This window comes from Indicator indicator, chromosome 3 (assembly GCF_027791375.1).
Source record: "Indicator indicator isolate 239-I01 chromosome 3, UM_Iind_1.1, whole genome shotgun sequence".
Classification (NCBI taxonomy): Eukaryota; Metazoa; Chordata; class Aves; order Piciformes; family Indicatoridae; genus Indicator; species Indicator indicator.
In genome coordinates, this window is record NC_072012.1 from 27,887,540 (window position 1) to 27,959,628 (window position 72,089).

At 39.7% G+C, this 72,089-nt stretch overlaps 2 protein-coding genes across 2 annotated transcripts; one reads left to right on the forward strand and one right to left on the reverse strand.

The window, feature by feature from the left end:
- Positions 1–7,595: 7,595 nt before the first annotated feature.
- ALG12 (ALG12 alpha-1,6-mannosyltransferase) lies at positions 7,596–18,507 on the reverse strand. The gene is made up of 9 exons (XM_054399820.1): positions 18,328–18,507; positions 18,070–18,202; positions 17,405–17,578; positions 15,215–15,409; positions 13,725–13,828; positions 13,012–13,235; positions 12,136–12,305; positions 11,972–12,047; positions 7,596–7,827 (listed from the first exon to the last, which is right to left on the reverse strand). Exons 1-9 carry the CDS (start codon positions 18,487–18,489, stop codon positions 7,596–7,598), a joined length of 1,470 nt encoding a protein of 489 aa, XP_054255795.1. The 5' UTR covers positions 18,490–18,507.
- Positions 18,508–22,907: 4,400 nt separating this feature from the next.
- On the forward strand, positions 22,908–40,058 carry CRELD2 (cysteine rich with EGF like domains 2). Its single transcript, XM_054399670.1, has 10 exons — positions 22,908–23,060; positions 24,238–24,320; positions 25,222–25,332; positions 30,785–30,876; positions 32,371–32,547; positions 34,587–34,685; positions 35,647–35,724; positions 36,503–36,598; positions 37,989–38,129; positions 39,544–40,058. Exons 1-10 carry the CDS (start codon positions 22,908–22,910, stop codon positions 39,600–39,602), a joined length of 1,089 nt encoding a protein of 362 aa, XP_054255645.1. The 3' UTR covers positions 39,603–40,058.
- Positions 40,059–72,089: the final 32,031 nt, after the last annotated feature.

Here is a 72,089-nt window from a genome sequence, read left to right on the forward strand (position 1 = left end):
ACTGTATATATGTTTTTTAAAAGTTCATACTAGAGCTAGCCTGTCTTGACAAATTAGGTTTTAATCCAGAATTGTAAATGAACTTTAAAAAAGCTCAGTCATTTGTTTTCATAGAATGAAAAAAAAAAAGAAAAAAAGATGTAAACAGTTCTATTCTGTAGTTTTTTATTCAATTATTATGTAAAAAACATAAACCAGGTACTGTATTTTAGTTGAACATTGCTTTAATTGCAACAGCTTTTGTAGTTATCAAAAGCAAGCTGTATGTGAAAGATGGGGGTCAAGCCATCTTTTTACCATGTGATGTTTTTAACTGCAAGCCCTAAAAGTACTTAAAGGATTCAGAGGAGTTATTGAGGAAGATGTGTTTACAGGAGGCTATTGATTTAGTTTCTAAAAATAAATCTTAAATTTGAGATTATATGGAATGTCAGTTTTACAGCAATCATTAGTAAAACTTCCCATTCTGGGTTCTCCTGATCGGATTTTACTTTTAACTGAAGTACAGAAATATTCTGGGTATTTATAAAAGCTCTTCAGAAGTCTTATCAAAGTATGTGAATTAATGCTTGTTATTTAATGTTGGGTACAAAAAAAGGCAAGAAACTTAACATGAAGTCTAGAGCCTTTTCTAATCATCAGTGCATTGAAACTGTAAGGTTCTCTATTGTAAAAATTGAGCCCTTGCTCCTAATGTGATTTCAGTTGTATAGAACAGCCTGTCTTAAAGCTCCTAGTACAATAATAACTGATCTTCTGATTTTCAGTAATAGCCTTGTGGATATGGAGCACTACTTAGAATTTTATGTAGTAGGGTTGATTCTTAACTGTTGGTGTCCATCAGGCAAATGGGATATAGAGCCTTTAAAACTTCAGTAAAAAAAAATGGCATTTTAATTTGTTTTAATTCGAAAGGAATATTTTCCATGTTTGCTTTTTTTTTTTTTTTTTTTTTTGGGTGTGCTTTTTTTTTTTTTTCTTTCAACTCTAGAAAGATTAATCTTGGCATTTCAGTTTTCATTGAATACGTTTTGGGAAACAAGTCATCATTTGCCTATGACCTTTTAGAAAAGTTGTAGCTTTGTTAAAATACTGTACCTATGCCTAATCTAATTTTGCATTTACTATGTTTTAGTGTATTTATAAATGGTGAATTCAGTTTCTGAAATTAAACATTTTATTTGCAATTTTCTAGTGGTAGTCAACACTGCCTTTTATTTTCAGATGGATGTTAAGACAGCTATTGAATAAAGATTAATTGATACAGTTGTAATCGTAAATATACCACAGAACATGCTATGTGCACAGACTGGTTTTCCATTTAGCTCTTTGGACTTAAGCCTGGATTCTGGTTCATTTGCTCAAGCTATTTGACCTCAGGAAAACTTGTTCTTTCCCAGCTGGCTTTGGTTTCCATGTGATGTTCCTCTAAAGATTTTATTGTTTCAAGTATTTAAATTGTTTTATTTCATCAGTTATGTTTACATCTGAATTAAAGTAAATTATTATATAGTGTAATGGGAAAAACTAATACTGCATTTTGTCTCCAGTATTTTAAAGGTAACTTTTACTTCTATCAAGTCAGCATTTCTTTGTTATTCTAGGGTTAAATGAGAACAGCAGATGTGTTTTCTGTAGTAATAAAACAATTTGTTCTACTTTTATGTATAGTTAGAACTAGGTGAGTTGGAAGCAGCTTATTGAGAAATGCATTTAAATGGTTATTGGTTAATTATTATCTCATTTTTTTCCCTTACATTTTAACTGTGAGTATAACCTTGACCTTTGTAAAGGAGATGTTTAATATGTCCAAACCAGTAGAGAGGGAGGTAGAGGATGAAGAAACAAGTGATAGAATTGTCACTTAAGGCTTGAATGTAAACACAGCCTTTGGCTTCAATCAGCGTAGAGCCACTGATACCAGTAGGACTGCTGGCAGCAGACAAGCTTACCTAGAAATCCCAGTTCTCTGGAAACAAACATCATGGCTCCTCTGAAGGCAGTCTTTACTGTAACTCCTATGTAACTCTCATGAGGAAAGCTGAAGTGATGGCATTTTATAGCCCCCAGTGTGCCCCTTATTCATATAGACACTAAATTTTGTAGCCATGTGTTTTGCCAAAACTTCTGAGAGCATGAGAATGAGTTACTTTTTAAAAGTAAAACTCTTACCAGTTAAAGCTAGGAGAGACTGAAAGCACAAAGTTGCTATTTTTGGTTGTAAACTGTAATCCTTCCAGAGGAGTTAAAGGAGCATTTCTGTCTTCAGTTCAGGCACCGCCACCTTTAAGAAAAGAATGACTTCAAAAGAAGGGTTGAAAGCTTTCCTTGAAGTATTGAGGTAAGTTTTTGAGTGGGTGTGGTTTGTGTTGGCTTTATTATTTCAAATATAAATTATTAGTCATTGCTAAAACTTCTGGTTTCCCAATGCTTCTCTAATTTGTAATATATAAGAAACTCCTATTTTTACATTGCTCTCCCTCAGACTGAGTAAAACACAAGCTGGTAATAGTAGGAGTTTTCATCAAGCTGAGTTTGTGCTGCACCAATCCCTGCTGCAGCAGACAGCTCCCTAACACATAATGACATGGTAAACCTACAGCAGTGATACTTAAACAGTTAATTTCACTACATTAGCAACTTCAGAAATAAATGTAGAGACTGTTTTATCCCCTCTTAAAATACCTAGATTATACCAAAGTACCTTGTGTCTTTGTAGGACTGTTGTATCTTTTGCTTTTAAGAGTAGGGAGGTGTAACTACACACCAAAGCAAGAAATAATTTGTAGTAGTACAGGTAGCAAAGGGAAGAACTTGATTCTTCTGAAGGATATATAATGGAAAGTATCTATTGAGATCTGTATTATGCTCTGGAAACCTGTGATAATGCTACCCCCACATTACCCTTCTCCATTTGGCCTCTTTCCCTACCCACAGAGGAAAAATTAAGGAAACCTGTTTGCAGAATTTGGCCAGTATTTACTAAGAATATTCATAGTTTCCCCTTGGTCCCCAAGACTGGCTTTTGGGCTCATAATGAAGAGAAATCTCAATATAGAGCAGTTTAAATTAAATTAAGGATTTGATTGATTAAATGCCAATGTAGAGGGAAAAGCTCAGTGTACATCATGTTTACAGTTGAGAAATATGTCCCTTAAAAATAGCATTTGTTTTTCTGCCATTATATAGTGCTGACCCTAACAAACTTGGATTTAGGTGTCGCTAGAGACAGGAAAAATATATTTGTAAATAGCAGGTAACACTTTAGAATTACAGATAATTTAGATTTTAGAAATGAAGCATTTTAATCTTCCACAAATATATTCGTCCTTTGCTTTATTCTTAGTGATAAGAGTGATTCTTCAACTTCTTAGTTATTGCTAAACTAACCCAGAAATGCTTAATTTCAGAAAATGTGTATGCCAACCAGAAATAGACACAGTGATGTCCCCAACTCGGGTATCAGCTTGGGTTCCAAGACCTAGATAAATGACAAGCAGTCCTGGACTTCTCCCCCACTTTCTCTTCTCTTGCAGTTTCTTGCTTTAAATTGATTGCTTTAAAGGAAAAGATGGAGACTGCTTCAGAGAGGCAAATCAGCTCTTGGTACAGAATCACAGACAGCTGCAGCTGAAATAAAGCAGAATTGGTGAAAGACTACTTAGGACAGTAAGATGTAGAATTTTAGAAAAAGAACACTGTCTGTGACATCATAAACAAAGGTCTGAACTGAACAACCAAAAGTAGTTGTAGTTGCTCATGGTTATCAAAAGAAGTTCTAACTTTAGTAGTTCCACACAAAGTGTATCAGAGACTTTTATAAATGACACATTTAAATACACTTTCATGGAGGTATTTGTCATTTAACTTAAGGGATCTTTGCAAACGATCTTCTGTGTCCTCTGTTAAGCAGATAGCAATACATTTCATTTAAGACATAGCTGAGGTTAATTATGTAACCAGCTATCAGAGAAGTCTGGCTAAACAGTCTTGCTTACACTGGTGATCAACTCAGCTTGTGGTTTTCTTGCAAAAAGAAAGCAAAGTAGTTTGTACAAGAAACTCTTTGATTAGGAAGGTATAAGGAAAGCTCTCAAGAGGGTGAGAGTATTTAATGAGCATGGGTAGTAAAGTGAGGAAGGCAACACTTCTGTGTGATTTCTGTTATGTATGAAAAAGTGCTCTTGACTGCAAGGGAAATGCACGCTTACATTGAAATGGAGATAAACACATCTAAATATTTTATCACCTTTCAAGTGTTACAGAAATATCTAGAAGTATTCAGGAAGATAGGAACAATGCTAGAACAGTTTTAACTGCACTAGGATAGGCATCACAGTCTCAGTCTTGTTTGCCTGAATGTGTAACTTTTCTGGCCAAGGAGTGAGAAAAAGGGAGTGTCATCAATGCATTATAACATGTTGTGAAGTCACATTGTGTTGAGGCTGTGTTCTGAGGGCTGAAGTCAAAGTGATGGCGAAGGGAGGAACCTGAGCCATGTTCTGGCTTTTCCCCATGTTAACAGAAAAAATATATGTTGTCATATTGGATACAATCATTATGTAGGTCCCCTTACCCCCAGTTTGTTCTTGATAGAAAAGACCCATAACAAGTACATAGGGTAGGTACAAGGTAAATATATGGCTTGGTATATTTTCCCAGCCTTGAAGGCTCTGTTAGTTAGGGATGGCAAACGAAGTTTTTCCTCAATCTTTTGTCCTTTTAGTTCTCCATGGGAGAGTCATCTGTTTAACCCTGTTCTGAAGCAGCTCTATGTCCTCTATCAGCACATTCCACAACTGTTTTTCATGCAATTATTAGTTTTACAACACAGAATGTCCTGTATCAGGATGTCCTATTTCTCAGGCTAAGACAATGCTGGACCTTTGGGGAGTTCAAAAAACATGCTAAAATAAATCCCATTCTACAGCAGCATTATACAAGTTAAATGTATTTTATTTACAACTCCATTCTGTGTTTACATGTTGTAGATGCAACATAATTTGTAGATGGACTTGCACTCTTTTGCTTTTTTCAGATTAATTAATCCCTCAGTTATTTGAGCAGAATTAAGCTGAAATTAATCCTCACCCTATTTTTCTGGTTTTATTAAGAAAAGTTCCACTGTAAGGTGGTCTGTAATTGTAAAGAAAAACATTTTTTTCCCCCAAGAACCTGACGAGTCCTGAGAAATTTAAGTCCCTTCAAAAATTCCAGCAAGTCTGTTTTCGGTGTCTCTTACCTGTACCGTTCCTTCAGTAACTTGAGAGTTCCTGCTATGACCTCCAAATGCATATTTTGTAATACCCCACTGCAAGTTTGTAGAAGGGGTGAGAGACTTCCTTTTAATGCCCTCTTATAACTAAAGGAAGGAAAACCCATGCTTTCTTCCATGCAAGTACACTAAATATTATGTTGTGTTAAAGGAGAAAATAAGCTCTGTGTTTTGTAAAGAAAAATCATACAGGACCAAGATGAGAAGATACCTTTAAGAGAGAAATGGCTATAATTTCTATTTTGAGGAGTGGGGTTTGGGTTTTTTTGTTTTGCACAGCCTTTGGGAGAAAAAACGCAGTAATCTTCATTCCAGTATGAGCTGTCCCTCCTTGTGCCAAGTATGGGCTACCATAATATTCATGGCCTGTGCTGAAGGGGAACTACCCCTGTGGTCACAGAAGTAATAAAGCCAGTAGTGCTATGGTGCTGCAGGGCCAGGATCTAGCATTTTGTCTACAAATCCAAACAGGTTGTAGATCTTAAAGCACTTCTCAAGAACATATGCAGAGCAAGATACAACAGGACCTAACTGCAGTGTTCAAAACTGCAATCCATTATCTTTCCTCTCTCCTTGTATATATTTTACCTTTCTCTACCCCCACCAAATACATTAACAGGACAGTGGGAGCTGACATCTATTTTCATTAGTGGCAAGGTTGAACCAGCTGGACACTGTGACTGGTATCAATCCCACAGGGATTCTGATAGTCAGGGACTCTCATCAGTGCAGACATTTGTCTCTCCAGGACAAATTCTAGTTTAACTTTTTGAGTTGTGGATTACAGTGTAAGAAAGTGACACAAGGTCAACAATTGGTCTTAACATAAGGGCCTGCATCCTTACTCAAAACTTTTCCTTTATATTGTTCCAAATTCTCAGCTATTTGCACATGTACTTCCTTCTGTCTAGTGAGCTGTTTGATGTTCAAATTCGATCTGAAGGAAGCTGAGTTTTCTTCCACAGACCAGTCAAACAGACAATACTTGAGTGATTTCAGTATCAAGAGCAGCCAGAGACCAGACCAACAAGTTCTGCAAGGTGCCTTTGCCAGATCTGCTCAGTGTAAGGAAGCCTGTGCAACAGCCACCCACAAGGGAGCAGGCACCACCCCAGCAGATCAGTTCCTGTGATACATGATCTAGAGGAGAAAAAGAAAACACAGTCCTAAAAACTAAAACACACCAGCAAGTACGCTTTAAGAGTGGAAAACTGAAACACTTTATTCAATTTTTTACTTGAGTTTTCAGTCCGCAAGGAAGCTTTCTGCCTGTGCTTATTTCAGCAACACTGATTCTTACACTTATGGAGCTCCTGTCATACTACAATTTGCCCTAACCAAAATTATTAATTTTTTTCGCCCTTTGAATTTATCCCTTAACTTGTTCCGTTCAGCAACCTAGGCAGACCTCCTTAACAAAAACATCTAATAAAGACTATAGAGCATGCTCTCTTATTCTAGTTCACATAGTGCAACACATGGCAGATCAGATTATTCCTCTCCAAAGGGACTACTACTTAATAGAAAAGGAAAACACTTATTTTCTTAAAATGTATTCAAGGGAGTATTTTCATAAGTATATTTTTGCACTGAAAATTAGGACAGTATCATTACAGCAGAAGAGGGAAACATTTTAATTTTTTTTTGCTGTGAAATCTAAGTTGCTGCTTATTCATGAACTGTTGGAATGAAGATAACCTTTTTAATACTCAAATCTGTTATGAGACAGTGCTTGTCAAGAGGTTCAACTGCATTTTAAGTGAATCTTTCACTTTAATTAGTTTGGTAGCCTACAGGGCACAATTAGGTATTTTGATGAAGCTATAATGAACATGGCTTTCCTATGTTGATAACATTGTTTCACACAGGCAATCTGACAACTGAGGGGGTTACAATCCTGCAGGTACATCAAGTAGTACATCTTTGCACATATAGGTAAAATATCAAATGATTGCCATAACACAAACCTGTTCCCTTATGCATCTTAGATAGGACAATTGGGATGTACCTGCACTACATTATTAAACTGGCAGCTACCCAAACTAAGTAGACAGGTTTTACTAAATACCACTAAAGCTTGTAGGTAGTCTCGCTCAAACATAGCTAACAATATAACTCAGTATTTGAGTACATACTGACTAGGAATGTGTTGTAATACTCATGTGAGAAACAGGACAGAGCTAAGTACCAATTGGTACAAAGGTTTTCCGTGCCTTTCCACAGAAGCTGAATTGCAGTGCCGGAATGTCAATTTGCTGCTGTCTAATTATTACTCAGTCACCAGCAAAATTACATCAAAAGACTTACTTAAAATTCACAGTCAAGATGATACAGGAAGTTTTTCCAACAGTACTAATTTTGGTTTCAGGTTTAAAGTAAAAGGAGGTAGTGCTGTAAGGTTCAACCCAATTTTACTGATGGCAGGTATATTTGCCAGTGGTCTGTGGGTTGTCTTGTAATGTGATATTTGAAGAGGGTTTGTTTCCATCAGTATGTGTGTGTAAGAAAACATCAACTGGTCTCCTGGTTTAACATCTTCTCTTTTGTCATACCTGTAAAGAATAAAAGAAGGCTTTATATATTAAACATCTCCATTATTGCAAGGGCATGTACCATCCAAGATGAAACACAAAAGGAGCAGTATCTCTTGATGAAATAAACTAATCCTGGAGAAAGAAAAAGTATTTTCTGAAGACTTTAGGAAGCCAGTCATTCCATGCAAGTTTTTCCCTACTGTGATATAAATCAGGACTGCTAGAAAATTTCTCACTAGTTCTCTATTTAAAATCTGAGGAGAAATGACACTGAAGCCTAAGACTGTAGAAGAGACTAATTTTTAAGTTTTATTCTACAAAGAATTGTGGTTTGGGTATGTGTGGAGTTGTGGGTTGGATTGGGTTTTGGGTTGTTTGGGGTTTTTGCTTGTTTGTTTTTGTGGGTTGGTTGGTTTGTCTTTTGGGGTGGTTAAGTCTTTTGGGGTTTAATAAAAAAAAAAAGAGGCACTTTACCAGAAGAAACCTTTCTTTTCTGGTTGTCATAGATTAAAGCAGAAGACTCAAAAAAATAGCAGGGAGAAGAATTCATTGAATGTAAGAAAGAACAGCCTGATAATTATATTAACTTGGCACATTGTATTTCTGGGTTCAATTCTCTGATCTACGTATTTGGGCAGGGCACTTCAAGTCAGCTTTTATGAACTTGCTCATGTACCTGTGTGTATATATATATATATATATATATATATGAAAAATAGCTGGTGAATTCTGAAGCGATTTAACATGTACGCTTAGTTATTTCTTAAAAGGAGTTCTATTCAATCTAGCCATAGGGAGGATTTACAGAAAGAGAAAACAAATGGGTTAATCATTTGGAAAGTATATGTAAGATCTAGATTCAGACACTATCTGATTTAAGCCCAGAAGTGAAGTTCATTATCTCATAGATAATCTAGACACTGAGAAAAGATCTCCCTCACTGTCTCATGGAGACACTGTTCTACTTCACAATAGCTATTGATTCACTGAGAGCCTTGGGTGGAAATTTATAGCCCAAAGGTTAGGATGCTCACAGCCTGATTGAGCCATCAGTCTACCACCTTCAAAGGGGAAGAATAAGTCCACTTTAGAACACTTCATAGCAATTCACACAGGAATTCAAATCTTTGCTCTGTCTTCTAGAAAAAAAAAAAGGTTCTATGCTAATGCTGGGTAACAGAAGTTAAAACAGGATACTTACCTTTAGTTTATGACAACATAGTCTTGGTCATCTAGCTATAAAGGAGTGTCCATGTTCTGTAACCCAAGTGAAGAAGAGTGCCCAGTTTGTCACCCCTTCTGTTTCCCTTTTCTGTCAACTGTTTTCTATCAGCTTCTGGACCTCCTATTCTTAGACACCCAACTCCTCCCAAGCATTTCCAAGCAACTTACTCAAAGCTGTGTTTTTTCTTAGATGCATGGACAGTGATAGGGAAATAGTGCAAGCCCAATCTTATGTATTCTTAAGCATACCTAGGCATAAATCCAGGCAGTATCTTTTGCCACAGGTATATTTGCATGCCTGGCCTCTCATTTGCCCAAATTGTGAAAAACTGAAAACAATCTATTTGTATTTTTACAGTACCTAACAAAGCAGTCATTAATGTTTAAGATAGTACAAATTACAGGACTTGTATGGGTTCTTAACTGAAATTCTGGCACACCAGAACAGCCCCCAGGCTGACAGAATCCCAGTGTCAATAAATGCAGAATTTCACTGCACGCTGAACAAGTGCTTTCTTCTCCCAAAAAAATAAATCGCACGGTAATTTCATCTGCAATTTCCAAGATCACAATACCACTGAGGGTGGTACCTGCATCCAAAGCAGGAGAAGGGATGGCATAACTGCATTTTCTTCACCAGGAAATAAAGGGCCTTTCATATTGCTGCAAGCGTTTCTGAACTTTAAGCTTAGACAGCATCTTTATTCCTGGTTCAAAGAGACTGTGCTAATTGAAGACAAGACTGTAACACCTCTCCTGCATAAGAATATGCATCAAGCTTCCTTTCATCATCTTCTGAACAAAAATAGCTCACTTGCATTTTTCTGAAGGCAAATAGATCTAATCCGAGCATGCCATTGAAAGCTGTTAAGACGCTTTTACGTATGGACTGTAGTTATCCTGACAAATCATCACGCTTCAGAGCCACACCATTCATAAATCTGTTTCCACCTGATGTACACAGTCTATGAAGACAGCAAATTAGTTTTCATGCATCTGAAAGGCTGTCACTTCCTTGAATAAAGAGAAAATAGACAGCTGGTGCTACCAAACTTTGCACTGCTGTGTTGTCAAAGTGGCAGTGCTCTGTATGATGCTCTATAGGTTTTGCCTGATTTTTTTTTTAATGTGGAACTTTATGATGAATTAGCTCTCCCTTAAGGCCCTTTTATGATGAATAAAGATGAAAGTCAAGAGAAACTGCTCTGTAGCTGGAACACTGAAACATCCATCAGTATTATTTGTTTGCCTTCTAATTCCACTACACTATAGCTTTGGAAGCCCAAAACAATCCAAGCCCACTATGTCAAAAAGCTCACTGAAATTAAGCACTATATCTAGAGAGTAGAGTTCCATTCAGAGTAGCGTGTGTACTTAAGTATATGCAAAAAAAGATTCAAACATTTTAGTGCTCATGAGTGGGTTTTTTCACTAGTACTCTTTAATGTCTCCTCTTGACTGTTCATGACCTTCTCTAGATTGAACATGTGAAAAACAATTTGAAACAGAATCATAGAATTGTTTTGGTTGGAAGAGATCAAGTCCAACTATTAACCCAGCAGTGCTAGGTCACCACTACATCATGACCCTGAGAACCATAACTATTACATACCTCCAGGAATGGTGTCCTGGGCAGCCTGTTCCAGTGCTTTGCAACCATTTCTGTAAAGAAATTACTCCCAATAGCTAATGTAAACTAACCTTCCCTGGTGCAACTTGAGGCTGATTCCTTTTTGTCCTACCACTTGTTACTTGGGAGAACAGACAGACCCCCCACCTCGCTCCAGTCTCCTTTCAGATAGCTGTAGGGAGCAGCAAGGCTTTTAGCATCCTTTTTCTCCAGGCTAAACAAGCCCAGTTCCTTCAGCCAGCCCTCATTAAGACTTGTGCTCTAGACCATTCACTAGCTTCACTGCCCTTGTATTGGTAACTGTGAAGGCGATTCAGCTTTAAAATGTCCATACCATCACAGTACCATGAGCGAGCACAGAAATAAAATAAAGCATAGCAAGCTTGACAATTTTTGTAATTGTTTCAAAATCTTAATTTTCCTATCCATACTTTCCCTTATTTCCAAAATACCTTTATCTCTCAACATGCCAGCAATTACATTGTTTCTCTTATTCTGAAGACTCTCAGGAAAAAGGAGCACCATGCTCAGTGTACTTCTTAAACCAAAATCTGCTTGTGTTGCTTTTTACTGCACCCTGAAGTGAGACTGTCACTTTCTGATTAATCATTTTCATCAAGTTGACATTTTAAATTAGATACCTACACTTCAGCTGAAGAGGCACAGGAAGCAAACAATGCCATCCCAAAAATGTCTTCCACTATTCAGTACTCTGATTCATAAAACTGGCTGATTATGGTAACAAAGCACTCAACTGCTTTCTCCCAGAACCAATGAATATGACTGATAATCCACAGCAGCAGCTTCAATGCCATCTATGGAAACAGGTTCCACATAAAAATAGACTTTGAATATTAATATACAGGTAAGTTTTGCATTGTTGCACAGTATTCAAAAAGAAACCAAATGAGAGGATATCCCCACAATTATATATACTGTTCTGCCAAGAGCATAAAAGTGCTCTTGTACAGCTGTACTTTAAAAGATCTAGCGAGGTATCAAACATATCTGCATTTAAGATATCGGCATTTTAGTAAGCTAAGTAAATTTTGCATTGTTTCTGATGTCTTTAAAAGACACCACACTATTTAGGCAAACCAAAAACAATTTAAAATGTTACAGTGCTCTATTTCAGAAATGGTAGCACTGCACATATCAAAATTCACTGAATATTCACATTATTCTTGACCTGGCTTAATAGATATGCCATACCAGAAACCACATCTGTGATGCATGCCCCTGTGCATATACAAAACAGAAAAAATTAGGCTCCTGTCTTCAGATCAAAATACTTAATTCATAACATACCTCCAATACGAATTGATTTCTAGAAACCGAGAAACTCCTGTTTGTGCCGCAGCCACATCGATATGAACAGAGACATCTACATAAACAAACAGATTTTTAAAAGATATATAAAAGATACACTAGCAGTAAAGAAACTGCAATTGCCATTAGCCAGCTTTACATACCTGCTGTTGAAGGTACCAACTCATGCAACTTCTGAATTGCCACTCCTCCAGGATAATTGAAATGTGAAACATATAAAGATGTTCCTGAATAAGCAGCATTAACTAGAAGATGCATTACAACAATGAAAGATCCCAGTTTGTACAGCCAGGATTTCCGGTAGTTATTCAAACTGTTGAGGTGGCGAAAAAATGAGGAAGAATAAATTGGTACTTTTCTTTCATACTGCTCATTTAGTATTGTGATAGAACTTTTATGAAAACTCCACTATAAGTTTAATGCAGACATTATTACAATCGTGGAATGCATTTATTCTGAATATATAAAAGACTAGTAACATTTAAATGAGAATATTCTCATTAATGAAGTTAAGACAAGGTCATCAATAAAGCCAAGTATCTCTCTGCCTAAAACCTTAAGCATGAATGCATTCTCTTTCAAGGAAGTTCAGAGTTTAACTTTGTTTCCTCAATACACCCAAGTTTAACTGTTTTATACAAACACTGTGTTTCCTGAGTCCCACCTGTGTAGTAAATTATCTCCTGAGGTGAGTTAACAACACAGTAGTGCACTTAAATGTTACTTTTTCTCTGGTGAATAAACAAATTGTAACAGCCTAACAGTAAAAATCAGGGCTCTATTCTTGACTCTGTTCCAGACTTGCCAAATGGTCCTGTAAAATCACTTAACTTTGTCTTCATTTCTCTCATTTACCAAATGGGTACAATGATACAGGCCTGCTTTCTAAAGCCCATGGAAATCTCAAGATGATACAGATTCCGAGATGGAAAGAAGTACATAAAAAGTGTAATAATAGTTTTAATTTTCCTTTGCATTTTCAAGTTGAATAAAACCAAACAACAGAATTTTGGACTTACATTCGTGAGCACATTTTAGCAGCCACTATGTTGAAGACAGGGAAAGTATATATGATAAAACGGAGCTCTTTATGTGGGAGAAATGAATATAAGAAAATGAAGCCCAGTGCTGGCAAAAGTAATATCCGAGTTCTCTTCTCTGATACACCCAAAGGTACAAATATAATGCTGCATCCCAAAGCACGAGGCAGGGCTGAATAGAAATACCACAAGAAAGGGGAAGTCTTCAAGGTGAAAAGGAAAGTTAAGGACACTTTCACTGCTAACGAGCAAAGTAACCATTCTTTACAGCAGCACACACTAATTTTGCAAATATGCAGTTTACTTTTTCATATATCACATATTTCTAGGCATTTGGTTTCCTGCCTTAGACTTTGAGAAATAAAAGCAGTTGCTTAACTACATTCACATCACCGGACAGAGGCACTTCTGAAGGCACTAATGACAACAGGCAACATGACAAGCCAAGGGGGAGAAACCTGGGTTTATGTTGGTGGAACACAAAAGCAAGAAGGAACATTCTGAAGAGGAAAGTTAAAATTTATGGAAAGATCTAAGAAATGGACATTGTCTCATAAGCTTCAAATAACGAAATATGTGATGAAAAGGAGGATTTAACATCATAACTGAGTCTCAGGAATAGGTAACATCTAATCTTTACTTTGGCTGGTAGCATTCAATAGATCTTTTACCCTGGACATTTCAAAGGATACTCCCCAGTTGGAACTTTTGTTTAAAATGGTGTTATACCAGAGTACTTTCCCCTCAGGCCACACAAGTTGCCTCCAAAATAAAGAATCCACAGCAACTGTTAGCCCTGAAAGAATTAAAGAAATACAAATCTATGTGAATTAAAAAGCAGGGAAAAGCAAACCAGCACAACCAAATTGCACATTTACTTATGAAAACAACAAACTGGAACATGGATTGTAAGCCACAGACAAGCTCATACGAAAGTAAAAAGCCACAGAGAAGGTTGCATCTGTCTGTCTTGCAGTGGAAAAGAAGGTGAGGGAGGCACTTCCTAAGTGGGAAGCACTAACAGAAGTCTTAGCAGAAGCATGTTAGGTAGGAATCTTATTGAGGTTTACCCCATTCCAACCCCAGGTGAGAAAAGCAGTAGTTTAATTGAGTTTGTTTTAAAAGAGTATCAGAGCATTAATGAACGGTTAAGAACGGCAAAAAAACCAGGCTAACTTCAGATGGCATTAAATGGATTTTTATTGTAAAGCTGATAAGAAAAACAAACCATTTCTACAAGTTTGCTATTTATTAGGTAGGCGGGAAGGAGAGTAAGAGACGAAAGGAAAAAAAGACAGAAAGAACAACAAATCGTCATCCCATCTCCTCCACTCAGCTCTATGAAAACGGCTCTGGTATTTAAGAAGGAGAGAATGCGAGTAACAGCGACCAATTTCTGTCAGACTTCTAAACTCGTAACAGTGTGAAATATCTGCAAATGCACATGGTGTGATCTTTTACTGTTTCTACTGCCCATGCTGTGGAAGGGAATGCACACTACCAGAGGTCATTACCAAGCATCTGACAACAGCATTCTTCAATTAGGTAGGCAAGAAGAGAAGCTTAAGAGATTTACATGCACATGCATGAGTGTTCCATGGAAGGGAGTCAGGGGTATTTTTCAAACTTCTCTAGCATGGATAATCACTTAATCTGTTAAAATTAATGTAATAAAAAACCTGACCTGTGACTCTCCCCACAGCCCTCTTGCTTGATATCCCTGTCCGTCATGTTGTTTTATCCTGGGATTCAGCTTATCATCATAGCAACGGATACTACAACTGATTATGCACATGTAGCTATAGACAGGTACTAATTATACTGAAGTCACCTTGCACATTTAAGTCTTTTTAAGATCAGGATATTATACTGTAAGCATCTAAACACCTGTGTCACAGCATCTTTCTGCTCCTCTGTGCACACTTATTTCCTTATATGAGAATTTCCAAACAATAAATAACTTTGTTATAATAGTGGCAAAGGGAGTCAGACAAAAAAAAATGCCAAAGAACAAACAAAACCCTAAAACAAACCAACCAATCAAAATCCACAAACACCCCCAAAAACACCTCAAACCAACCAACCAACAACAACACTAAGGGCCAGGTCTCCAGAGAAATCAGTCACAACTCCAGACTTCTGCTAGACAAGTGGCATTTTTTTTTTTCAAGCAAATACTTACCCAAACAAAAAATTCCAGCAGGAACAGCATGGGAAAGCACTTTGAAAATGGAGATTCTTTTAGTTAATAACGACACCAGGAGCATGAGGCCTAAGAATATGCAGAGTTCTGATCTGAAGACTATAATTGCAAAAGCTGAGAACCAAATGAATGGCCTTTGCTTTTGCTGTATCCAAAACGTCAATGCCAGGAGCACTAAAAAAAATAAATAAAACACACCATCCAACATGCTGAACTATTTTATAATGGTAACATTTTTCTCAATGCTATTATATTCTTTCCTTAACTTCACACAAATTTTCTCTTGGTCTTCCTACTGTTTCTAGTCCAGATATTCATCCTCAGTTAGAGAAACGCAATTTCAAATAGCATATGACTTTCTACTGTTGATGTGTAATTAATCATGAAAATTATAACCACATATGGAACACATGGGAACTCTACCTTGACAGTATGAATAACTTTTTCGGAAGAAGGGAAAAAAAAAAAAAAAAAGATAAACAGACCTTAAGGAAGTACTAAAAACCTTTCATAATAGGACTTATTTTTTCTCAGTATCAGCTAATTAGTTAGTTTCTTGACTGAGTATATATTGCATTCATGGTAACAGTAACCCATTTAAAATACAAAGTTGAGACTACTGCTCAGAGAAAAAAAGAACTTGTAAACACATTTGCATGGTTAGCTAGAAACACACTACCTCTACATATGAAGTTGACTCTACTTTTTCACAGTTTAAATCACACATTGACTACATAGTAAAGTGGTCACAATCCTAAGGAAAACGCATGAAGTACTAGTAGTTCTGACCTGTCCATGTTCTTACACCAACCTCATGATTTTATTGGTTGAACAACCTGCACTGAAACATCGCTCTCTACAGCCATCTGAACAGACGCTGTGGAGAGGCTGGTGCTGGTCTCATCTCACAGGTAATTAGTGACACAGCAAGAGGGAATGGCCTCAAGGTGCAACTGCATAGGTTTAGACTGGACATTATGAAAAAAATTCTCACAGAAAGAGTGGTCAGGCACTGGAATAGGCTGCCCAGGGAGGTGGTTGAGTCACCAACTCTGGATGTGTTTAAAGGTCTTTTGGATGTGGTGCTTGGGGATACGGTTTAGGGGTGAACTTTTTAGAGTAGGGTTATCAGTTGGACTTGGTGATCCTGAGGGTGTTTTCCAACCTAAACGTTCCTGTGTTTCTGTGATCAATGACTCAGCTAATATCCATTACACGTGGTTAATCTTCACAGATTCAAAGAATTGTCACAGTTGGAAGAGACGTCAAGGATCATCTAGTTCCAACGCCCCTGTGATGGGCAGAGACACTTTCCACTAGATCAGGTTGCCCAGAGCCACATCCAGTCTGGCCTTAAAAACACCCAGGGATGGGGCTTCCACCACCTCTTTGGGCAACCTGTTCCAGTGTCTCACCACCCTTATGGTGGAGAACTTCTTCCTAATGTCTAATCTAAATCTACCCTCCTCTAGCTTGGATCCATTCCCCCTAGTCCTGTCACTACCCGACACCCTAAAAAGTCCCTCCCCAGCTTTCTTGAAGGCCCCCTTCAGATATTGGAAGGCCACAATAAGGTCTCCTCAGAGCCTTCTCTTCTCCAAACTGAACAACCCCAACTCTCTCAACCTGTCCTCCTAGGAGAGGTGCTCCAGCATCATCTCTGGGGAAAAACTCTATGTGTAGAATTAGGTTTTGACTTTGATTTTCTTCATCTCCTTTAAGTGTAAAAAATGATACTATTTGTACCACAAAATGTTATTCCAGAAGAGGAAGGTGGAGATGTTTAAGTAGGAGCTCTTTCCAGCCTCATGAGAAAGCTGTTTCCTGTGTAGACTAAATTCAGATTTTTTTGTGAACTCCAGTTGTACCTATTGCCTTTTCAATAGCTCTACATTTTATGCATCAGGTGTGTATACTGAAAGTTCTTGCTAATCAAGACCACCTGACAAACTCTACACATACTCAGATTCAACAAAACTTCATTCAACAATCATTGCAAGCATATATAGTTAAATAAAATCACAAGTGCTTCACTTTTCCAGTCTTATCACACAATTTAACCAAGCACATGTATTAGTTTGGCCTGACCACACATCTGCTGTGCTTTAACTATTGATACATTTAGGAATAATTTTAAAATATAAAAATTCTTCTCATGTGAATACTTACCAAAAGGAAGTGCAAACACGTTAGGGAGGGTTCTTGTACAGTAAAACATCAAATGAAACTGAGTAACAGTGATGAGACAGAATATTATTGATGTAGCTGCTCCAAACTGCTTTCTAACTTCTTTCTGCAACTTCGACAATGTATAAATCACACTGAGACCCAAGCTTCCTCTGACTATTACAAGAATAAAAATGGTAAATAAGAGTAATGCTAGACAGATCACTGATGATTACAAAGAATAATGAAGATATCACAACCCACATCAAAGAAAGACAAACTCAACCCAACAACAAAACTTCCCCATTAGTTTATCTATTTTAATCCACCTTTAACTTGTCTGATACTTCTGCAGAAAGGTCAATGCCCAAGTTAAACAATGTTTTCTGAAGTGTACAGGGAGGTACACATAGGAGTATATATTCACTGAAGACACTTTTTTTCTATGCTGTCTAACATTTTTTAACACACTCTCCCTTGCTACCCTAAAGAGGAGGTGGAACTGTCATGTTGGCTCCAAGTACAGTTTTCAAAATCTGTCATTAAGGAAAAGAATATCACATTTTATCCATTCATCCAAATGCTGGTTATTACAACAATGTCCCCCATTAGTCCAGTATTAATCTCTGTACAACCAGCTGTATTCTGATGATTTAAAGTTCTCATACCTATCAGCTGGGAGTAAAACTTGGACATTCTTAGCACAGAAATAACATATATAGCTGGGCTGGAAAGAGCAGCAATAAAAATTGGTCCAAGGAACGTTCTTGGGACAACTCCAGGAAATTCATGATGGTCATACTGCAAAAAGGAAAATACAAGCAAGACAGGCAAATGCAAAACAAAAGAAAACTGGGATAAATGATATTTGCACTGCATTTATCCTACTCATACACATATCCTGTCCATTTATCTTTACAGCTTACCTTATCAAAGTCCAGTTGGTGATACACCACATCATGAATAGCTTGTAGGTTAAAGCTTTCCTCCACTTTTGTAAAAGGACAGACAGTCAAATGAACAAAGGCCACAACAATCATTAGCAGCAATGGGAATGACTGCCCACTCGAGTTCCTCTTCTGAGCCATCTTGGGTTCGAAATTCACATGTATTCTATAATTATTAGAAAGAAAATACACTAATAACACAGTATGAAGTGTACAAACAGAAAAAGAGAGATTGACAATACAAGGAAAATACAGTACTGTGAAAGTTATAAAAAAAATTAATAAATTAAATAACTCATTCTATTTTTTTAATGTATTCAATGAATCAAGTAGATAGCAAAAACAAAAAAAATATTCAGGCAACATTTCAGGACTTATGCCACCGTCTGCAAATGTAAAGGTTCTAGTCTTCACCTAAAAAGTTCTTAAAGAACATAGACTCTATTTAGGAAAGTATTTCCATTTGCATCTCATACTGCCAGCACTGCTGAGAGTTTTGTGGGAGCCAGCTTTGTAAGTTACTCTCACTTGAATCTCACACTGGATTTGCATACGATCTTTAAAACACACTCTCCTGTTCCTCTGACTCTCGAACCAGTGGGAGAGGAACCACAAGGATAAGAAATTGCTCAGACCAAAGCACTTTGATCTTTTCACTTTGCCAGCAACTAGGTCTGGTCTCAGTGAGAAAAGGATGTTTGGCACGCACATCACATCATTATGGCATGAGATGGTCCAAACCCTTTCCTTCAAGCTGCTACCTAGAAATAAGGACATCTTCCTATTATTTAGTTTCACAACACTGCTGAGCAATTCTTATGGGTAGTATTTATGATATATTTTACCATAATGATAAAATCATGCATCCAGAAAATGCATCCATGCCTGAGAAAATAAGCATAGGTATTGTCATGGGGTAAACAGCTCATCTTTTTTCTGGTTTATAATCTGAAACCACAAACCAACCAAACAAAAACAAAGAAACAAACACCGCACCATAAAAAAACCCCAAAACAACCAAAACTAAACCAAACAAACAAAAAACCCAAACAAAAAACCCCACAGTTATTTTCCATGACTACCTCCAGCAAAAACATGGCCATCTATTTCACGTTCTTTTAAGCTTCCCACTTTTTCTAAGTTTATAATTTAATAAAAGAGATTTTGGTTATTGTTAGTTTTGTTCTGTTCTCACAGAAACAAAATTTTAAAGACAGCAGCATTAAGGGTTTTGGTTAGACATGTTTTCTCCCATGTTTTGGTCTAAATATGTCCATTAACTAGAACTACGATAGTTGGCAGATTTGCTAGAATCACATAGCAACTGCCTCCTAGATTTAGTTTTTCCTTAATTGATGCTTGTTCTGTTCATTAGTAAAATTAAAGAGTTAGCTAATATTCCTTATTTTCACAGCCAACACCAATAAATTACACAATTTGTGCACTTTTTGTAAATTGCATGTATTTGCATATTATTTTACATATCTCACTGACTGCATCAGACTATAACTGAAGCTCCAACCCTGAGCTAAGAGTTCTGTGTAGGTTCTTAAGATTTTTGGTTTGTTTTGAAATGGTAAGAGCCTAGTATTACTTTTTTTATGATGGACAATAATGATATGGTATGACAGAATCCTTTTTCCACAGCTGTTCTAAAAGAGCTATGAGACTGCTATCAAATTAGGAGCACTTCAAGAAGTGTTTGGCATCAATTAAGCCTCTGCACCAGGAAATTTATCTTGCACAAATTCTTGTCTCCATAAAGCTCTATTGCTGTATTTTCGCTTCCAATAAATACAGAGGCATCTCATGTTTTCAGCCAAACTTATCCAAGAGAAAAACAGACACTGAATGATCAATCACCACTGCATACAGCAACACGAGCATTTCAGTAGCTTGTGTGAAGCAGTATGTAATACACTAGCACCATAGGGATTCCTCACTCCCAATTTGCAGCTTCTTCATGCATCAAGGATTTTAGGACCCAATGAATCCTTGTAAAAGGACTTTTTCCTTCGTAATCATATTGGTTGTCTAAGATGTTACCTTCACCTATAAATATTGCATTCATTTTATTCTGAGTGTCTACAATAGAGCCTGCTCCTGATATCTTTAACTGATCATCACAGCTCAGCTTTCTAAATCATCAGAATGACAGTGAAGCTCCACATCCTGTACACAGATTCTCACAAGCATTTCTTTTATCTTGTTGACTCCAACCCTTTTGTATGCCTGAAGAAGGCAGGCAGGCCAGCATACTCATACATTTTAGTGATAATCACATGTATTATACATACAAAAATTCCCTGAAGGGAAACACAGTAGAAGACAAAAAAAAAAAATTACTTCAGAAGAATCTTCCTCAGACATGTACAACATAGGTATGTTGACCTCACCTCCGCCAGTGTCTACACCAAGACTGAAGAATTAATTCCTTCCTGGGATTAAACTGGGTGAAAATAAATTGTTTTCTTACATTAAAAAAAGGCTGTAGCACCTTCACCAAAAATGGTTTATTCTTGGTATTTTTTCTTTGGAAGTACCACTAATTTCAGTAACAGACTTTCTACTTTTCCCATGAAAAGTCTGCCGTATTCAGCTTACTTATTATTTTCAGACACCCATCAATAAATATATGCTACATTTCAGTAGCTAAACTGCAGGTTGAACTTATCTACAGAGGCTGCATTTAACTGCCTGTATGGAAGCATCAAAGAACACCAAGAGCATTCCATCATAAGGTTCTAGCTCTTCAGCTTGATTGTTTTGTAAAACCTATGTTGGATTACCTTCAGTTTTCATATTTGGTGTGTTTGGTTTGGGTTTTTGGTGGGTTTGTTTATTTTTTTTCCTTTCTCCTCTCTTATGCTTTAATAGCTCTTCCAACTTTGCTCTAAAGCTAACTTCTGAATGACATCAGATTTAAACCTTGTACCTTCCAGGATTGTTTTTTCTTCTTTTCTAAGAAGGAATATGACAGTTGCTGTTCTTAATGCAATTTTTCATGAGTTTGAGGAATGGCTCAACAAAAATAATTAAAACAAAAAAGAGAAGACACAGTTGAGGCAGAAAATGAAGTCTGGGACAGCAACAGCAAGGAAAGTACGACGAAGCTATGTTCTGCACTCTGGAGTAAGGATGAAAAATACAAATGCCTCCAACCTAAAGAAATCAAACCAACTCCCCCCGCCTCTCCACTCCACGGTCAACCTGATGCCCCATTGTCACCCCACAGCATGTGTCCGATCCCCCTCTAGCGGCCGACCCTATGACGACAGCCCGCTCCCCTCCCGCCCTCGCCGGCGCTGCCTCGTCGAGACTCGCCATCCCCTGTCTTAGCTAAATGGACGTACCATGCTTGGACGCACCGAGCTCAGAATCTACGAAACGCCGAACTACGGTCACCGTTAGCCCGCAAATCACAGCGTACACCGATACGTGCGCACTCAGGGCAGAGTTGAAATCACTCCCCTTTAGGTGATTCCTATGCAGCCCTGCAGTATTTCATGACAAGACCACATCATCCACCGCTTCTGAAGCCACCGGCACCATCCCCGAGGCCGTACGGGCCCCGCAAGGCAGACGCAGGCCAGCCCACCCACTGACAGGCACGCCCACCCACTGACAGGCACGCCCACCCACTGACAGGCACGCCCACCCACTGACAGGCACGCCCTCAGGAGGCGGCTGCCATGCTATGCTATGCTATGCTATGCCATGCCATACCATACCATGCCATGCCCTGCCCTGCTCCCTCCCGCCATGCTGCAGCAACAGCGCCCGGGAAACAAAGAATCAAAAGGGAAGCAGCCTGATAACGCCTCCCCGCCTCCTGCGCGGTAACAGCCGCGGCCTGGCGCCGAGCGAATGAAGACGAGTCATGGGCAGCCTCGCTCTTCCCCCTCACGCGCGCGCACATATCACACAACCATTACTTCGCGCCCCGCCCGCCGGCACTGCTACGGTCACAGCGCCCTCGGATCGGCCCGGTCCGGGTCGCACTCACCACCCCAGCGTCCACGTGGCCGCCCCACAGAGGACGCCTGCAGGTGGGAGCTGGTGGCGGGAGGAATACAGCCGTGCGCCCACGTGACCACTTCTACGGCCAGCCATGTTGGATGAGGGCACCAGCGCGCCCTAAGCAACAATGAGGCTTTGAGGCAGCTGCCAAATACAAATGGCGAAGCGACTAGAAGCCCCTACCGAGATTGTGCTTGCCCATTCTCATGATGGCGGCGACGCCGCATGAGACCGATGGACGTTGTTTCCTCAGACAGCTCTCTACTACGCCCCTCTATACTACGTCTCTGCGCACGCGGGGAGCTCCAATTGGTTCGGAGCGTGGCGGGCGCTGAGTGGACCACGTTCCTCCGCTCCCCTGTCTCCACCAATGAGCGCCTGTGGACGGAGCGTGCGTGGGGCTGACGCGGAAATCTGAATGAAGCTCGCGGGCCGGTTGCTACGGGGGTTGGGGAGGGGTGAGCGCGTTGCGCGCGGCCGGCGCTGCCGCGGCTGAGGCGGGTGTGCTCCGTCTCCTCTGGGCTCCCCGCGCCCTCGCCATGGAGCCCGGTCACGCGTTTTGCCCGGGTCGGGCGCCGCTGGCCATGGTCTTCTGTATTGCCTTGTTGATGCTGCCCTCCGCCCTGAGCGCTGGCGAGCCGCGGCGCCTGGCGTGCTCCACCTGTCGAGGCATCGTGGACAGGTTCAACCAGGTAGCGAGCGGGGCTGAGGAGCCGCGGGGAGGCTGTCGGTGGTGGGCGTCGCTGTGGGGTAGGTAGTGGTAGACTGGGGGTCCCTGTCGAGAAACCGGCCGCAGAGTCCTGCCGGACAGCCTGAGGCGGGCTGGCATCGACGCAGGCCGCTCTGCGCTTGCTGCTCCGAGGGGCAGCCCTCGGTCTCTGTTGCCGGTCAGCGACCACGGGTGCGGGGGGTGTGGGCTCGCCAGGAAGTCGGTAGCACCTCCCAGCGCGGTGCGGGTCTGCGCGGCTCTCCGTCCCGCAACTCCGGACTCCCTTCGGCCAAACTCCGGGAGCGCTTCTGCCGGGCTCGTTGTTACTGACAGCGTCTTGTCAAGCTGATAGACGGCAGCAGTGTTTTTCCGGTTTCGGTAACAGTTGTAGGTCTCGGGTCGGTAGTTGACAAAGCTCTTCGGGCTTTGCTATCAAGGATATTGTAGTGCTTTAGTGCAAAAAAAAGGTTGGCTGTGTTGGCCGTAGCATATCCGCTTCTATGAGGAGTGCTGATGGAAAACATTACCGGCTAAAATCCCGTGTCCACTTGCAACAGTCCTCCACTGTGGCACAGTAAATTCAGCATGAGAAACAAGGGGCTGCTTCAGTTTGTGACATACTCAAAACTCTTTGTTTATATGTTTACTGTTGTAGGCTTGGTAGATCACTTCAGGTGTAGAGACATTTTGCAGGGTATGGTTTGCCCGTGGCTCAGAGAAGTTGTGCAAGTCACGATAAATTATCATGTATGGTTTTGTGTTCATGTTACAGCATGGTGAAGACTGAGGTAAGTACTATCAAAACTGAATGAAGTAGAGGCCCTGATGAATTAATTAGCGAAGTTCCTGAGAACTTAAAGAAGAAGGGTATAAAGTTTTAGATGTGTATATTGACGTAACTGAAGAGTGTAACAAGGTATTATTTATGCCTTAATAGAACTGAGTCATATTCTGCTTATAACCTACATTTTCTCACTTCTCATGTTGTCACTAGCTGTTTTGTTCACTTAGCAATTTGATCCAGCAACTTAAGAGCTTTATTAAAGTTTCTACATGGCACTTTTCACAATTTCCATATAGGCATTTACTGTTGCCCCTAATTTTTATTAGAAGCAGACTCAACGTATCTTACATTCTTTTGGTATTTTTTTCATTTCTAGGGATTAGCAGATACGGCTAAGAAGAACTTTGGTGGTGGAAACACAGCTTGGGAAGAGAAGACGCTGTCAAAGTATGAGTCCAGGTAAGCTGCCTCAGTATTTCTCTTTCAGCTAATATTTCATGTCCACTGCACATAACTTCCCAATAACAGCTTTTTGTCTGAAAGTTAAATATTAAATGTTGCAGCTAAAGCTGCATGTGTCCAAGCCTTAATTTTTTATTGATAAATTAACTTCACATTGCAAAGTAAAAATTACAATAAAGACTGAAAGCCCTTACTAATATCTGTATTTGGTCTTGTTTCTGAAAACAAAAGTTAATGCTGTCATTAGTTGGAGTATTTTTTTTCTATATACCCATTAAAGTCCTACAATAATGTTCTTAAATAATGATGATTAGTTAATTGATAGTCATAAAATATGGGCTATCACAATGCTTGTTTTAGAACTAAAGCAGTATCACCTCCTGAGAAGTGCAGATTACTGTACTCATATGTGGTTGATTACTGACCAAAGTGGTCTGGTATCTTTCTTACACATTTCAGATTGATTTTTTTAATCTTAGTCGGAGCACTGAGATGTAGGGGTGGAATTACTGACCCGCAGTTGCTGTCAGTTTTGTGCTGTTGTATCAGATACTAACAGTAAATGAAAATTACTGTTTCAACTTGGGAGAAACATACTTCCCATAGCTTCCCAGCACTCAAAATTTGCTGGGAAGCTAAAAAATCTATCTAATCTATGATCTGCAGACATAACAGATGCAAGCAGGCCCAAGTAATGCTTTTGGTCATCCTCCTAATTATGTTGGTTGAAATAACATTTATTAGTTCTTTATTCCGATCTTTGTTTTTGCTATGGAACTGATTCAGAACACACCATAAACTGGTAGAGTGTTCCAGGCTGAAGTCTTGCTTCTCTGTTATGTCATCAGGGGTGTCAAATGTTTAGTTTAAACTTAAAATTTTCCTTTTCTGCTTGTAGTGAAATTCGTCTTGTGGAGATCATAGAGAATCTGTGTGACAGTAGTAACTTTGAATGTAACAACATGGTAGAAGAGCATGAAGAACATATAGAGAAGTGGTGGTTCAAACTGTGAGTATGGAATTTTTTTGTGGAGATCTTTGTGTTGACAAATTGTCTAAGAGTATGAACTGCTAATGTTGCAACTTGTGCCTGAACAGCAGCAGTATTGTCCTAAGAGCTGCCACTGGGTACAGCTTGATTCACATTGATGTTTAATAGTGTGTACTGCTGTACCATGTTCTTTTTCTACTTTCAGTTCCTAAAGTGTTGCACCAAAACATCCAGTCTGGCTTCTTGTATGTTCTCTACTCGGCTTCTAGTGGGGTGTTGAAGAAAAAGTAACATTAGAGAGCTTCAAGGTTTATTACCTGGTTTTGGTTCCTTTGTCATAAAACTGCAATGTGGTTCTCATTTTATGTTTGTCTGGGGTTTTTCTTGTTTGGTTGGTTGTTTTTTTGGTTTGTTTTTTCTGAAACATTACTTTGTTCTCACAATTAAAAAAAAAAAAACAAAAACAATTGATAATAATAAATCTAGAAGTTGGATCTCTTGAGGATGGTAGTGTAGCAGCTGTCCATCTGCCTTGTAAGCTAGCCTGTGATCTCTGTTAGTCCAAGAGCAATTAAAAGAGACTTTAAGGCCTTGGGACAAGCGGTGAAAGATTCTTGGACACAGGTCATCTTTTCTTCTGTTCTTCCAGTCACAGGCAGTGACACTGGAATGAACAATCAAATCTGGTGCATTAATACATGGCTCCAGTCCTTCAGCCTGTTGCCCTGAAGCATACTGGGGACACAGAAGTACGCCAAAGGTTTCATAGAGATGGCTGGGGGCTCCTGAGGTAGTAGCAGCCAACAGGGAGATATCAGAGAAACATCTTAAGGAAATTAGGGGGCATTTCTCTCTAAAGGGTACATGGCTGACAGCCCAGCTGAAGTGTCTCTATAGAAACACATGCAGCATGGGCAACAAACGAGGAATTCAAAGTGGCTTTCACTGAAGTGACCTTTACTGGAACCAGGTGGGACAAATCCATGACTGGAGTGTGGTTATCAATGGATACAAGCTGTTCAGGAAGTGAAGGAAGGGCAGAGGTGTTTCCCTCTCTCTTAAGAAGTAGATTGAATGCAAAGGGACGTTCCTAAAGATATCCACAAGCAAGCTGAAAGCTTATGGGTAAGAGTTAGAGATCAAGGCAACAAGGGGAACCTTGTTGTCAGAGTCTGCTGTAGGCCTTCTGATCAAGAGGAGCCTACTGATGAAGCATTCCTACTCCAGCTACAGGAGGCATCATGCTCATTGGGAGACTTCAACCAGCCTACGTTTTCTGGAAATATAGCAGAGTGAGCTGTAGGCAATCCGGGAGGCTCCTGGACTGCCAGGGCAACAACTTCTTGAAACAAGAAATAGACATCTTTTCCCAAGGGGATGCAATACTTGATCTATTGGTCACCAATGCAGGCGAGCTCATCAAGGATGTCAGGATTGGAGGCAGCCTGGGTTGTAGTGATCATGCACTGGTGGAATTCTCACTACTGAGGGACAAAAATCAGTCAAGGAGCACAATCAGGACTCTGAGTTTCAGAAAAGCAAACTTCTAGCTCTTTAGTCAATTGGACACCCTGGAAAACAGCCCTCAGAGACAAGGGAGCGGAACAGATCTGGCAGATCTTTAAAGACATGTTCCATAGAGCAAAAGAGATCTTGATTCAGAGGTGTAAGAAATCTGGCAAGGGAGGGACCAGTGTGGCTGAGCTGAGACCTGCTGGTCAAGCGGAAAGGCAAGAAGGAGCTGCACAGGCAGTGGAAGCAGGGACCAGGTATACTGGGAAGAGTATAGAGATGCTGCCTGTTTGTGTAGGGATGAGGTCAGGAGCACCAAGGCACAGTTGGAGCTGAACTTGACAAGGGATGAGAAGAATAACAAAAAGGACTTTTACAGGTATGTTAATGAAAAAAGGAAGGTTAAAGAACACATATGCCCCCTGAAGAGCAAGAATGGTGAGCTAATAACAGGTGAGGAGAAAGCCGAAGTTCTCAACAACTTTTATCCTCAGTCTTCAATGGAAACTTCTTTCCTGACACCTCCTGAGTTAAAACACCACAAGATAGGGATAAGGGCAGTGAAGTCCCTCCCACTGTATGTGAAGATCATGTTTGTGACCACCTGAGGAACTTGAACATATATAAGTCTATGAGACCTGATGAGAGGCATCCCAGAGTCCTGAGAGATTTGGCTGATGTAGTCACCAAGCCACTCTCCATAATATCTGAGAAGTCCTGACAGTCAGGTGAAGTACCTAGTGATTGGAAGGACACGTTGCACCCATTTTTTAAAATGGTAGAAAAGAGGAACCTGGGAACTACTGACCAGTCAGCCCCACTTCTGTGCCTGGGAAGATTCTCCTAGAAGGTCTGATAAGGCTCATGGAGGCCAGGGAGGTAATCAAAAATAGTCAACATGGCTTCACTAAGGGCAAATCCTGCCTGACTAACCTAGTGGCCTTCTATGATGGAGTGACACTGACAACTTATGCTTGAAACCTATCTGGACTTCTGCCAACGTCCCCTGCATCAGCCTGTCTGCCAAGTTAGAGAGATACAGATTTGATAGGTAGACTATTCAGTGGATAAGGAATTGGCTGGATGGTCACATCCAGAAGGTAATGGTCGATAGTTCAATGTCCAGATGGAGATTGGTGACAAGTGGTGTCCCTCAGGGGTCCGCACTGGGACCAGTACCGTTCAATATCTTTGTTGCTGATATAGGTGGTAGGATCGAGTGCACCATCAGCAAGTTTGCAGGTGGCACCAAGATGAGTGGTGCTGTTGATGTGCCAGAGGGACAAGATGTCATCCAGAAGGACCTGGACAAGCTGGAGAGGTGGGCCCAGGTGAACCACATGAGGTACAACAAGACCAAGTGTAGGGTCCTGCATCTGGGCCAGAACACAATACGCATTATCAATACAGACTGGGGGATGAGGTGATAGATAACAGCCCTGCAGAAAAGGACTTGGGAGTTCTGGTGGATGAGAAGCTGGACATGAGCCAACAATATGTGCTCACAGCCCAAAAGGCCAGTCGCATCTTGAGCTGTATCAAAAGAAGCCAGCAGATCAAGAGAGGTAATTCTGCCAGTTTACTCTGTTCTCATAAGACCTCGCCTGGTGTATTGTGTCCAGCTCTGGAGCTGTCAACATGGAGGGGATGTGGACTTTCTGGAGTGGATCCAGAGGAGGGCCATGAAGATGACCAGAGAGAGTGGAACACCTCTCCTACAAGGACAGGTTGAGAGAGCTGGGGTTATTCAGCCTGGAGAAGAGAAGGCTCTGGGGAGACCTAATAGTGGCCTTCCAGTACCTGAAGGGGGCCTACAGGAAGGCTGGAGAGGGATTGATTCCAAAGGCCTGTAGTGATAGGGTGAGGGACAATGATTTGCAATTAGAGAAGAGTATATTTAGATTAGATTTTAGAAACAAGTTCTTTACTATGGTGGAACAGGTGGCCCAGGGAGGTAGTAGAGGCCTCATCCCTAGAAATCTGTAAGGTCAGGCTCGACAAGGCTCTGAGCAACCTGATCTAGAGAAGGGTATTGCAGCAGGGTTGGACTACATTACCTTTGGAGGTCCCTTCCAACCCAAACTGTTCTATGATTCTATAACTAAGCTTTTCATGTGTCATCATAAAATAGTTAGTGCATTGTAGCATTTAAATCTCTTTAAGTTTTTTTTTTTTTAGGTTTTAATTCCAAATCAAGTTTCTTGTGAGCACTTTTTACTACTTTAGACTGTTGGCCATCCGAGTCAACTAGGATTTGATACAGTTAAGTTCCATTATAATGTTTCTTAACTGGGTAAGGATTTTTTGTAATCCTCTTATCACTTACTGACTGTTTTATTTCTTTATCCTTTTACCTGACTGTACAGGATTGCATATACATTAACATGCCATTTAAAGGAAATAGAATAGAATGGCATAGCATAGAGTATTTCAGTTGGAAAGGACCTGTAATGATGATCTAGTTCAACTGCCTGGCTGCTTCAGGGCTGCCCAAAAGTTAAAGCACGTTGTTCAGGACATTTCGCAAATGCCTCTTAAATACTGACAGGCATAGGGCATTGAGCACTTCTTTAGGAAGCTTGTTCCAGTGTTTGACCATCCTCTCAATAAAGAAATGGTTTCTGATGTTCAGTTTAAACTTCCCCTGGCACAGCCTTGAATCATTCCCATGTGTTCTGTAGCTGAATAGCAGGGAGAAGAGCTCAGCAACTTCTCCTCAGCTTCCCCTGCTCAGGAAGGTGCAGAGAACAATGATGTCACCCCTCATCCTCCTTTTCTCCAGACTAAACAAGCCCAAAGTCCTTAGCCTCTCCTCAGAGAACATTCCTTCCAGAAAGTTGAGCCATGCAACCCAGAGTTGCAAGTTTGTCTTAATTTTGCAGGACTGAAAGAAACATGTCTTAAACTGAAGAATTTAACAAAGTAGACTTACTAAAATGAAAAAAAAAAAAAGTCATACAATGCATTGGGTTTTAGAAAGTTTCTCTATTTAAGAGACCTTTTAGTGCAGCTGATTACCTTTGCCTTCTGTCCTTTAACCTAAGATACCCAAATGCCATTCAGTTTCTGTGGTATTTTCCAAAGACAGTTTCTTTTTTCATGAATACTTTAGATCATTTTTTCACAAGTTGTTATATTACATGTGGGACTCGCAAAGTTTACTTTTCAGGGCCCGAGACATGGAGTAAATATAGTCGGAGGTGGTACATGATTCAGGGGTTGCTGAAGACTTCTGTCAGGCTACAGAATACATAAGCTTTTCATTTACTAATATTTTCTTAGATTTCAACATCAGCATGATACTGAAATCTGTAAATTGTCATTCAGAACTGTAGTAGTCCTGCTTGCTTACAAAATAATATCTAGCAATTTAATTGTTCATTGGGGGTGTAGGCTAGTGCTGCAGTAGCACAATATTAACTTCTTACTATTTAAAAAAGTCCTTCTAAAATAATAATTCATGCTAAAAAAGAGGAGAAATGTTAATGATCCCTCTTTTGTCAGGGTGGCAATAATTTAAGCAAATGTTAAGATCTGTCCTGGATTATCTTCTGCAAGTTGAGATACACAAAGAGCGGTTATGTTTAAGGCATAAATAAAAGTGTCTAAACTATATATAAACCTTCCCCCAAAATAATGTGTTTAAAAAAAAAAAAGCGTTCCAAGATGAACTGGGTTTTTTTGGTTGCCCTTATTTTGCATTCTTCATAAATACAATTTATAAAATTTGAGTAGAATCTGTTAATAGTGTTGTAGTTTAAAAGCTAAATTCATCTCATATTGGAAGACTTCTAGAAATTGGTTCATGAAGTAAGTTTGTCTTCAGAACAGAAAAAAATCTGTTTCTGATCTGTCACGTGCAATAAATTTCTCGGCTGTGTCGTGTGGGTTCACTTATGTGAGTTGTCTATTAAGGAGTCTTTTTTTTTTTTAATAAATAAATATATTTCCCATACAGAAAGAAGAAATACCCTGATTTGTTTAAGTGGTTTTGCATACAAACAATAGAAGTTTGCTGCCCTGCTGGAACTTATGGACCAGATTGCCTTGGTAATTTTTCTTCTGAAAAATATGGTAGCAGAAATGTTCTTTTTATTTGTCCATTTCAGTCTGTCATAATAAGGACAGATACATGAAGTATGATATTTTGCATGAGACACTGCTTCCTGATAGTTAAGTAGCTGCCTTGTGAGCATCCTGCTTGAAGAAAGGTCTTTTGGGCATAAAATAATGTACAAAGCTGTCAAGGGTACATGTGGGCAGAATCCATCTGATCTGATGTTCACATCCAGACCTGACTCACGCTTAAGGGCTTTCTGTGACATCAAGGCTGTTGTTTAGATGGTCTTTCAGAAGATGTGTAGACAACAGTCCTTCACCAATTTCAGGAGTAAAATGGCTAGAACACTGACAGGAATTAAATGAAGAAATTGACAAATGAGGATTAGTTAGAAAAGCTAAGGAGAAATTGGATGAAAGTAAATGAAAAGCATTTAGATGAAAGTAAGGTCTTTGATGCAAGATTATCGAAAGAGGTATTTTGGTCCCTGAAGTTTGTAAAATTTACAAATTTTTAAACCTTGCACCTTGCTAGAGATCAGTGTTGCAGTGGCAACCACAAACCAGACAGCAACAGCAACCCCAAAACTGAGGATTTATTACAATTATTCTGTACTCCTTCCAACAGTAAAATTACAGATTTGGATGTCAGTAGTGAAGATACTGTTGCATAACCAGGGAGGCTATCTGGAGAAAGATGAACCAAAGTGTGCACACAGTCAGAGAAGGAAAATCTCCCCATGGGTTCCCAAAATATATATACTTGCCAAAGCAGGGGTGAGCACTCCTTGGAAGAGGTCCCAGTCTAAGGGGAGTGGATCCGACTGCTGGGCTGTGTGCTGTGTGGAGAATGCCCAACCACCATAGCAGGACTCCATTTATACCCTGTCCAGTGTGTGCTATGGCCAATTTCTTAAATTGGTTGGAAGGTTGAGTCCTCCCAAGCAAGGTTAGAGCTTCCAGAGGTACCAGTTGGTGTCTGGAGGTGTCATACTGATCTTTATGAGCTCCTAGCCCTTTGTCTGGTGTCTGGCAGGACCTTCGTGCGTACAGTTAAAAATTAAGTGTCAGTTCCCAATGTTGATCCACATGATTGCTAGCAGGCACTTTCAACTACAGCATGAGCATTCTCAGAAATCCAGAATAAATAATACCAGCTTCAGCCAGGAATCTAGGAAAACAGATAAAGTCCTAAGCTATGGTCTTTATCTCAAATTAAAATTTATAACTGAACTTTCCTAGAGATTGAGTTCTGAAATATATTACTGAGCATTCCTAATTGCAAGCCTTTTGGGTCAAGGGAAAAAAGATTTTGGAAATTATATCTTGCTTTAATGTGACTAATTCAATGTTTTTTATTATTGTTGTTATTATTTTACATTATATTGTCTATGAAGAGCGAAGAACTCCAGGTGCATGTGGCTGAGAATAGGAAGTTATTTCCCCTTAACATCTGATGTAAAATTATTTTTTGATCCTTTTTAGCTTGTCGTGGTGGATCGGAAAGACCTTGCCATGGAAATGGCCACTGTGATGGTGATGGTACCCGAGGTGGAGATGGCTCATGTAGCTGTAACAAGGAGTATACAGGAGATTTTTGTTTGGACTGTTCTAAAGGTTACTTCAGTACCTTGAGAAATGAGACACATTCTATTTGTACAGGTAACCAAGTCTTTGATGCATGCTTAGGTCTTTGTCTTCCTTTTTCAACTTTTTTAAACAAAACTAGAAACAATTTAAAGTGACAAAAATAAGCCCAAAAATAGTTATGGTTTGGTGACAGTTTCAACTATAAATGACATGCCAATTAGTTTGGTGGAACTCTAAGGTTGTGTTAGGTTCCAGACTGGCCCTTTTTTTTTTATTTTCTAATTATTTGCTTCTTTAAATTAAAAAGCAGAATTCATGTATGTCACGAGGGAAAAGCAAGCTTTTCCTCCCCACTGAGCCCCAAGTACTTTATGAAAATCTTGAACCGGAATTGCTGCATAGTGGACTACTTTGAAAACTAGGTTTTCCTTATGTCGTGGATAAGCTTAACTGAAGTAAATGTGCAAGGAAACAGCCCATCTGTACTGTAGGCAACACAGATTCTGATTGAGCATGTCTAAACTTAATTTTGAAACAAAGTCAGGTCATAGAAACAGATTTTTCTAACTGGGTAGATGTTCATCTGTTCTTACAACTTGAATGCAATTCTGCAGCAACTAAGTCCTGACCGTGGGGTCTAATTAAGATTATTTCTTCAATGTGACCTATGTTGGGGTTTTTATCTGTTAGTGTTGTAATTCTTCTGTATGATTTGGTTTGTATTACAATATATAACATACATATGCCATGTATTACTTGATATGTAGACATGTAATATATGGATGTTATATATACCTTTCTAAGTTCCATAAGGATGAGTGCAGGGTCCTGCATCTGGAGAGAAATAAAACCAGGCACCAGTACAGACTAGGGATCATCCTTCTGAAAAACAGCTTTATGGAGAAAGACCTTGGAGCCCTATCAGATAGCAAGTTTATCCATAGGACAGCAATATGCCCTTGTGGCTGAGAGGGTCACCAGCATCTTGGGGTGCATTAAGAAAAGTGTGTCCAGCAGGTCTAGGGAGACTCTTCTCTCCCTCTGATCTGCCCTAGTGGGACCACACCTGGAGTACTGTGTCCAGTTTTGGGCTCCCCAATTCAAAGAGAGACAGAGATCTGCTGGAGAAAGTCCATCAGATTGCTACAAGGATGACTGTGGGACCTGAACATTTCTGCTGTGAAGAAAGACTGAGGTCCCTGGGGCTGTTTAGTCTTGAGGAGAGAAAGCTGAGGGGTGATCTTACCAACCTCTCTAAACATCTGAGGGGTGGGTGTCAAGGTGAAGGTGATAGTCTCTTTTTGGTGGTGCCCAGTGATAGACAAGGAACAAAAAGTACAAGATAAAGCACAGGAGGGTCTGCCTCAACATGAGGAGAAACTTCTGTACCATGAGGGTGATGGAGCACTGGAACAGGCTGCCCAGAGAGGTTGCAGAGTCTCCTTCTCTGGAGACTTTCAAAGTCTGTCTGGTTTCATTCCTGTGTGGCCTGCCCTAGGTGATCCTGCTTTGGTGTGGGGGTTGGACTCAATGACCCCTGGAGGTCCCTCCAACCCCTAACATTCTGTGATTGTGTAATTCTGTGATATACAACTGGATTTCTAGTATGTTTTTGGGACTTGTGGAGTCCCTTCACACATTGCTCTCACAGCCAGTTGCAAATGAAGTATTTTGAGAATTCTTTAGGTGGGCATGCTAAGTCTAGTGTTTATACTGTTGTCCCAACCCTGAATGGCTGAGCAAAGTTTAATTCCTTGATCCCTTCTTCTTGTCAGTCCTTCTAGTCAGTAGAATTTCATGGCAGTATTTTAAGTAGTGCAGATGACTGTAATTGCCATCTTGAGTTTTTGGGTGGGTGTTTTTTTTTTTTTGTTTGTTTGTTTTGGTTTGGGTTTGGTTTGGTTTTTTCCCCTCTAATAGGATAGAGCTGCATTTTTTGTATATGATACCTCCATAAAATCAAGATGTAATCTTGAGAATTGGAGAATCAAGCTACTAAAATTTGGTAGCTTCCAGCGAGCCCTAAAAAAAGTTTCTTTGAGAATTTGTGGGCTGAAAATTGTCTTGGAATCCCTCAAGAAAGCTCGAGTTGTAGTTTTCTCTTATTTCAGCCTGCCATGCTTCCTGTAAAACTTGTACTGGTTCAAGTAACAAGGACTGCCAAGACTGTAAAGAAGGCTGGATTAAAAATGAAGAAGCAGCTTGTGTGGGTGAGTAATATTTGATAGGCTTCAAACAGTTTTTTAGCAACGTTGGCCAGCGAGATTAGATGACATCACATTGTGTTTTATTGTATTTTATGGAAGCCTTCTGTCAGTCTAGATTTCTGTAGGTTTTTTATTAGTAAGTTTCTAACTTGCTTCATGTTTCAGGAAAGCAGTATTTCATCCCCATGGATTGACAGAAGATTATAGCTGTCTTTATAAAAGTATTTGCTGTATATCTTTAGTGTAGTGGAATACAAATAGCAGCAAGTGAGCAAGTGGGCTGTTCTTTTTAAGACATGGGTTTGGTGTTTATTTGAGTGCTAAACTGCCCTGCTCTTGATCTAAACTGTTTTGTCAACTACTGAAAGTTTCCTGTCAGCTTATCTACATATTTTGTAGTAATTGTACAATTGTCTTCACTTGTACTGTGTGTCTATAAATGCTCAACCCTAAAAGAGTTGAGCATTTCTCTAAAAAGCAGTCTAGTGTTTTCTATTATTGGAGAGAAATACCAGGAGATGTCAAGCTCAGTGCTTCCATTAATCTGTCAATTATAAATTGAGTAAGCAGTAGGAATGATGTCTGCAGCAAGAGGATAAGATAGATTGCAAATGAACTGAAATAGCCTTTCTCTGTTCAAATCTTTTAGTTGTGATTTCAAGGAAACATCACAACAGCACTCACAAGACTAGTGTATTTCCCAGGTGGAACTGGTTTTCAGATTGCCTAGTCCTGATGCATGCAAAACCTAGACTTAAAAATGACAGCAATGGCAGATATTCTGAAGGTTTCTGCATATTAGATCCTAAACTCATTGTAACAGTTACTCTTAATGTAGTCAGCTTAAGTTTATAGCTTCTCTGGGACAGTTCTTACAATATCTCAAAACACATAACATTCAACTATTAATTTGGCTTTAATCGTGACTGCTATGTTAGGTAACTTGTCACTTTTTGTCTTTCAGATCTAGATGAGTGTGCTACTTCTCCTTGCAAAGATCACCAATATTGTTTGAACACAGATGGATCTTTCTTATGCAAAGGTTTCTTTTTGATCTACTTTATCACCTAGAATCTTAATCAAATGCTAGAGGTAGTGCTAAAAAGGGTATAATACCAGGCATTTAGTGCAATGTGTTCCGGTCCTGACCGGACTTGAGGAGAATGAGGCTTTAGACCTATTGTGTGAGGAAAGCAAGCCGTATCTGGTCATTGCTACTCCACTCTTGTGAGACCCAAGCTGGAGTACTGTGTTCAGCTCTGGGACCCCCAGTACAAAAGGGACATAGACCTGCTCAAATGGGTCCAGAGGAGGGCCATGAAGATGATCAAGGGGCTAGAGCACCTGCCCTGTGAGGACAGTCAGAATGAGTTGGGGTTGTTTAGCTTAGGGAAGGCTCTAGGGAGACCTTATAGCAGCCTCCCAGTATTTAAAGGGGGCCTACAGGAAAGACTGAAAAGGTCTCTTTATCAGAGCGTGATGATAGGATGAGGGGTAACGATTTCAAACTGAAAGAGAATAGATTTAGATTAGATGTAAGGAAAAAATCCCTTTTTCTGAGGGTGGTGAGACACTGGAACATGTTGCCCAGCTAAGCTGTGGATGCCCCTTCCCTGGAAGTGTCCAGGGCCAGGCTTGATGGGACTTTGAGCAATGTGGTCTAGTGGAAGGTGCCTCTGCTCATGATAGGAGGATCTTTAAGGTCCTTTCCAACTCAAACCTTTCTGTGCTTTCTTGCGTGGGTAAGCTGACTGACTTTAAGGATGGTACTTTAGATCTCATATATGTGAATTTTTATGCTAAAAATACTTTATCTTTAGTATGTGATGCCAGCTGTATAGGTTGCACAGGGGAAGGTTCTGAGAAGTGTAAGACCTGCTCACCTGGATACATGAAAGAAGACGAAAAGTGTACAGGTTAGTGCATCTAGCAGTGCATGGCAGAACAGCAGTTAGCTCACTGTTAGCCATACTGAGGAGCTGTTAGGTACATTTGTATCTGTCTACTTAATTTTTCAAGCCTGTCAAAATAAATGCAGTTGTTCCGGTATGAGCAGCAGAGACATTCTTTATAACTTCTTTGATGTTATGGAGCTACTACGCAAGACAAGGCTTAAAGGAACAAAGTATTTTATAGTGGGTTCAGGAGACGATTACCACTTCATTAAGAGTGTGCATCTGTATTCATTTTGTAAACAGCCAAGAATAGAATGTGGAATCTCATATTTCTGTTAAGCTGTTAATGTCATACTTCAAATGATGCTAATTCATAGTAAACTATAACATGTGAAATGGTAGTAAAAAGAGTGAAATTAGTTTCCTTGTGTGCAAGACAGGAAGGTATGCACAATCTTGAGAGGCTGTTAACTATGCTGATGTAGTATTTATAGGCTACCTTCCATTTAGTATATTTGCAGGACTGAAAGAAACATGTCTTAAACTAAAGAATTTGACAAAGTAGACTTACTAAAATGAAAAAAAAAAATTAAGTCATACAATGCATTGGGTTTTAGAAAGTTTCTCTATTTAACAGACCTTTTAGTACAGTTGATTACCTTTGCCTTCTGTCCTTTAACCTAAGATATCCAAACGTCATTCAGTTTCTGTGGTAGTCCTTCTAAAATAATACTTAATTCATGCTAAAAAAGAGAAGAAATTTTAATGATCACTCTTTTGTCAGGATGGCAATAATTTAAGCAAATATTAATATCTGTCCTGGATTATCTTTTGTATAGTTGAGATACACAAAGAGCAGTTATGTTTAAGGCATAAATAGAAGTGTCTAAACTATATATAAACCTTCCCCAAAAATAATGTATTTTAAAAAAAAGTGTTTGTTCCAAGATGAACCGTTTTGGGTTTTTTTTTTTGGTTGCTCTTTTGCATTCTTCATAAATACAGTTTATAGAATTTGAGTAGAATTTGTTAATAGTATTGTAGTCTAAAAGCTAAATTCAACTCAAGTTGGAGGACTCCTAGTTATACTTTGGCATTAATAAAAAATTATGGGGAAATCTTCAGTAGGTTAAGACAAGTGCCATTGCTTAGTTAATTTCTCTACATAGGAGCCAGTAAAACGTAAAAACTCCCCAGTGTTATCTGAACAAATTTGAATCACAGGCTCTAAATCATGAAGAACTGTAACAGATTATTTTAATAAAAGTTAAATCTGTTGCAGAAGCATTCTGCTTAACTTTTTTATTTTCTTTTGTAATATTTGAGTAAAATTTTGGTTACATGACTGAGCACAACTAAGTTTTATAACAAAATAACAGCAGTGGACTCTCTTTCCCTATCCTATCTCTAGACATAGATGAGTGTAACCTTCCTGAAAAGGTCTGCATGAAAGAGAATCAAGACTGTGTAAATACTTCGGGTAGTTACAAGTGTGTATGTTCAGAAGGGTTTGAAGATAAGGATGGAACATGTGTTCAAACTATAAAACCAGGCAAGTGGCTTGTCAATGACAGATTTTTTTTTTTAAATATGGTATATCAACAAGTTGGCAGTGTATTTCTATTTAAGTATCTAGTCACTTTTAAACTGGAATTTCTCATCACCCTACAGCTGGGTCTGTGTCAAATAGTTTGTGGTGTAGTCCACCTTCTACCATGAATGGTTCTTTGCTTAAATACTGTTCTTGCATTGACTTTTTTTTTTGCTTAATTCGATGTTGTAAGTCACTTAGTGTGTGGCTGTCATAAAAGGAGGTCTTCCTCCTTTTTTCCCTGTAATAGGATAACTTAAATATTTATCTGATAGTGTGAAAACCACTTCAGTTCACCGAAAGCTCAAAAAATGAAGCGAAATTTTTTTTTTACTGAATGAGAGAGCTGAATTTGTTTATTTTGTGATCACAAAAGCATCAGAGCTGATGTGAAGGTGAAAATGGAGAAGACATCTATCTTTCAGTAGTAGGGAAGTATTTAGTTTGACTTAAACTATACCTTCAGTCAAGAAATTCAAGTGCAATTCACTCTAGGATATATGACACATTGTGGACATAATTATGTTCATTAGTGTTGATAGGCTTTTCATACAATTCCAAAGTGAAAGACAGGATTATTTTGTAATGAAGGTTGAAGAACAGATGAGACAGAGTTTTATACCTTTATTTTCTTTCTACTTCCTTAGCTTGTTTGTTCAGGGTTTTTTCTGTTCATTCTCCTCTCCCCAGCTGCTTTTTCATCTTGTACTAATAAGCTGTAACAATCTATGTAGTATCGCTACTCAAAGCCATCAAGTTCAGGTGTAATACTCTCAGTACTCACTTTTATTAGTCCTTGAAACTCAGTTAGGTACTTTTCTTCTGCAGATGCTCAGAATATCCGTTACCATGTCTTTTTAGTGTGGCCTGATGTTTTATGGGAGCGAGAGCAAAATTAGAAGTTGACAAATTGGCCTAGCTTTTTTCTTAGATTAATTCTTTGATGAATAAATAAAATTGCTCTTCTTTTGTAAAGGCTGTTACAGCTTCTGAACTTAGCACTTTGCACTATAGAAAATAATCTGAGTGACACTTGATTTTTGTTTTCAGGTGCCAGAATTTCTTTTGACAGGTCATGTGGAAAGGAGAAAGTTCAGTGTGAATTGCTGAAAACAAAAGCTTTTAAAAAAAGCAGCACTGATGTTCTTCCACTACCAGCATTATACCATCTTTTTTTGGAAACATTTTTTTAAAAAATTCCTCATAGGCATATACAAGGAGGATAGTTCAATAGCTTTTCTACATGGATTTATTACTTTTCTGGTCTTGATATAAATGTGTTGCTATGAGTTTCTCTTAAAAAAAAATAATGTAAAAAATTATGTGGTGTAATTAATATACATTTGTATTCTAATTATGATACTTAATTTCACAGGAGAGGAAGTAGAAAGTAAAGCAACTGAGCCCTCACCTACTGGACATGATGACTTATGATCTACACTCAGAACCAAAAGACATTCCCATCTAAAGTTTAAATTATTGGACTAAGCCTCTGCTGGCTGAGAAACTTTGGAAATGGTATTAAATATGCAGGTTGACATGAAGATTCTTCTGTTTTAAAAAATGGTGATAAATGGCTCTTTAAGCTGCATTTCTTTATTCTTACATGCCACTTTTTATATAATTCTTCAAGTACAACGCTCTAGGTTACTACAAAATTTGGATTAACATAACATTGTACCCAGCAATTTGCAGGTTTCTCATTCTAGTGCCTACTGAAAACTATCATCATTTGGAAGGACTTAGTTACTAATCATAATTCAAGAAAAATTTAGACTCAAGTTTGGGTTTTCTTGACAAAAGAAAGTACTTCTGTAACTGAAATACAGGTTTTAGAAACTGTCAAAGGGAATCTCTCTGGGTGGTGGGGGAAAGCACTGTTCCCTTAAACAAAATAGAATGCCTATTGCTGCATTCAATAAAAGTTTATTTTGTTGGAATGTGCCTTAAAATTTTTTGAGATGTTAATACCTTGCTGTGTTGTCATATCTATTTTTTGTTTAGGCAGTGAAAAAAAAAAAAGCACAACCAAAACAAACAACAACAACAAAAAACAACCCACAACAAAACCCAAGAACCTTGTAAGCACTGTATTTCAGTTCATCACTGAATTCCAGCACTCAGTTGTGCTGGAATGTATATGGGGAAAAGAATAAGAGAAATCCAACAAATATGCCATACACACACTTGCATCTAAAGAAAGATTTATGTCAAACTTAAGCAACTTTGCAAAGGTAGGTAGACAAGTCTTTTTTTCTACTTGTATTAAGTATGTAAATTAGTTTATACGGTGGTGAAAAGTAAGTTTGGTTAATAACTACACTTGGTGGCTCAAAATTCTTAAAGGAGTACTCTCAAAATGATGACTAACTACAGTCTATCGCTGCATGTAATGGCTTCCTGTATTTTTCAGAGCAAGCATACTACAACCAATCTATTTTCTTTTCAAATGGAAAGCTAATAAGAATAGCGTAGACACAACTTCCTATACTTGTTTCTTAAGCTTAAAGTCAAGCATAAGACCTAAAATTGTTATATTCTGCAGGACTATCAATGCTGTAAATTAGCTAAGGACCATCCAAGTACAGTAAAGCTCTGATGGAAGTAAGTAGAGTTTGGAATACATTGCAGTGGTGGATACAGGGAGCACAGAGAGATTACAGAATAGAGCTAAAAAGAGCATATCTTCATCTTGGCTATGAAGAAGTTACAAACAGTACCCTGAGGTAAGTGAAAATGGAAGGGTATGAGTAGGATTGATCTGATGAGCAGTGAAGGCTGAAACCTGTATAGTTCTGAAAACTTTGTTCAGACTAAGTCATTGTTGTGAACAGTGTATATGGCATTTGTATGTGCAGTAGATACCCAGTAGATTTTATGACTATTGGACAAAAAAGGATTCTGTTGGATTCCTATGTTAAATACTGTCTAAGCTAATCTTGTGTCCTGTAATTTAAAATACCTAATAGAATTAATGTATCTACAAGAGTTTTCTTAAAATTATTTTCCTTCAGCTATTATATCTGGATATTTCTTAATTTACTGGCCTGAAAATGAAAACTTCAGTGCTTTCCCAGCTGTAGATGGCAGAGATGGGCCTATATGCCATATATATTTTCAAGTTATAGGGTAAGCGTTGTATTTAGTAAGTGCTAAATTCAAATGAAGAAAAAGTAGTCACTTAGGGAGCATAGGTTATGCAGCTTGAGGATCTTTAGGGTTTTTTAGTACAGGGATAATCAGTTACAATAATATTAGGCCTTCAGTAGTATACCTTGTCTTTGCTGCTCAGTCATTGCCACTTAACTCCCAAGTGTTCCAGATGATGGTCTGAATTCTCCTTTACTGATAGTAACGTGTTGCAAATAAAGAGGGATAAGGAGACAAATTAATAAAAATACAAATTCTTTATTTGGCTCTGCCTCCCATGTAACTATAAGCAAAAGATTATAAAAGTTCAGTATTCATTTGGGAATGGGTACAAATAGTTTGAGAACACTATTTGGAAAAAGATAAACCCCAAAGCAGTAAATTACCCCACTAACAAAAGGCAGGACTTTCCCTAAGACTTTAGGAATATTCGCAATTATTCACAATGCTGCTGGCTGATTGTGGGAACTTCTATTTTGTCTCCTCCTGAGCTGCTTTGCTGCTTATAATCCACGTGTGTGTGGTGGACAAAAAACCCAAGAATGAAGAGCCTTGTGCTTTCTGCAGCTCACCTCTTTTATCCAGCCATCTCATTTTTGTCAGATTTGTCACCAGACAAAGGCTAGAATTGATAACCATCAGTTCTCTGCTTAAACATGCCCAGACTTGGTCTGTGCCTGGCAGGACACGTGGCCTGGGGGAAGGGCCCATGTGAAATCTACCAATCCACAGGCCTGGGAGGGGGAGGTATCTGTTTTCTGACTCTCTTCATCTGTCTCTGTTTCCATCCCATCCTGTCTTTGCGGGGTTGGGGGGGAGTGAGAGGTTTTGGGTGCACTGTCACAACATGAAATGTTAGCTCTGTTTAGAAATTCCCATCAAATCATGCTCAGTGGAATTGTCTCTTCAGTGTAAACTCTTTCTATTAATGATTCAGACCCAAAATGATGTTTTATCATATGCAGAAGAACTTGCTATTCTAAGTTCCCTTCAAGTTGTTTGAGATTCTGGGGAATATGTGATGAGGTTCTTAAGTACATTATAGAAGCATTACCTTTCCATTTTATGCCCCCTCAGGCTCTGGGCAAAACGCCCTAATTGAATCAGTCCTAGTTAAGCTCTAGAGGGAAGTAAAGAAAAACAGAAACTTCAAGTTCTGTAGAAGAAATGAAAAGTCAGGTTCGTTCATGTCATGGTTGGGGGAAGTTAAGGCTTTTTTTTTTTTTTTTTTTAAAGTCCTCATTTCTAGTGTGTTTGACTTTGTTTATATAGTCTAGATGTCGAAGCCTGGCTGAGCTGTATAATAGCTGCCTTTATAACAGATTGCATCTGTTGTTGGCACCCTGTTGCACCTATTAGTTGCAGGGCTCCTAGAGTAGAATCAGAAGTCCAGATTTCAGTGAGTGTGGTTACATGAAAGTTCTAACTGTTCTACTCCTGGCACAGTGCAATGTCCTAGACAATGATCTGCAGGTCCTAATTACATCAACTCTGTCCATTAAAGCTGGGCTTGTGAGGTAGTGACCTTCTCCAAAGTGTAACTGAGACCCAGTTAACTCTTCCACACTCCCACTTGCTGCCACCAGGATTCAGTCTACCACTTGACTGTTACTGAGCTTTGCCACCGCCAGGAATATAAGCCAGATAAATTTCTGAGATGACAGAATCACAGAATGGTTGAGGGTAAAATACACCTTTTGAGGTTGTCTAGGCCACAACTTAAAGCAGGGTCAGCAAAAGCAGTAATTTTTTGTTTGTTTGGGGTGTTTTTGCTGAGGACCATGTTTACTTACATTTTCAATATCGCCTGGAATGGGGGTTGAACAGTCTTGTCTTCTTCAGGTCCTCAGGAACCTTTCCCAATTGGTCTGACTTTTCAAAGATAATCAAGATGGGCTTTACAAGAACGTTGACTAGTGTCTGCAATACTTCTTGAGTGCATTCTATCAGGTCCCATGGGCTTGCTGTCCATCCAGCTTGTTTAAATGTTCCGTTACCTGATTCTCCTTCAGGTGAGTCTCCCTTGTTCCAGACACTCCTACAGGCCCAGGAATTCTGAAAGCAAATCTTGCCAGTAAAGACCAAACCAAAGAAGGCATTGGGTACTTCGACCTCGTCTGTGGTCCTTGTCACCTGGTCCTATGCCTACAGCAGAGGGCTCGTGCTTTCTGTTGTCTTTGATGCCAACATCTTTGTTGGTGACATGGGCAGTGGCATTGAGTGCACCCTCAGCAAGTTTGCCAAGGACACCAAGCTGTGTGGTGCAGCAGACACGCTGGAGGGAAGGGATGTCATCCAGAGGGAACTTGACAGGCTGGAGAGGTGGGCACAAGCCCCCCTTCATGAAGTTCAACACTACCAAATGCAAGGTCCTGCATTTGGGTCAGGGCAATCCCAAGCACCAATATAGGCTGGGCAGTGACTGGCTTGAGAGCAGCCCTGAGGAAAAGGACTTGAGGCGTGCTCAACATGAGCCACTAGTGTGCACATGCGGCCCACAAAGCCAACCAGATCCTGGGCTGCATCAAGAGAAGCATAGCCAGCAGCTCAAGGGAGGTGATTCTCCCCCTCTACTCTGCTCTGGTGAGAACCCACTTGGAGTACTGCATCCATTTCTGGAGCCCCTATTACAAGAAGGTCTGGAGGTGCTAGAATGTGTCCAGAGAAGGGCCACAAGGACAATGAGAGGGGTGGAGCACCTCTCCTATGAAGACAGACTGAGTATACATTATAATATAAGCAGTGTTTAAAATAAATTCTTCCTACCTGGTGACAACTTTGCAGCAAGAAATTTGATAGCAGTGTGAGCTGTAGGAGGTGGATAAACTCTTCCCTTGAGCTTGCAAGGGAGAAAGATGAGTCATTAAAACACAAACTGTTCTGTCTTTGAGGACATGCTTCTGTTATCAATTCACTGTACACTGTTCATCTTCAAAACAGAATAAGCTTTTATTTTATGTTAAAGCTCTTCACGCAAATGGTAGTTGACAGTCTATTTGACAAGGTAAGCATCCTAATGGTGTGACAGCTCTAGAATTCCATTTGTTTGGGAAGGCAAACTCTGTGGCAGGCATGGTGTGATGTTGCTTCAGGCATTCCCTTTGTAGATGATAAATGTTGTTGCACAGCTGTTTGCCCCATGCAAATGCACAGCTGTGCTGTACTGGGGAAGGAGTATATCTCTGCAATGCTGTTCCAGTAGCTGTGCTGCGGAATTTCACAACTTTCATGTTAAGCCACCAGAGGGTACTCTTAACCTTCCAAGAAGAAATTATGTTGGCTGCTTTAGGAGGCCACTACCTCAAACATAGAATACAGAGGGCAAGGGCCAAAAATGAGCTTTCTTTAATTATAAGGGCATGATTGTACTTAAGTAAAACTGATGAAGAGGTCATATAATTCTTCAAATAAACCTTACCTTCTATACTGTGTTCTTTCCAAAAGCACAAACAACTCAGGTCTTCTCAGTCATAAAACAACATGATCTTAAGAAAATCCAGTTTGGAAGAGACTTCAGGAAGTCTCTCACCGAACCATCTGCTGAAACAGGGGCAGCCATAAGGTTTGAGTAGCTATCTTACCCACTCCTGAAAACCTCGAAGGATAGCAACCGCTTTTAGCCACTGTCCTGTTCTGTGTACTCAGGTTGAACCTGTCTTGTTCCAGTTTACACGTGCTGTCTCTGGCCCTCGTTTTACACACTGGTGTGAATCCCTGATCTTCTGGCTCTGCTCCTGCTAATGCAGCCTAGGAGGCTGGTGGCCCTCTTTGCTGCCAGGGCACTGCTGGCCTGTGCTCATTCCTGCCCACCAGAATTCCCAGGCCTTTCTCTGCAGAGCTGTTCTTCGATCACCAGCCTGTATCACTGCACAGGTCTCTTCCTTCCCAAGTGCAGGAATTTGTGTTTGTCCTTACTGGATTTCACAAGACTCCTGTCAGTCCATTCCTCTCTCTTGAATAGATCACAATTTTCTGCTAATTCTTACATTTATACTTAATTTTCATTCAAATCAACAGTCTCACTGCCTTTTAATAGAATGAATTGCATGTATAAAGCCTAAAAATTCGTAGACTTGTGGATTACAGATACATGCATGAAGTTACTACAAGCAAAACTATACAAAACTATATTTCTAACTATTCAAATAATAGAGGAACAGATTTTTATCTTTTCTTTGAAAACTAGTAATTCAAAACGAAAAAAGTCTTTCTTACATAGCTTGCATATCTCGTGTCATGTGATAGTCGAAGTACAAGGCACAAATGGTCGATTTGCTGTACTTGACAGGATGATGTAAACCTCATTATAATTAGGACCTTGATTTTTATAGGCTCGAAATCTTTCTCTAAAGAACATACATGTTCAAGTCATTACTCAATTGTAAAATACAGTGTATTTAAAACACAACTGTTGTGACCTGACTGGTTTTCAGTCTATTTCAGTTAGCTCTGTCACCAGTTGTTCCTGTTGCCTACAGCTGTATGTTTTCTGCAGTTTAGAAGCAGAGCAATGAGGTAGCCAGAAAACCTGGAACCACTTCAGGAGTCTTGTTGGCACATCTGGACGTCCTGGATTTGTTAGAGCACTGAGATGGATGGAACCACTTTTATGATCAGTTTGCAATTTGGTACCACCTGAACCAGGAGAGGTTTAAAGAAAGCTGGTGACTCATTAGGCACAGTATAGCAGTGTTGTGTACAAGACTCTTGACACTACAATCAATTAAATTCTACTTCTTGCTTCCCCAAACCTTGTGGAAACATACTGTGAAGAACACAGTGTTTACATGAGTTAGAAACATAGTACTGGAAAGAAGCAATGCTATGATTTGACGTTCTTTGAATAGCAGTTGAATAAACTTCCATGGGAAATTTGTTTATTTCTGAACTTAAAAATGGTTCCAGGAAATACTCATGCTGTGACAAAGTTTCACAGTTCTCAGGGGTAGAGAGGGATTTTATTATAGGATCACAGCCTGCTGAGTTTGCCAGTGGAAGAATAGACATGCTATATTCTCTATTCTGAATTTTTTGTCTTTACAAATATAGGAAAAAATGAAAAAAATCTGCAAACTCAGCTTAGCAGTTGTATTTAAAGTCCCAGCAAAGCCTTAAAACTGTTACAATTCCTAATAGCAGGTTGATGGAGGAGTTGATGTGGTTTTGTAAAAATAAGCAGTTTTGAGAATCAGTCTCTGCTGAGCTTTGTCATTGCAAATATCACTTCCAGTGCTGTTGTCCTCTATAAATTAATAGTAAACATAAGATTTTTACCAAAGTATCCAAAGTATTAGTGGGCTTCTCCTCAACAGTTATTTGTTCTAAACCAATGAGACTACAGAAAAAATAGATGTGATGACATGCAGAGTTAAACATAGAATTTTCTAAAAAGTACAATGATACTAGTGAAATGAAACAAGCAAGTCCTTGCCACAGGAGTCATTTCAATAGCACACAGACATTTTGCTTTCATTCTTTCCCAGGAAGAGCTGTGAAACTTGACTCCAAAGATTTTTGGCTTTTATGTGTCAGCAAGATCAGATGATTGATGAATTAAGATGTGTGTAATGGTAGCACACCAAGATGTCAGTTGTGTATAGCAAGCTAACAACAAAGATTGCTCTGAGTTTTCCCAGAACACCTTTGAGTTACCTTTTTGAAATCACAGGAGATCTAGTTAGCATGTCCATAAACAAATCTATGGGAGAGGATAGCCTGCTGTAGTGCAGACTCAGAAATAAGGTTTCTGAGTTCTAGGTCTAGCATTGCTGTAAATTTCCTGTATGATTTTTAGATAATTTGCTTCACTGAGCTTTATTCTTTGGGCAGGTCTGTAGTTGATAGGCTGACATGTGGCATGTAATCCTAGAGTGAGGTAGGAAAGCATCTCTTTATATATAAAGAGAGTGAAATAACTCCAGTGCCTCCCATTGAAATTGGAGGCCAGACTTGGGAATACAAAGCTTTGACTTTAACAAGGAAATACAGCCTTAGTGGTCACCCACAGCTGCTGTTTTTCAGAGCATCCTCATGATTTCCTGACTTGCTTTGGAGAACTTGACAGGCCTGGGCTTTGGATGAACACACTGGGATCTGGTGCACAGCGAAAGCCGCTAGTGGACACAGAGGTCAAAGTAATTTTGTGCTTTCTAGTGCTGTGAAATTAATAGCACCACAGAACTGGGAGAAGGACTCAGATACCTCGACGAGAAGTGTCCAAAATTATTAAATAACTTACAGGCTGTGGACTGTGGAGTATATCTCATACCTGTTCAAACAAAACTGAGAATTAATGTAGATTTTGTAAGGACAGGCAGCAGCATTTTTGGCATGAACTCAAACAAAATACAGACTTGGAGAAAAAGTTGCTTTTGATTACACAAGTCTTGGTAGTATGATCATAAATGGAATTTACACAGCCTTTTGTTCAGGGCATCAGCACTTTGTTGCATTCCCACAGCAATCATAAGGCAGATGTATAGAGAAAATGGCAAAATGAAACATGACAAATAGATACTGTCCTCCAATTCTTCTATTTTCCAGATGGAAACGTCTGAATTTTCCCTTTTTTCTTTTCCCTAAGAAGTGCTAGTTCTAACTAAAAGAAAAATTGTTAGGGGGTGACATTAACAGCAAGACAAAATGTTCTTCCTTCTTAGCAAAACCAAGTTTTCTTTTGAGGACATGTCAAGAAATACTAAACATCACGAAGTTTCTTCAGCCTCTCATTCCTTCATAGTGAGTGATATGGTGACAAAAGATGAATGATTTTGTAGAATACTTGTTTCTGTGAGCAGGAGTTGCAACATCTTTTCCAGGATAAAACCTCTGAGAGACAGTGATTCCTCTTTAAAGCAGAAACTGATTTTCAGAATCTCCTGGCATGGAAATCACTGAAAAATAGTCAAAAGACATTTTTATTCTTTCTAGGTGCAAATTGAGATTACATTATTTTACCTGGTTAGCTGCCTTCAGCTTCAAATTTATGTACAAGCATGTAGCTGATTAGTGGAGTTTTGCACACAGGCAAGTAGGAGATAAGTTTAAAAATGTTTTCCAGCACAAAATGGATTTTGGAGATGACTCTGGATACTCATTAAGCAATGCTGAGGATCATTTTTTCTTGTCCACTCCTTGGCTTTCTCCATCCCTCCATTCCCCACTTGCCGCATTTCACTCCACTCTCCTTGCTTTCATCTGCAACCTTTCTGCTTCCTCAGACCACAGCTGTTGTAAGCAGTGAGCAAACGCTTTTCATTTTTTCTGCTCTCAGTTGAGCCTTACCTCGTTTCTGTCGGCATCTGAAGAGACAGGTCAACTTTTTTCTCTCTGGTAAAATCCTGGATGATTCCCAGGGATTCAACACTGCAGAAAAGGTGGGAGTAATCAGCACACAACTAGCCCAAATTGTTCAGTGAACCCCGTTGTTTTGGGATATCACTCCAAGTAAGGGTGACCATTTCTGTGATCAGTGGGAGATTTGCCCACAGCTTTTTAACTGGACCATGACTGAGACCTTAGAGCATTGAAAATGAATGAGAAAAAAACACAAAAACCTGTCTTCTAATGTTTAAAGAGATCTGTTGCAAGGAAAATATTGCAGTCATTGGAGACTTCTCTGTATTGGTGTGAGTGAGCTTTCACAAAGGAATAAAAGTGGGGGGGGGGGGAGAAAAAAGATAAATAGGTTTTAATCAAATACTCGATTTAGAATATTAAAAAATAGGATAACAGTGAAAACTCCAAAGAAATGTCAACATGTAAGAAAAAAACACACTATCTTCATAAGTCAACACTCCTATAGGAAATTCTTATAGCAAATAAGGTCTGAGTGTGCCTGGTGGTAGTAATTCGGCAGATAACTGGTAACTGCATCTCTGGGCCCACAGGTGCCAAATGCCTTTGAGAAACACTCTCCCAAAGTGCTAGGCTGAGGTGGCTGAAGATCTCTTGGTACCAACCATTAGGTGCTTCACAGGGATATTATACCTGCAGACATTCTCTACAAGGGATTAAGCAGTACTGAACAGAGCTGGCAGCATGTTTATGCACCTTAACCAAAACCTGGTAGTTTGCTGAGTAAAATCACAAATAAAAATATTTATGAAACTGTCCAAGTTAAAAATAAGAGTAGTGCCTGTTTTGTGACTTTTTTTTAAACATATCGGTGAATAAAATGCTATCTCTGTGACAATTTCTTGGTTTGTATGTATCAGACTATTATATCTCCAGTGAAACTGAGAAAATAGAGTAAGTAGCACTCAGCAGACAAAATCAGTCCCTCTCGTTTTAGAAATGTATGGACTTTTATCTTGCAGGGAGGCATAATTTGGCTTGAATTAGCAGAAATGTCATTGTAATTGCAATATCATTGCTTGAAGGAGTCGAGATGCTGGGCATAACGTGCTCGGGGTCACATCAATGTAGATGTGTTGCTACTTGATCAGCATTGATCCACCTGCATGCTGTGCTGTGGACTTCCTTCAGAGCAAGACCATGGGGACTCCAAATCAGCTTTGTCTGTGGGTACCAGGGTTAGGGTACTGGACGTTCAAGAACCTCATTCAATACCAAAGCTTCAAATTCAGAAGCTCTAAGCAGTTCCCAAGGTCTGGGTTACACTTAGCTCCAGGCTAAGTGGGTTTTGATTTACCTGTCAGGGCAGCCAAGGATTCCCTTGGCATAGAAGCCACCAAAATGGATTTAATACAGCATAGCAGCAGATTAAATTTGTTCCCTAATTAGAAACATAGCTCTTAGGAACAGGGCTCAGCCTCCTAAGTTGCAAGTAACCTCTCTGCTGTTACAAACTACTTTAGAAGTCACTTTTGCCTCTTTGGACTTAAGGTGATGGAAACAAAAGTACATCTCTGTTTTCCATATGCTCCCCACTGTGGAAAGGCTGCCTAGTCCTTAGCTCACGTCAAACTAAACTTTTTCTCATGAAGCCCCAGATGCTAAAGGTGTCAGTCAAACATAAATGGCCCCTAGCCACTGCCATGATCATCTTCAGTCAGAAAAAGCCTCCTGTATTATAGAGCTGTTTTATAGGGTAGGGTTAGGAGTAGTTTAAGTAATAAAAACCACCTGTGAAATGCTAGGGAGTCATTGCTTATATCCAACCGGAACAGGAAATTACTTCTTTCTTAGGATATATTCCTTTCCTGGACTTAAAACTAGTCAAAACTATGGTATGAGCTGCCCACTCAGTGAGACAAGAACTTGGTGAAATACAGGACAAGAGCAGATTCTTTGTTCTTTTAGATTTAAGAGTAACTAAATTATACAGGAGAAATACCATTTGTATTCATGTCACCCAATATTTGCCAAGTTATTAAAAACAAACAAACAAAACAGAGATAAAAGCACCCAGAGGACAATTAGATTCTTAGAAGAGAATTCTTAGAACATAACCTATGAAAGTAACTGAAATCACTTGTTTCCACTTCCTCCCTAAAAACAAAGTACCACAATGTATAAAGCACAGCACAAGGAATGCAGCAAATCCTGAAGATGAATCAAGCCAAACACAGCTGCACAAAACTTGTTTATCAGGGAAATGGCATGTCCCCTTCTTTTTAAGCATTTGTATTCACTGTCTTTTGTATAGCTCAGCCTAGTAGATGATTAACCCTGCCTAGTAGAAACTTGCATGCAGATTACCTGCATGGTAGAATTGTATTAAGTTTTAGGGTTCTTTCCAGGCATTATATTAACTGAGTTGTATTTAGCTTGGAATCTAGTGATGAAAACCACCACAAGTTCTCACTGTAGAGCACAAAGCCTCCAGCTGAGAAGGTAATGAAAGGTACCATTACAGAAACTTCTGTTTCTTGTGGTCTCCTGAATAGATAAAAATTTAGTACTGATGTTAAATGGTGCTTCACCCTGTGAGTGCCCTGTCAGTTCATGTTGACTTCATCTGTATACCTACTGAGTAATTTATACCTCTGGCCAGCAGCTGATGCATTTGTTCTGTGTGGGCTCCTGTGTTGCTGACTGATCCTAAGGTGTTTTGAAACTTTACTCACCTCACATCCTTTAAAACACTATAAAGAGCATTTCCAGACATTCAGTACATAGTTCTCATTATCACTACTGCCCTTAACAAGCCAGTCCTGACATTTGTTTTCAGGAATGCTAGGTTCTATTGTTTAACATCATATACCACTTTTACCCTATGTAAAATGTCTTGTCTTTATTAGCGTGCTCCTGAAATCACAACTAATTGTTGCATTAATATTTGAAGCCACTATATCTCCATATATCAAAACCTCACTACTTAGACCCCATAGCTTTTGCTATTTTATTTAACTTAATGGAATTAAGTAAAATTAAAACAAAAGGAAGCTGCTATTGTAGTTAGCTAGATCCTCATTTGGCAAAACTTCAGCAAAATCGCATCAGTTTATGGGAGTATTTCCAACACTGGAGAAATTACCTCTGTGAAGTCTGTATGTACAATAGCTGCTAACAGATCATTAAAAAGCACCATTAGCAGTTCAGATAACATTAACTATATTATACATTTGTACTTCTTGTTGTTGCCTTTGAATGCAATTACAATGTCCTGTGATTTACATTTATGTTGTCAACACTTATTCTACAGCATACACAGCTAAATAAGCATTGAAATTACAAAATTTAGGTTTAATATTGCTAAAACCCCCACAGTTATCCACTCTGCTTTGTTCCTCTTACTGGCATTGTCCAAAAGTTAAGATGTAGGAGCTTGTCCTAGATAATGAAATGAATTTGTGATTCGATTCCCCAGAATGTATATCCTTTCTGCCCCTCTGTAATATGAAGGTGACTCAATAGTGTTGGTAGCCAGTGCAGGTATGCAGAGCTGTGTTTATCTGGTGTCTCTTCGTAGTTCTGTTCAGGTTTCCCTGGGGAACAAAGCAGTTGATGAACAATAGTGAAACGACATATATGCTTGAACTAGGAATACATGGCATCTGTAAAAGTTCCATCCTTACTGTCTTGGCAGTGGATCATTTGAGAATTAAGGATGAAAGCAACATATGTTACTCATTCAAGCACCTGTATAAAGAAATGAAAACCTGAAAACTATATATATTATTTCAACAAAGCCAAATGATGAAACTTGCCTTTGTCTGTGATGTCCTGTCCTATTCAGATAAGGTGCAGTTTGTTTTTAAATGGAAATATGGCTTGGCATAACATGACAAAACCATAAAGGCCCTCATGGCCATATTACATCTGGGGCAGATGTATTTGATGTTCTTACTTTGATCTCCTGTGTAATCAGTGTGTTTTCAGCTTAGATCTTGGATCCACATCTCTTGTAAATGAGAACAATTCCCAGACCTTTTGATCTGCAAAATGATTTATTCTTCCATAACTCTACTCCAGAACAGCAGAAAGAAGTGACTGTTTTTCTTAGGGTTCCTCCCAGACATATAAAGCTCTTTCCTACCCAAAAAAAAAAAAAAAGTTAAAGGCGCTAAACAAGATCTCTACTAGATCTCTTGGAACTTTTTTTTTGTTGTTGTTCACATTCATCCCATGCCTATCCTTGAAACTTTAAAAACTTGCATAAAGTTCCCTGTGATGACTTAATTTGCCGCATTGTCAGGGACTTGTTCGATAAGGTACCCGGGACTGTAAAGTAAGAAAGGGCATAATGGATGGTACAGAGGTTTGATGGATTGAAAAGGAAGTAAAAAATCTGTGGACAAGGACCAGGAAAGTGCAAGACTGGACAGAGGGAGAACAGAAAGGGCAGAGCTAACAAGGACTCAGTAATAGGTGAAGTTTTGAGATGAGCTAGGCAAGGACATGAGACAAGGGACTGAGGTGCCCAGGGCAGGTGTGTTGCTAATGGCTTGAGGGGTTTGAAGGAGAAACTGGAAACCTGAACTCCCAGAATCAAGATCTGTGGATCGGGAAAAGTGACGGAAGGTGGGTGAGAGGGAAGCCAGACCGTATGAGCGGTCCAGGGCATGGGGAGTGGACCTAGCTCATGGAAACAAAATATGATCAAACCATGGAAGCCAGGATGTGGAAAAGATCGGGGCCAGCCCAGAAGAAGAGGGAGCCCTGGCAAAAATAGGTGAGAAGTGGTGACCACTAAAAATGTACTCTTCACCATATGACCACACTCATGACCTTCACCATTCATCCACACTTCCCACTTTTTGTGGTAAAAACCCCCACGTTAGCCTTATTAAAAGTGTGAGGGTTCATTTCAGTTCAAGCTTTGCAACCACTTTGGAAAAACATTTTTTCCACCTGTGCTAAATAAGATGTGGATCTTGTTAAAAATGTGGTGAGAACATGTGAGGAAAGACAATGCCATTACATTTTCTGAAGTCTGAATTACAATAATCCTTTTTTTGCTGGTGCATTTTTACAAGTTGCCATTAATAGTGCTCTTTTAAAACACACATTTCTATTACTATATAGAAACATTTCCACCTAATATACTGAGACATTAACCACAATTTCTATTTATGTCTTGCTTCTCTATTGTGCTTCTTTTGTGTGATATACTCAGAATGTGGATAGTAGCTGTGAGCTATTTTTGGAATGTACTACTATAGATGTGAGCAATGGATCATGTGTTAGAGAAGGAGGAGGGTTCTGCAGAACGTATTTCATTAGGTGCTATTAAAGGTATATAACTCACAAATAATGTGGGAAGCAGTAACCTCCTGGGACAGGAAGGCATGAAATCTGTTGGCATGTGACCAAACAGAAACTGAAAACGGTGGCCTATTTTTCTAATTGATGGGTGCCATCCAACTTCTAAATTGCTTATTTTGACACTAAGTCACTACGCAGGCACAAATCTTATTTTTTGTTTTCCCAATTAAATTTCTTTCTGTTTCTTGTCTTTTCTCAACTGGAGGGAAAGAAGTGTCTATATGTGCTTTCTTTATGTGTTTTTTACCTGAAAATCCCTTACCGAGAGCCATGCCAAAAAGCTTGCTGTGCTATGACTTGTCATCCTCGATTGATTTGACAGCTGCATGTCTGGGAGCTGTGGCATGCAGGGGAGTCATAGAAATCCAGGATGATGAGTTTTCCTGTCATGGCTTTCACTTAATGCACAAACACATGCCTAAAATATGCAGTGTGGGCCATGTTGAGGCATCCTTGTTGCCCTTTCACTTACTAAAGGTGCTGCTGGCTCATCAGGTCATTTTTAGCTTTTGGCTAGAAAACTTCCGGGATTTACTGAGGGTGCTGGGAAATCCCCTGGTGTCTTCCATCGGAGAAACCTGCGTCCTGTGATTGAGGTGCTTTTCCCTTCACGAGGTCCAGCAGTACGATGTTTATTCTAAACTCTTTCTGGCTCATGTCTGGCTGCAAACAGCAGGTGCCTAAATAAAAAAGAAAACTATCTAAGTATGGCATTCTTAAAAAAACAACACAGAGTGAATGGCACTAAGAAATGTGTTTGCACATTTAAGTATACATGTGTATAAATGTATTAAACACTGTGTGAGTGATCCAAAAAAGCTCAACCTTCAGCCTCACAGCATTTACATTCATAACTGAAAATTCCTCACATATGGCTACCTTTACCTATTTCTATACAACATACATGTGAGGGTGTACCCATTGTTTTCACTGTGTTGCATACACCAAGGTGGACTCGACCTTTGGAGTTTTTAAAATGCTGGTGAGGTTTCCCCGTCTCAGACAGCCACTAGAGGGGACTGCAGTTCTGTGCTGGAGAATCTGACTTAGGTGCTCTGGAGCATGGCATTCTGTTGCTGATATGTATTTGTGTAAATTATTTTTTTTTTTTGCCAGTTCTGGCCTGTGTCTGTGCTAAGTGCTGCACAGACAGGAAGCAGGTTGTGCCTGGAACTTTCCCTCTCCCCCAGTTTGAAGTTGGAGGGCAAGGAACAGTGTTTCTGGCAGCAGCTCTGTGGGTGAGAGGCTGAACAGGGAGAGAATCAGACTGGGCTGTGGGAGGAAGGAGTGGCCCCAAGACCCCCACTGGGCCTCCTGAACATTTTATTCTAGAGATTCACAAGTGCTTGAGTGATGCATTTGGTGTGATACTGCTGGATTCACAGGAAAACCCATTAAGAAAATGAAACCTGTTCAGGAAAAGTTTGATCCATACACATCCTTGACCCTTGTTTCCATAATACCCAAGATAGAAGCATTTGCATGCATGGCCACATAAGCAACCTGTTCAGTGATGCTTCTTTAAATGATAAAGAAATTACTATTTAAGATTTTGTATAAAGAAGAAAGCTTAAAATATGCATGCATTAACTAAACACACTTAGAATATATCAATCCCTCATATTTATGATATTTAATCAGCAAGAGTAAGTAGATAAAGTAAGCCTGGACAATAATTAGCACTCTAATAGAGCTGAGACACCTAGTTCATGTCCATTGTTGTTTTCCTTAAGTTTATTACAGAGACATGTGAAAGCTTACAAGAAGAGACCCATGCTGATGAAATGCCTTTGTTTCCCTTGGGATAAAGAGGAGGCCTCTGAGCTCAGAGATACAATAATAACAATACTAATACCTTTTCTAGTTCTTTTCAGGGTAAATACTACCATCTTCTCCTGAAACATTCCCTATTACAGCTCAGTATTATGCCAAGTCTCTGGCATGATGTCCAAAAATGTCAGAAGCCATCTTACCTTCCTGATTACTCATGCCTTGCTTTACTGCACTTCCATGATATATCATTCCCTTAAAGCTACCCAAAGCTCTCAAATTACTTGAAAAATATTGGAGGTAGTCTAGTCTGAAGAGTAATGAAGACAAGTAGGAAGATTTCACTAACTTGAGTTCATTTGGACAAAACTTCCATCCTACTTTAAAATTGTAAGCTTTCTCTTATGTTTTTCCAGAATTTTTGAGATGGAGAAGCATGGTGATTATCTTGGAATATACTTCCAGCTGTGTGAACCCTCACATGTACTACTCTAGAGTGCTTTTAATTTACACAACTCCCTGGGCATATGAGAGTTGTCTTTCACAGTCTCAGTTGAACAGCAAAGCCAAGAAGTGGGCTGCTAGAACATCCTCCATGTTCTCAGAGTGTACTGGAGATTTATTTGCTTGTAAAAATCAACCTGAAGACTTCACCATGAGAGTGGTGAGAGCCTGGAATGGGTTGTCCAGGGAGGTGGTTGGAGCCCCATCCCTGGAGGTGTTTAAGGCCAGGCTGGATGAGGCTCTGGCCAGCCTGATCCAGTGTGAGGTGTCCCTGCCCATGGCAGGGGGGTTGGAACTAGATGATCCTTGTGGTCCCTTCCAACCCTGACTGATTTTACGATTCTATGATTCAACTGAGCTGAGATTGGGCTATGTGATGGATGAGATGTCTGACCTTTCAAAGTCTTTCAAAGAGACTGACATGGGAGCATATGGTGCACAGTGCTGTCAGGTTGAAGATTCCCAGCCAGGAGCTGGCTGAGCTAGTATGTAGGAGCCTCTCAGCTGGTTAAAAGGAGCCATAAGCAGAGGTATGAGTTCTCTCTACTTTGTTCATCTCTGCTCTGAGATATATTCAGGAAACCAAAGACACCGGAGAAATCTGCAAGATTATTTAGTAGCTTCTCAGAAACAATGTAACAACTTGAAACTTGAAATCACCTTTCTTTTTTTTTTTTTTTTTAAGGCAACAAATTGCAGGTCAAAATTAGAAAGTAATCATTGACATCATCAAGTCCAGGAAGGGGAAAGTAAGGACAGCCTAGAAACAGCTTTTAAAAGCAATAAGAGAGGGAATCCCCTGAGCTCAAATTTATAAGAAAATGTCAGGAAGCAGGAAGCAAGTAACAGTGAGAAGCAGGGCTTTTGTGCTTTCTGTGGTCATGCAGGGTCTCTGTGAGGTGACTTGACTTTTGAATGCTGATGGTGATCGAGATGAATCACCCAGATAGGAGAAAAGTTAAAAACTCCATAGTCATGTAAACCACATCCTGGCCTCTTGAATCCAGATGGAAATCTGCTACTCCTTGCACTCCCAGGGTGTCACAGAATCACAGAATGTTAGGGGTTAGAAGGGACCTCCAGAATTCATTGAGTCCTACCCCCTGCCAAAGCAGAATCACCTAGGACAGGCCACACAAGAATGCATCCAGGAGGGTTTTGAAAGTCTTCAGAGAAGGAGACTCCACAACCTCTCTGGGTAGCCTATTCCAGTGCTCCAGTGTATCCAGTGTTCCAGTGTATCATCCTGTTGAGATGGAACTTCCCATGTTATCGCTTGTACCCATTGTTCCTTGTCCTATCACTGGGCACTACCAAGAAGAGACTATCACCTTCATCTTAACACCCACCCCTCAGATATTTAGGGATGTTGATAAGATCCCCTCTCAAGAAGCCTTCTCTTCTTGACACTAAACAGCTCCAGTTATCTCAGTCTTTCTTCATAGGAGAAATGTTCAAGTCCCGCAGTCATCCTTGTAGCTCTCCATTGGACTCTCTCCAGCAGATCTCAGTTTTTCCTACTTCTTTCCCTAATGATACTAAACTCTTGTCATTTTATGGTCACTAGAGCTGATGGTTGCCTCCTACCTTAATGTCCTTGACCAGACCTTCTTTGTTTGTTGATACAAGGTCCAGCATCACATCTCTCTTCATTGGTTCTTCAACCACCTGCATCAGAAAGCTCCTGCAGGAACTTTCTGGACTGAGTATGTCTGGCTGTTTGATCATTTCAACTAATACCAGGGTTATTGAGGCTGCCAATGAGCACCAGGGTACATAATCTTGAGGCTACTTCCAGCTGCCTATAAAAGGTCAAACTACACGGACTGCAGAAGCTGAGCCAGGCTGTTCATAGCATGCTTGAGTGCCTCCTGTCTACCTTGCACTTGTGGAGGTGACCAAGGCTTTGTGCCTTGTGCCTCGAGGCACTGCTGTCTTAGCTATTGGAATCTTTTTAGTATCCGTCCTAAATCTAAGCCAATTTGGGAACAAGTTAGACCTATCTAGCATACTCTGTGGGTATTGAATTCATGCAGAGCAAAACTGTTTTCCAAACCACAGCTAAAGAAAGCAGCAGTAGTAGTACACTTCATTTTGTGTCATGTTTAGAGATATTAAGCAAAAAGGGGGAGATCTGGTTTAATATTCCTCTCATCCTGATAAGATTCAGATTGTCCTTTGCAGGAGACTGCACTCTTTGGCAATCAAGCCTGTGGTGAATGGAAAACGTGAGACAGATAGGAGCACAGAAAGCAAAAAAGTGTGATTCTGGGGACTACTATATATAGTACATCCCTGGCAATGAGAAAACCTTGATTCTGCTTCCTGCTTCCACGTCAGTTTGTGTGCTTGATGTGATGACCTTTAGTGAGCTATATTCAACACAGCATGGCAAAGGTTTTAAGTTGTAGGAGGTAATCATGGAAAAGTGTAGTATGGAGCAACATTAATCAGTAGTGGACATGACTGGCAAGTTGTTTCTTTTGGTCAGTGCTGCTAAAATATTGCTGATAGTCCCTTCGTACAGGTAAAGCGGCAGTAGGTGGGAGGGAGTTTTAAGGCATATTAATGGGATGAGTGCAATAGATTAGCAAATTACTTGGCATAAAAGCAGGTTCTGGGAGAGCTGGAAGACAGAGGTATTGCTGCTGCTGCTGATGGCACAGGACAAACAGGAAATGAGAGCCAAGAAGCAGCTGTGTCATGCAGGGTTTTTACATAGAGAGTGGGATGTGCCAGTGTAAGGAACAGCATAATGGGGAATTAGTGTCATCTTTCCTTGTTACTTTAAGTGAAAAACGAGAATAGCAATCTCTGCAGACACCTAATTTTTCTTTTACTCAGTGCATGTGTAATTTAAATTGAGACATGCATGCTTCCCAGACTGAGTCATTTAACAGTAGTACTTCTGCTCTTCCTCCACAGTGATGGGTTATTTTAAAAAGGAAGGATCTGGCCATAAGGCTGTTAGCCCAGGTTTGGTGGTTTTTTCACATTTGGGAACTCACTACCACAGCTTCTGTTTGTCTCTGTGCCCTCCTTCCCAGACACAGCCAGTCTGATTTCCAAAGCACATTAGAAGCTTCATTCCTGTGCCAAGGATATGGAAGTGACCAACACTGCTGCAGGGCAGTAGGGGCAGACAGGTGGGTGGGCAAGTATCACCTGAGTGACTCTCAGCATATAAATCTGGTTACTCAGTGCAGATATATGAACTCAGTTTTCATTTACAGATAGAAGAACATTCCTTGAAACTGTATACAGTATCACAGAATCACAGTATATTAGAGGTTGGAAGGGACCTCGAGAGATACACTTTTTAGCATATATAAAAATCCTTCAAAACAGATGCCCATCTTGAAAAGATTTGAAGCAATTAAGGCAGTCAATGTTTAAGATTAATTGTTTTCATAGCAAACCATGCTCACGATACTAATCATCTTGCACATCATAATCTCTGCTAAGAAACTGGAGGAAACAAGCAGTGCATTATGAACCTATTGAAAATCCTATTCCTCTTCATTTGTGTTTCTCTTTTTGACTGGGACAGGAGAAGCATTCTTTAGTTTTAAATTTTTATTCTTAATACTTTTAAGTCAGATTTCAAAACTGCAGAAAATCTGGGCCAATCTTTAATAAAGCTCCAGGCTTGCAAAGAGCCGAATGTTAGAGGCACAGAAGCAAAGCAACTCAGTCAGTCCTTCTACCTTCTCTGGTGGACAAATAATCCATAAAATATCATGTCAAATATTTTAAATAGTCATCTCTTAGTTCAGGTACTAGCATGGGATATCATCTTTGCCTTTGTCTTTGTACAGGGTAATAGTGCTTGCTAGAATGGGAGACTTTAATGAAGAATTTTGGCATTGTCTTGAGTTGTCAATTGTCATTTATTATCTACAATCATAGTGGCATGACAAATTTTTCTTGGCATTCTGGACACTTTCAGAGGACATTAGAAAGATCTGAGTGAGAGATGCAGTATGAAATGAGGGCAGGATTTTTAAATCTAGGCATTAAGGGAAGGGATGTGCACGACGATTAGAAAGCTCTGTTATGAAATGTAAATTCTCGCCGGAAATAAGCGGCGGAGATATTTATAAAGGTTTAATAAATATTTATTAACACTATATTACAAGTGATATACAATTGGTATTTACAGGTTCTAGTATTCAGTCGGAAAGAATCAATTCTGCAGAATGTATATATATAGGCACTTTGAATAGTTTGAGGAAATCTATATGTTTAGAAAGTGAAACTAAATTGGAGTGAGGTAGAGAGGGGGGAGGGTGGGGGGGTGAGTGCTTGTCGGGAATCGGCAAGCCCACAAACAGGCAGTTTGCACAAACTGCCCCAGAAACTCTATGAAGAAATGTTCAGTTTACTCACTAACTGAAGAAAGTTCTCGAGGTCCTTTTCTTGATACCGTTTTATAGTCCCGGAAATCGTAGCACGGATGTATCGTAATAACGTGATACAAATGGCGCCGGCCGCGTGGTGCCGTGCCGCGTGGTAGCGGCTTCTCTCGGAACAAAGGGTCCTGGAAGGTTACCGGTGATTCCCGGAGGCTTTGCAAGTCAGTTCGCCGTTGCGCTGTGTAAACAAGCTTGCCGCTCCAGGGGAAAACCCTTGTCGATGCGGCCGCAGGATACGGCCAAAAGCGGCTCCTCTGCGAAGCTGGAGCGACCCTTTCCGCGATCTTACGGAGATCGGCTGGGGAGGGTGCCGGTCCTTTGGGCAGAAGCGGCGATTTGCGGCAATGCACTCGAACGCTGCTGGTTCGAGTCCCGGGCAAGGCGGATCTCTCGGTGGCAGAAGGCACGAGGCAAACACGGGCACGCACACGGGAACAGGCGCGGGTATTAACACGGAGCACCGAACACGGATACCGGGCACGGAACACGGAACACAAGTTGTCCAAAACAACCCCTATTTAACATTTGCCACACGGACACTGGCCCAGTGAGCATCCTCGTTAAACAGAGGAATTGACCAATGAACTGGTGTTTCACCAAATATAATGTGAACATAACTTGTGAACAAAGGGCAATGGGCATGTCGTCGGCGTGCTATTGTCCCAAATGACCCAGGAGATGGGCTACTCAGACAGAGTGGCGCCCAGCCTTCCCCCCCACACTCCAGAGGGGAGAGGGGGTTCCAGTGAACAAGTAGGCCATGTCCCACCACTTTAAGCCTTGGGCATAGGCTTCATTCACCACAAGCTCTTATTTCCAAACTGCCAGTGGTTGGCTAAACAACAGTAAAGTTTGTTTCCTCCTGGCTGGTGGACACTGAAGCTGTCCTTTTGGTAATCAGTGAAGCCTGATCCAGCAAAATGCTAATGGGTCACCTTACCACATATTCAAAACCCTCTAAACAAGCTGAAATATTATGAAGCATTAAGACTTGTCATTGCCCAACATGTATTGAAAAAGTGACTGGGTTTGTTGATTTAGGAAAGTTATAAACCTCAGGTTTTCCTAACCACCATACTTCAAACTAGTTACAATACCTGAGCTATAAAACAGACTTGATTGGTACTCATTGTCTTAGATAGCATCCTATGACTGGTTCTTAAATACTCAATTATCAGAAGTGATTAGACTTCACAATTTGAAATACTTTATACAAAGAAGTGCTAAATTTACTTCAGGAATGTTGCCTCAGTTTACAAAGCTCTCTAGGAAATAGAATTTTAGCATCTACTTTTATTTTCCTCTTTATAAAAACTGTCTAAGTGCAGAAAAATTACTGGGAACTAAAGCAAGTAGTTGTACAATAGATCCATTAGTGAGCAGTGAGTAGCTGAAGCAGTAAGTTGGACATCAAAAAAGTCAGCATTTCATTCTGATTCTTAGGCTTTACCCTGCCACCACTGAAGCAAGACTAAATATACTCAAGAGACCCCTAAGCTAGCTTTGAGTGAAAGCAGAGTCTACAAAGCATGCTGCCACAGTAGACACAGATGTGGGTTTGGCCATGTCAGTCTCACCACTGTGCCTGGGAAGATGGTGGAACAGATCCTCCTAGAAGATCTGATAAGACTCATGGAGGACAGGAAGGTGATTCAAGACAGCCAGCAACACTTTACTAAGGGCAAGTCCTGCCTGACCAATCTAGTGGCTTTCTACAATGCAGTAGACAAGGGAAGGGCAATGAATGTCATCTGTCTGGACATCCACAAGGTCATTGACACAGTCCACCACAACATCCTTCTCTCTAAATTGGAGAGAGATGTATTTGATGGGTGGACTGTTTGGTGGTTGCATCCAGAGGGTAGTGGTCAATGGCTTGATGTTCAGATGGAGACAGATGACAAGTGATCCTCAGCGGTCTGTACTGGGTCCAATGGTGTTTTATATCTTTGTTGATGATGTAGACAGTGGGATTGAGTGCACCATCAGCAAGTTTGCAGATGACACCAAGATGAATGGTGTGCTTGATATGCCAGAGGGACAGGATGTATGCCAGAGGGACAGGATGTCATCCAGAGGGACCTGGACAAGCTTGAGAAGTGGACCCAGATAAACCTCATGAGGTTCAACAAGGCCAAGTGCAAGGTCCTGCGCCTGGGTCAGGACAAACCTCATTATCAATACAGACTGGGGGATGAGGTGATAGAACATACCCCTGTAGAAAAGGACTTAGGGGTTCTGATGGATGAAAATCTGGACATGAACCAACAATGGGCACTTGCAGTCCACAAAGGCAATGGGCTTCTGCTCCTGAACTGCATCAAAAGAAGTGTGGCCAGCAAATCAAGAGAGGTGATTCTGCCACTCTGCTCTGCTCTGGTAAGACCTCACTTGGAGGTCTGTTTCCAGCTCTGGGGCCCTTGACAAGAAGGATATGGACCTGCTGGAGCAGGTTCAGAAAAGGATCACAAAAATGACCAGAGTGCTGGAGCACCTGTTCTACAAAGACAGGCTGAGAGAGCTAGGGTTATTCAGCCTGGAGAAGATAAGGCTCTGGGGAGATCTTATAGTGGCCTTCCAGTACCTGAAGGGACTGTTTACAAAGGCCTGTAGCACTAGGACAAAGGGCAGTGGTTAGAAACTAGAAAAGGGTAGATTTAGATTGTGTATTAGGAAGAAGTTCTTTTCTATCAGGATGGTGGAACACTGGAACGGGTTGCCCACGGAGGTGGTGGAGATCCATCCCTGGAGACATTCAAGATGAGGCTTGATGGGACTGTGAGCAATCTCATCTGCTTGGGGAAACCCATACTTAATGCAGGGGGGTTGAATTGGATGACCTTCCAACCCAGCACATTCTATGATTATATGATTCTATGATATTGTTGTGAACACTGGTCTGAACCCAAGCTAACTCTGCTTCTATCTTTGGCTCAGGATTACATGACCATTACTACACTATTTGTGCTCTCTTGGCGCTGAGGATCAGCTCTGTGGCAGCTCTGCTCTAAGTGCCCTGATAATCACTGCCACCACATCCTGTGTGCTCTGCCGGCCTCAGGTCTTGCTGTTGCAGCCATCTACCTCCTGGGTATGTGCCAAAGAAAGGACAGGGAAGAGAGATTTGGTGAGGTTTTTTGTTTGTTCATTTGTTTGTTGTTGTTTACATTTTGTTCTGTTTTTTCAAATGCTTTTTGAAGGCTTTATAGACAATTTTTCCCCAGCTTATGAGGAACAGTGATGAAAGGCATCTCATGACTCACTAGCCCCATGTTGGTATTTGACCTTTCTTATAGTTAAGCAGTGGTCACTCATTAGCACATTAACTGTTCTCCCTTTCTTTACAATTTGGCTAGTCAGAGATTTTTAAAAATAGATCATCTTCACAACGACAGAGAAGAGTAACTGTCTTCATTTTTTCAACCCTGAATGAATCATGTAGTTAATCATGGACACTTAGAATCTGTATTTCCAAATATCAGGCAGCTATTTAAAACCTGTGATCAGCTGTCATTGTGTCCTAATGGAGGTTGGAAGGCTCTGAAATGTTGACAAATGCACTATTTTGAAAATAAAAGCAAGTTATTTCACACCAGACTGCAAGCATCTGTACTGTGAAGGCTGGATGCAAGGCTTAGAAATGAATGCAGGGTGGGATTGCATTGCTGACAGTTCTCAGGCATGTTTATTCAAATGTTTCATTTAAGATGATTTAAGACATCCATGAGCAATTCCAACAAGAAAAATAAATACAGTCACTGCAAGCATGCAGCTATCGTGGGAGAATGATGAACAAAGGCCCATCTATCACTTTCTAATGGAGTCCCAGCTTGTGGTGGGACAAGACTCTGTGGGTTTCCAAAGTGTTATCAAAGTCATGCACTGACTTCTGATGGCGTACAGATGTGACATTCCTAAACACTTGCAAGTGAGTGCCTGTGTGCACACGTGCAGATGTTCGTATTCCCAAGCCTCTATGATTCTGTTTGTGAGAACAACACTTTAGTACTGAGAATAAACAGCATGGGAAACCACATGAAGAGCTGAGGTATCAGGGAAGAGAAAAAGTAGAAGACTTAGCTATTGCCTGGTGCTTTCTCCCTTGTCTCCTGCCCCAGGATTCCCCTTTAGTACAGTTCTCTGTGCCCAGCAAGGTCAAGGTCAGGATTATTACAGTGAAGAGATCCGTGGAGCCTCTCCTCATCTTTCTTTGCTTCATGCCATAACCCAGATGCCTGAATCACTCTGTCACTGGTGATCCAAAGATTGCACTAGTTCTCTTTGCCAAGGACTGTTGGAAGAGCCCATGAGCCATTCAGCTGACCTTTAGTCATGCTACAGATCCTGTAAGGTTGCATGATTGTCTTCATCTCACATCAGCAGCATCAATTCATCCTAGTATGCTGTCATAGAAATATCTAAGGAAAAGCACTGAACAGTATACCCAGTGATAAATTTCAGAATATTCTTCCAGCCTGCCAGGGGCTTCTTGAGAGGGACATAGTGTCTTAGTCTTTAACCACCTGAAAAGGTGCATCAGGATGCCAAGGAGTGCCAGAGAAAAAGCATTTATGGAAGGGAATAAGTATTCATGGCTTTCATATAGTCTGACAGGGTTCATCTCTCAAGAAAGAATGTGAGGGAAAGGACTTGCAAGTTTATGCAAAGCTAGAGAAAATAGCTGAAGCCTGAAGCTTGCAGGTCCAGCATAACAATATCTAGATACTGGGCAGATGAGGATCTCAGCAGAAGATGCTTTAAAAGGCTCATCACCTGTTCCCCTCTTTCCCTTTCACAGTCCGTGGCATCCCTGTACTTCTCTTGTTTTAAACTGAATTTCTGTTCTCTTAATATTAAGCAGTTACCAAATTTAATCAAAGTGGCTGCAACAATTCAGCACTGGATGAATGCATTTCTTTTTCTCAGTCTCCGTCTCATTTTATGTGAGAAAAGTGTTGCAGGATCTGTTAAAGAGGGAGGTATAGGTTAGGAAAAGTCAGAGGATTAATCCTATGGCCTGATCTCATCTGGGTAGGTAAGAATTTCTTCTGGTCTTGGAGAAGTTTTAAAATAATTATACCATAGAAGTTATTAAGATTTTATGCTTAAGGAAAAATCTGGATGATGGGAATTCAAATATCAAGCATAGACTTGAACATGCCATGTCCCAAACTGTCCTAGTAGAGTACTATGTTTTGGCTTAATCAAACTCACTATCATAGTCGTATGAATCATGTATCTCATTTTTTTTTTCCCAGCTGACAGTAATAAGCAATTCAACACAACTGCCACAGGAGGCTGTACAGCACTAGTGTAAGGGGAAGAACACAAGCAGATCAGCAATTGCAAAAGATGAGCCTTCAGGGTTTGCATTTCTTCACCTTTATTACATTTATAATATTGATTAAGTTGATATTAATATATGCTACAGCATCTACATGAAACTAAGTAGTTGTCTTTTATACCAAAAGCTCCAGCAAAGCTCAGCCCTTCTGAAATAGGATACATGAGAGCAAGAACTTTATTTGAGCTTCTTAATTCATATGTTCTTATAGATGAGTTAAAGACTCCGGCATTGTACATTTTTAGTCAGGAAAACCTCAAACATAATCTTTGATGTTCTTTGTTATAATTAAACTGAGATTGGAGTGTATCTGTGTGACATATTACTCTAGCTTCTCTGCTTTGTTCCCTTCTAATGTATTCCCTCTACTCCAAAAACCTAAAATGAAAGGGAAACTTTCTGGGTTACAGACCACATCTTCCATTTGGAGTATATCACAGTGGCACCTATGAGACATACATTACAAAGTGTAAGTGTAATAATAGTTGACACTGCAAAAAGTCATCAGGAGTCAACCAGATTTAGTTTTCCAGGTATTTTCCTCCTTTCTCAGTTTTTGCTTTTAAAGTGTTTGAGTTAATATTCTCTCTTGATAAGGGAAGCAGTTTCTGGATTTGTGAGAAAGTTGTACAGTAATTTATAAGAAATCCTTTTGGTAAAGACCATACCATACTTCTGCTCTTCGGCACTGTGAATATAAAAGCTCTTTGTTGTTGGGTTTTTTTTTTTTGTTTGTTTGTTTCTTTGTTTCTTTTTTTTCCTGCAGTAATCAGGGCTAAATGACTGTGATCATTCCAGCCAATGTAACTATAAGAGGAAAAGACAACATTTGTCAATCTTGGTCCCAGTGTAAAAATAGAGGTTTTTTTCAATCAATTTGTGAATTAATTTATATAATCTGGGACTCTGTCCCTTTTGTAAGAATTCATCATTCTGTACCAGTGCCTACAATTAATATACATCCAATCAAATATATTTCTCCAGGCAGCATATGGGAATTGCATGGATTTTAACTAAATGAGTTCAAAAAGTTTTACTTGGATTGGTGTAATCTCTGCATACAGCTAGCTCTTGGTTGCAGAGTTAATCTAGAGGATCTAATGGGAACTTTGCTTCATCTTTTATCTTTCTACCAAGCCAGTAGAAATTAGTGTTCGCATTGTGATGTGACTCTACAAAAGCAGGACAGCATTAATCAGTGGGAGCAAAATCTTCATTTGCATAACAAATATTTACAAAACAAACAGGTTTCCTGAAATAAAGAAATCATACCATAAAGCTTCAGTAATCTGTCATACCCACAGCAGCAGGTTACAGCACTAATCCTTCTCACAGAAGTGACTGTCTTCCTGGTGACTTTTCATGCATTGCTTTCTTCAAGAACCTTTCTAAAAACGCAAAGAGGACATAGTGCTAGAACCTAGGCAGGGGCAAACTTGAAAGTATCCAGGTATCTGGTTCATTCATGGAAAATCGGTATTAGATGGTAGTTATTCATAATAGAGTGTGTACTGTAGCAGTGTAGCTAACTATCCTGGGTATCTCATCATGCTGCGCAAATACTCTTGCACTGGAGAGCATTGACAGGCCTCTGATTTCAGGATACTGGCTCTCAGTGTAAGTTACAGCAGGGAGTTTTTGTTGATGGTGGTTTGGTTGGTTTGTTTGTTTTTAAATGGGTGCCTGTTGAAGAAAAATTTCTGTAGAAATGAACAAAAATAGAGATCTACTCTGGCATGTTACCTTCCTTTTGGCATGTTTCAGATTGTATCTCCCAAAACATTACCTGTCAAAGGCCAGGCAGCTGAAGGGACACAGTCAGCAAAGACTGGACTAACAAAATTGTGGGAAGGTGCATAACAGTGGAGAAACTTCCACAGCTAATCAGCAGCCATTTATGACTGCTTTTTCCTGAAAGCACATGCCCCACACTTGAAAAAGAGTACCTGGAGTTTAGGCAGAAAAGATGATGGAAAGGCTAAAAACTATTCTTGTTTCTTCTATTGACTTCAGTGGTGTTCTATGAGAATATTCTGCCTCCTGTGATAAAAGCGGCTGCTATTTGTATTTGAACTATTGTATACACAGGGAATAGTAAGAAGGCTAGCAGTAGAAATAATTTCAGTATTATATCCTAAAAAAGGCCTTAGATGTTGATAAGATTTGATTTCCCTTGTTGTAAACAGAATCTCTGGTTGATGTTCAGAATATTCTGAGCCTGGATCTAGCTTCTGTGTGTGGTGATGGTATTGCATCCAGTGTTCATTCCCACATCCCTCCACCTTGTTTAAGAGTAAAGCAATAGGGTCAGACAATTGTCTGACTGCCTGGCTACAGGATCAGCAAGTTTTAGGAGAAGGAAAGAGCAGATGCTAGAGCATCTCTGCAATATGCCTGGCAACCTGACCTACAGGTGCTTGAGCTGACACCCTGCAGAGGAAGCTGAAGTTCATGGTTTAGTAGCTATCATTTGCTGTCATCACTCCTGGGCAGGAGGTGCTCCTGTAGCACAGATCCAGCCCTGTGTAGTGCTGGGTTGGTGGTCTCAGCTTGGGTGTCTGTGCATCATGAGCACTGTTGATCCATCATGCAGAGCGCTAAGTGTGAACTCTGTCTCACCTAGCACAGTACTGGCATTTTTTGCTCAGCAGATTAAAGCCATCTGAAGTTACCTTGCATAATGACATGGGTTTTGACTTAAAATTAAAAGGACAAAAGTACGTTGAAATTGATTCTACAAAGCTATCATTGAAACTCTTCGCCAGCCCCTTGCCCAGGTTGGCTTGTGACTATGTGTTGAGACTGTTATTTAACTGAGGAGGATTTTTAAACACTCTCTTAAAGAGGGCACATTTTTCAGTTGGCCATAAAATAGGAGCACTAGTGGCTTCAAACGTGTTATCAGTTATATCATTTCCCAAATATGGCATATGTTGAGAAGTCAAACTGCAGAAAAAGCCACCTTCTTGTAATTAGACTGCAAAAAGCTCACAAATCACAAATAGAATGTAAATGCTGAGTGAAACAATATCTTCAAGATTAATGATTTATTACCTATTATTTTATATATATATCCTGCAACAATAAATCTACCACATGCATTTAAAAACAGAAGAAGCAACAACTTACAAAAATATTGGTGATTAAATAGCATAGACACAGTGCTTCTTTGATGCCAAATCATGTAGATTTCCTTTTTGATAATTTGTCTTCCTGGATTTCATCCCTACGTGGTTTTGTCCAGGGGGGTTCTTGTGCTGTTTACAAATTGTAAATACCTGTAAATATATGTAAATATTGTATATTTTGTACATATTCATTGTATTTCCTTTTAGATTGTAGTTTTGCTTGTAAAAACAGCTTCATTTGCTTCCAGCTGAGCTGGTCTGGCAATTCTGTGTTGAGGGGAATTTTCAACCCACCACATTCAGCTCTAGCCTTGTGAAAAATATGAACCTCAGTGGAAACATAGATGCACAGGACTGTTTGGAAAGGTTGTTTTGTTTTATTTAATGAGATTGAGGTAATATACATTCTGCTATTTTTGAATCTGCTACTTGATTTAGCATTTGCATTTTTCTCAGCATTTAAATAAACCTTCTCTTTATTTATTACCAGAACATTCCTTCAACAAAACCAAATTTTTGCCGTGTTCAAGCTCCTGGGGGCAATATCATGGCTGTTCTGAAATCAGTGTTTGCCCCACATTTAAATGAAAAATCTTATTTCTGAAACTCTTAGGAAACAATCTTGTCTTACAAGGAACTGAAATAATTTAAATTGTGAAAGTGAATGGCAGCCTCCATGTTACTTCAAAAGCAATTTAATGTTCTCTTGATATTGATGTCTACTATTTAAAATATAAAGTCTACCAGTTCTTCCAGTGTGAAGCCAAAATAAAACAGGCAAGATCCATTTATCCTTTCAATGCTGTTTTGAACTTTTGGCTTGCTGTGCTGAGGAAAAAAGATAGTTTTCTTTTAAACATCAAGCCTAACGTGATCTTTGATCTTTGCACTTCAAAAAGTTTTTTGCCTGGAACAGTCTTCCACAGGTGAGTTCTAAATCCCTGAAAACAGAAATTTATAATGGAAAGGCTGTCACCACATTGATTACAGTGGCATAAAGGTGGTGCTGCTTCTGTAGATAGTCATTGCTTAAAAATATAAACAAGGAAAAGAAGGTGCTCTGACATGGAGTCTGTCTTCCCAGTACTCAATGTCAAAAGGTCAATATTCAGTCAACTGTGTTTCAAAAAAGTGATAGGTATTGTGTATTCAGGGGGGTGTGTTTGTTTGTTTCTTCTTTCTTTTGAGAACTTTTTTTGCTGGTGTATAAAAATTAGTACATATCCACCAATGAATAGGACTTGGAAAAGACTGTACATTACATATATAAAAATCTTGGTTACATGATAAAAGAATATCTTGGATGCTTAGAAAAGTCATTGACTGGTTTACTCTTTTTTTTTTTTCCCTGCAACCTTTGTCAGCAGTTTGCATTCAAAGATTTTAAATTCAAAATTTTGCTATCGATCTCTTGTAGGTCTTGGCTTCTTTCTGATTGCTTTTATGGTGATGCTGACTCTTTAAATGAATTTGGAGAACAGAAGTCACTTAAACGTAATGTAAATGATTTAATACGGTAAATTTTGTAGGCATTTAATAGATTGTGTGTTTGTATTTGGTTTAGACATGATACTGAGAGCATATGTTATAGTATATTAGTATGTATCTATTTGGCACAGGAATAAAGCATAAATCATGGTACAGTACAAATTTTATGATAATAATCTTCCAGGGACTATCCAAAGAAAAGTCTAAAGGAAAAAACGTCTGGTGATACAGCATGCTGTGCTGAAAGGATTTCTGGACTTCAAAAGACATACATAAAGCATAACAAATAAAAAATGCTTATGAAATGGAAATAGATGCCTTTTGTGCTACAAAGTACTATCACAAAGCTGACACTGCAATTCAAAGATTTTGGCCTTGGTTGCAATATTTGTGATCCACTGAATTTTAACTGTTCACAGCATATGTATTTAACCCTTTTCATGGTTCAGAATGCAACAGAAGTATCTTTTAAAGTGACTGGAGATAAACACAAGCAGAGCAGCTAGCTGTAGCAGTCTCGCTGTTAAGATTCTGGGTGTAGCACAGGAAAAGCTACTTCATTTTTTTGGTTTGGTTTGAGTTCTCCTAGTCTCCTCTCTGAATTCTTCTGTGCTGTTCTCTTTCTGCATAACTATGTCATAATCATATTTTCTATTTCCAGCTCTGTTTTAAAACACATTTCTTCCTAACAAATGTTAAGCCTTCCATGGAAGGATGTGATTGTAGGAATCTTAGGAAGGAGCAGCCCTTTAAGTACAGATCCTGGGTGACATTATGGGAACCGTTAGTACTGCAGAACTTTATTCCAAGCATTGCTGGGCACAGAAAACCTGTTAAGTGCACACTGAAATGGAAGTATTTCACTCATTATCATCTAATTTATGCTGCATTTTGGCTGGTCTTCATTTTCCTTTCCTTAGGTCATAATATGCAGACCAGCCAAAAACAACAGTGTGGAAAAATGCTGTTACTATTGGCTCTGGACACAAATCAGCATAGGCAAAATGAGGTACTTTTCTACCATTTTATGCAAAGTAACATTATACTAGTGTCTTCTGCAGTATTCCTTTGTTCTCCTCCCAGTAGAGGAGGTCTGAGTGATTCCTGTCATCCAGGGATTGCTACATTGGTATTGTTCTGGCAATATGCAGTGTGCTGGCAGCACAACCAAATGTTTTTCGAGGTTGGAATTAGGCCTTGCTCAGGTACTTAGGTGTTTTCCTCAAGGAAGAAAAAAGTCACCTGTAACTCCGAGCAATTAAATGCACAATGATACTCTATTGAAGACAGGGAAGTTCGTAAGCTTCAAATAAATTAAGTGTTGAGCTGAAGAGTTTAGAGAAGACAAATGAAAACTATGGGTTTCTTTGCCTTTGCTAGTTAACTAATTCAAAATATGAACTCACTTTTTTTTACTTTCCTTTTTCCATTTTTTTTAATTGAAGGCAAG

Excerpts from the sequence above, each read along its gene's own strand:
- ALG12 (XM_054399820.1), bottom strand. The coding sequence starts at position 18,489 with ATGGCTCAGAAGAGGAACTCGAGTGGGCAGTCATTCCCATTGCTGCTA. Across the intron at positions 13,829-15,214 it reads TGCTGGAATTTTTTGTTTGG|GGCTAACAGTTGCTGTGGAT; the intron begins GTAAGTATTTGC and ends TAATTCTTTCAG. Across the intron at positions 7,828-11,971 it reads GAAATCAATTCGTATTGGAG|GTATGACAAAAGAGAAGATG; the intron begins GTATGTTATGAA and ends TATTCTTTACAG.
- CRELD2 (XM_054399670.1), top strand. The coding sequence starts at position 22,908 with ATGGAGCCCGGTCACGCGTTTTGCCCGGGTCGGGCGCCGCTGGCCATG. Across the intron at positions 30,877-32,370 it reads TTATGGACCAGATTGCCTTG|CTTGTCGTGGTGGATCGGAA; the intron begins GTAATTTTTCTT and ends GATCCTTTTTAG. Across the intron at positions 36,599-37,988 it reads AGAAGACGAAAAGTGTACAG|ACATAGATGAGTGTAACCTT; the intron begins GTTAGTGCATCT and ends TCCTATCTCTAG.